Source organism: Balaenoptera physalus (genome assembly GCF_965194825.1).
Source record: "Balaenoptera physalus genome assembly, chromosome: 13".
Classification (NCBI taxonomy): Eukaryota; Metazoa; Chordata; class Mammalia; order Artiodactyla; family Balaenopteridae; genus Balaenoptera; species Balaenoptera physalus.
In genome coordinates, this window is record NC_138892.1 from 67,582,744 (window position 1) to 67,654,832 (window position 72,089).

The window sequence follows — 72,089 nt, forward strand, 5'->3', positions numbered from 1 at the left end:
ATGAATACATATGGAAGTATATGGATCCTTAAATATAAAACATGCATTTCTTCCCCAGTAAGACTGAACAGTCTAACTCAGAAACATAATCCTACGATGTTGAGTTACTCTAACCTGTGTGCTTCACCGAGGTAGGCCAATTAACCTCTCTGGCCCCTATTGTCCTTCTCATTACGAAAGGGCCAACAATTGTCACTCTCCTGCCAAAGGCAGATGTAGTGAAGAATAAGCAAGATGAAATCTGGCCAGCGCCTGGAGTTTTACAAGAGGTAGACACTCTACTTAACTGTTCAACCCACCATAAACATGACAGGCACAGGCCAAAACGACAGAATCAAAATCCCCAAAGTCACATCAAGTCACTGGACTACAAATCCCCAAATGGCCCTCAACCAATAGTCTATCAGAATTTCCACCAAGCTACAGGATCACAATTCAGTGCGGCAGTTCCTGAAATATTATGAAAAACAAGGCCACTCCCCTCATGGATTAGTGATCACAAAGCAAATGCAAAATGCCTTCTGCCACAGCAGGGTCAACACCCCAATTCCCAAGCTCCTGGCTTCCCTGTCTCCATGGACAGCACCCATCAATGCCCCTCAGGTGCCCCGGAGCCCACTGCAGGTATTCAGCCAGCACCCCCTAGGCGCTTAGTCTCAGAAAACCTTTTCGAGATCCACCCAACCAAACTGAAGGAAATAGTTTAGTCCTGAGCTTTATTTCAAGTTCAGCAAATGAAAGTTGGCTTTATAAGTCTAGGATAATGGCTCAGCTCAGGACCACTCTGACGTAAGCAACATCCCTCCGCAGTTACAAACCCACTGCTGTCTGTGAAGTCTCTGTTAGAACAAGGGAATCCAGAAAGCTCATCACACCTGGTGTTGGGATTAAGAAAATGAATTTTGTTTTTTGTTTTCCTTGGATGCTCCCAGGGTTTTCTTGATTTTGTCTTCACTTGCCAGTTGTGTAACTTCAGGCAAGTTATTCTAGATCCTCAGGGTCTTCAGTTTTCAATTTATACAATGAGGATAAGAATGCCTATCTTAGTGGGTTGTGGTAGAGGAGACGAGGGAGATAGAGTAAAATGCTAAGCATACTCTATGCATGCTAGCTATTATTGTTCATCAGTAGGTAATAATTAATTGTCAATAAAAATATCTGAATTCATGTTATTTATTTTTTATTCATCCAGCAAATATTTACTGAGCATCTACTTGATGCCCAGCATTGTGGTAAGTGCTGGCTGTGCATCAGCAAACATGGGAGACTGACCCCTGCCCTCTTGCAGGCAACGGATTTGTAAATAGACAATTACAGGGTGGTGAAATAAGTGCTACATGGGGATGGTTCAGAGTGCAGTGAGAACACCTGAAGGACATCAAACATGGGGCGGGGAGTCATGGAAGGCTTCTTGGATGAAATGTTGCTTAAGCTATATCCCGAGAATGTCATCCAAAGGTTGGAGGAGATAGAACAAAGAAAATCCTATGCAGAAGAAACACTCTTCACAGATGCTCAAAGAATAGAGAGCAAGGCATTTTCGAGTTGCTGAAAACAGGTTTGAGCAAGGCACCTTAGGCTGATAAAGGTCCTAGTAAGTCCTTGTTAAAGAGTTGCTGTCTTAATCTGAGTGCCTTGGGGAATACGGTAAGATTTTAAGCCAAAGAGTGGCATTGGTTGCATTTGTATTTTAGAATGATCACTCTGGCCGCTGTGTGAAGAATAGATTTAGGCAAAGAAACCATTATGAGTCCATGAATCAAGAAAATGTCCCACAAGGGGATGGAGAAGTGGTCATATTCCAGGGACGTTTAGAAGAACAATGACGGGACTTGACAATTGATAGAGTGAGGGGGAGGGAGGGGACGAAGATAATGCCAGGTTAAATGGTGGTACCACTCACTGAGATAGGAAACACAGAGGAGGAACAACTTTCGCATGTTCAGTACAGCATAAGCTGAGTTTGAAATGCCTGCAGGACTCTTGGGTTGGGGGGAGGGGCGTGGCTGTGGATATTCATCAGCAGCACAGCTACCTTCCTTCAGTACTTACTCACTGCCACTATGATCCAGCCTCAGAGGACTTCTCTTCCTCAAATACACCAAGCTCATTTCCACTTGTAGTCCTCTGCATCCGCTGTTCTCTGCAGCGGAGATCCTCTTCCCTCAGATGGCCAAATACCCGGCTCCTTGTAACTCAGATGTCAACTCAGACATTACCTCCATCGAGGGGTCTTCTCTGACCACCCAGCCTAAACTCTTCCCAAAGTCACTCTCAGTCACTCCATCCTAAGTAACATCACCACTGCCCCGATGATTGATAACTATCGGAAATTATCTTGTTCTTTTATTCATTTACTTTTTATGTTTGTCACCCACACTCTAGAACTGTTGTCCAATACCATAGCCACACGTGGCTTTGTACAGTTAAATAAATTAAAATTAAATAAAATTTGAAAATCCAGCCCCTCATGTGCACCAACTACATTTCAAAGGCTAAAGAGTCACACGTGGCTAGTGGCTACCATATTGGGCAAGACAGCTATGGAACATTTCCATTATTGCAGAAAATTCTAATGGATGGCTCAGCTCTGGAAAGAAAGTTCCATGTGGCCAATGCTTCCATATCCCCAGAGCCTAGAAGAATGTTTTCTAAACTCTAGGCCTTGTTTCATTTGAGGATTGGGAAATTGAGTAGATAGTAACCAGTATAAGTTTGTGAAATAGAATAGAAAATAACAAAGCATATCACATTAAACATAAGAAGAGTAAGAATCTCTGAAGGAAAATGTGTTTGTATGTACGTGTGTCCTAGTGGCATGATAAATTGTATTTCTTACTGTATGTCACAGTCCAAAAAACCTTGTACATAGTACCTGTAATATAGTATGGGCTCAAATTATTTTTTGAAATTTTTGTTGAATCAGTCAATAAAACGTTTTATAGTGTATCTGAATACATTGACTCCCAGCTCACACCCCAGTGAAGTGGGAAGTATTATGCTTATTTTAATTTTTATTTATTTATTTATTTATTATTTTTGGCTGTGTTGGGTCTTCGTTTCTGTGCGAGGGCTTTCTCGAGTTGCAGCAAGTGGGGGCCACTCTTCATCGCGGTGCGCGGGCCTCTCACTATCGCGGCCTCTCTTGTTGCGGAGCACAGGCTCCAGACGCGCAAGCTCAGTAGTTGTGGCACATGGGCTTTGTTGCTCCGCGGCATGTGGGATCTTCCCAGACCAGGGCTCGAACCCGTGTCCCCTGAATTGGCAGGCAGATTCTCATCCACTGCGCCACCAGGGAAGCCCTATGCTTATTTTAAAGTCGAGAAAACGGAGGTTATGAGAGTTAAGTGACTTGTCCAGATGACAAAACTTAAAAGGGTTGGAATTAAGTGTCATATCTGGCTGACGCTACGTACTATGGTTTTAACCATGGATGTGGCTGGCTTACATAATGGGAGAGGAGATGAGGCGCTTGGAGAGGACTGGGAGGGAACCTGGCGTTGGGAGATGAACAAAGAAGGAAGAGTAGGGAAGACAGAGAAGAGCCTCAAGTAGGAAGAGGAAGCCTGTCGGGAAGGAGGGAGTGGTGGACGCTACAGAGGGGTCCAAACTTCAAGGAAAATGGCGCCTGCAAACTTTAGTAACGTTATCATGGAAGAGGCTGTGAAAGACTTGAGCAAGAGTGATTTCAGTGAAGCGATGGGTTCAGAACCTACCACTGAAGGCTGAAGGGGAAATGAGAGGCGAACTATGCTTCTGCTGGCTGGCAGGAAACGAGGTGCAGTCGAGGCAGAGTTACTGCTGATTTATTTTCAAAATAGGACCTTGTGAGCACGATAATGTATTGATGCGAAGGGAGAGGTTGATATAAAGAGAGAGTTCCTGAGTGCACAGGAGGGGATGAAATCCAGGGAAGAGATGGAGAGATGGCTCTGGATAAAGGGAGGACTGCCCCTCTGATTTAACAAGGAGGAAAGGGAGGGTCGAGAAATGGGTCAGAGACAAACTAGAAACACGAGGTTGCCGGAGCTTCTCCCCACTGGTCTCTTTTCTCTGCGAAACAGGAGAAGTGCTATGAATGAAGAGCAGGAAAAAAAAAAGCGTGGAAAGGGTATTTTCTTAAATTTATTTTTATTGAAGTATAGTTGATTTACAATGTGTTCATTTCTGATGTACAGCAAAGTGATTCAGTTATACATATACATGTATCTGTTCTTTTGGAAAGGGTATTTTAAAAAAATAAACAACAAGATTTTATCGACATTCACATGTGCATAACCCCTCAAAAACCTGTTCCTACTTCTCCTAAATCAGAAAGCCAAAACTTTCCTCCATCACAGTGCCCTGAAGGAGAGGAACTATAAAATGTTGAGAGAAGGGTACTCTGATCAGGTGAAATGGACGACAGGGCTGACCCAGAAAGCAGGAATGGGGGGCAGCACAAAGGGGCCCCGTGGAAGCTGCAACCTGTGAACGTTCAGTGACACCAGTCAGCAGACTTCCTGGAAATGCCTGGACAGTCTCTGACTCTAACTGAGCTGTTTAACACATCAGACTTGAGCAGTAAGAACCCGACCTCATTCCTCCCGTGAAAACTAAAAGCTGAAAGAAACAAACCTCCAGCAGAGAGCAGAAGACAAATATAATCAAGGTAGCCATTGTTGTGAGATTTAGACCCTCAAGTATATAAAAATCTAAACTAAACTCCTATCCTTTTTGCACCCTCCTTTTTGCCTTATGCATTCACTGAAAGTTTCCAATCTTGCACTTGTAGGTACCTAAGATGATGTTAGTATTACAAGGTTTGTTTAAAGTTAGAGAAACATAAGCCCTCCGTATTACAAAAACTCAGTTCACTCTACCTCCTGACTCGGGAAAAAACCATTTTCTTGCCTACCGCGTGTTTCTTTCCTGTCTGCCTCCTTCTCTACTCTCACTGCACACTTCACTTCTGGTCACCAAATGTGTGGGAGGTTTTACCCACACCAAGCGCTTCTCCATGACACCAGCTGGGTATCCTACAGCTTAATTATGACTCTGTCTACCTGGAGAGGCATCTGATCCCACATGCTACTAGCTCAGTCCCAGCAGACTGTCCCCCACTTTAGAGGGCTAGAGCAAGTCCAGATTGTCACCTGTGCTTCTGACCAATGGGCTATAGACCAAATGCTCCCACGACCCCTCCTCAGGTTTGATTAATTTGCTAGAGCAGCTCACAGAACTCAGGAAAACAGTTTACTACATCTACCGGTTTATTAAAAAAGGAAATGATAAAGGATACAGAGGAACATCCAGATGGAAGAGACGCACAGGGCAAGGTATGTGGGAAGGGGTGAGGAACTTCCGTGCCCTCTCCGGGGGTACCATTCTCCCCACGCCTCCACCTTTTCACTAGCCTGGAAGCTCTCCAAATCCCCTACTATTGGGATTTTATGGAGGCTTCCTCATGTAGGCATAAGCAATTCTTAACTCCATTTCCAGCCCCTCTCCTCTCTTTGGGTGGTGGGGTTGAAAAATTCCAAGCTTCTAACCATGGCTTGGTCTTTCTGGTGACCAGCCCCCACCTTATCACTTAGGAATTTACAAGGATTTTAGGAGCCCTGTGTCAGGGATGTAGTGAAAGACCAAATATTAGAACAAGAGATGTTTCTAGTGCTCTTATCACCTAGGAAATTACAAGGGTTTTAGGAGCTCTGTGCCAGGAACTGGGACAGAGACCAATATGTACATTTCCTATTACCTCACAGCCTCAAAAACTTGTTTGGAGTTGTCCTAAATCAAATTTTAAAAACTTCCTCCATCATTGTGTAGTGAGAACAGCATTCAACAATCAGATTGGCAAAGATCAAAATATTTGAAAATACTATGTTGGCAAGTATTTATAGAAACAGACGCATTCCTGCATTGGTGGTGGGAATATAAATTAGCATAACCACTTGGAAGGCAATTTGACAATAATCACTAAAATTGAAAGCTCACATATTGCTCAAACCAGCTGTTGACTCATGGATATTTACCTCACAACTGTATTCCCACAGGTGAAAATGCACCTTTGTTTGTAATATCAAAAGATTGGAAACAACCTAAATGCCTTTCCATGGAAGACTGAGACAATTTTTTATGTATTGAGATGGATAGATCTCCAAAATATAGTTAAGGGGGAAATAGTATAGTTCAGAACAGTGTATAGAGTATGTTACCATCTGTATGAAAAGAAAAAAATGTATATATATACATATACTTATCATCTGTATGAATATATATATACACATATACATATATATGTATATGCTTGTAAATAAGTAACAGACCTCTAAAAAGATACATATATAAAGTAACAGTAACTGGGAGAGGAATTAGATGGCTAGAAGATAAAGGAAGATTTGCTATTCAACATCTCTATGTGGATGTTTTGAAATTTTTTATTGAAGTATAGTTGATGTACAATATTATATGTTACAAGTGTAAAGTATAGTGATTCATAATTTTTAAAGGTTATACTCTATTTATAGTTACTATAAAATGTTGGCTGTATTCCCTGTGTTGTACAGTACATCCTTGAGCCTACCTTACACCCAATAGTTTGTACCTCCCACTCTCCCACTCCTATATTGCCCCCGCCCACTGGTAACCACTAGCTTGTTCTCTACATCTGTGTGTCTGCTTCTTTTTTTGTTATATTCACTAGTTTGTTTTATTTTTTAGATTCCACATACAGGTGATATCATACAGTAGTCGTCTTTCTCTGTCTGAGTTATTTCACTTAGTAGAATGCCTTCCAAGTCCATCCACATTGCTGCAAATAGCAAATTTTCATTCTTTTTTATGGTTGAGTAGTATTCCATTGCGTGTGTGTATGGCACATCTTCTTTACCTCTTCATCTGTAGATAGACACCTAGGTTGCTTCCACACCTTGGCAATTATAAATAACACTGCTGTGAACATTGGGGTGCAGGTATCTTTTCGAATTAGTGTTTTGGGGGTTTTTTTCGGTTATACACTCAGGATTGGACTTACTGGGTCATATGGTAGTTCTATTTTTAGGTTTTTCAGAAATGTTCATATTGTTTTCCACCACGGCTGCACTAATTTACATTCCCACCAACAGTGTACAAGGGTCCCTTTTCTCCACATCCTCGCCAACATTTGTTATTTGTGTTCTTTTTGATGATAGCCATTCTGATAGGCATGAGGCGATATCTCATTGTTGTTTTGATTTGCATTTCCCTGATGATTAGCGATATAGAGCATCTTTTCATGTGCCTGTTGGCCATCTGCAAGTCCTCTTTGGGAAAATGTCTATTTAGGTCTTCTGCCCATTTTTAAGTCAGGTTGCTTGTTTTTCTGATGTTGAGTGGCATGAGCTGTTTATATTTTTTGGATATTAACCCCTTATTTGTCATATCATTTGCAAATATTTTCTCCCATTCAGTAGGTTATCTTTTCATTTTGTCAATGGTTTCCTTTGCTGTGCAAAAGCTTTTAAGTTTAATCTGGTCCCATTTATTTATTTTTGCTTGTATTTCCTTTGCTTTAGGAGACCTATCCAAAAAAATATTGCTAGATGTTTTGAATTTTTAACAGGTGCTAACCAATTAAAATTATCAATGTCCAGCGAACTAAACAAGAACACCACCAACTCTTATAAACACAAAGCTCACTTAACACTGTATAAAATTATAGGAAGTCTGATCAGTGATCAGTTGGAATCATCTCCAAAAGATTAGAGCCCAAAATATGGAACCCTGAAGTTCATCTCTAATTATGAATTCTGACTGAGCATTACAACTTAACATTCTTGTGAGTGCAGAAAACACACCTGTGCAGTGACCAATAACCCCACTGCTCCTGGTGAGCAGAATAGAACAATTCAAGTAGCTGATCTACAAGTCAAGGATGCTTCCTTGCCAGCCACCATTATGTGACTCTGGCTTACTTCCAATCTCAATTGAAAATTAATTTTTTAATGATTCGACTAAATATAATCACAAACAGTAAAACAATCAAAGGAAAAAAAAAAATCCCCACATTGTCCTGAGTCAAACTAGAGGAGCATTTCCTCTGGCCCACTCAAGGAGAAGCGAAAATAGCCTCTGAATTATTTTTGAGTCTGATTAAAACCTCGCTCCCAAGACTGTACTTAGGCTCCTTTGTGAACTGCTTGTCATCACAGAAATCTGGCACGTTATGTCCAAGACAAGGATTAATATGATTCCCAAGTAAACCTCACAGTGACGTTCAACCACAGTTACTCAAGTTGAATGATTTGCAACACTGGTTTCACTGTTGTAAAACACAGTTGACTGTTTATAAGACAGGGAAGTGATTTCTTTTCTTGCATTTTTTCCTCCAGCCTTTCTGAGCAGTTACATTAGGAGGTGACTGTTTCCCCCTGCTGCTGGGCTCTGTATCTCCACCCCTCGAGGAGCAATTCCCTGTGCTACAAACACCTAGAGGCTGGCTTTCTACCAAAGAGGAACTTCTGTTTGGTAAGAGAGTCGTAAGAACAGACTTTAGACCACGCACTAAACGCTAGTGTTAATCACTGCCACAAAGGCAATAGTAGAATGCAGGTAGTTTGATGAAATTAAATACAAACTTATTTTAGTAAAATTCAGTACCTTGGACTCTAAGTCATAGGTGAAGAATGAGGCTATGGGCCCAGCACCCAGCACAGATGTGGCAGGCAATTTCCCTTTCCCTTATAATTCTAATCATTTATCTTACTGAGTTGGATGTGACACCACTTCTCTATTTTCTCATCTAAAAAATTAAGCCTGGACTACCTATATTAGGGTTGTGGTGAAATTCAGTTTATTGTGCCTAACGCCATGTAAATTCTGGTAGACGTAGCTCATAAAAATAAATATCTTTTTAAAATTGTAGGCAAAAATAGAAAGTAGAAAATATGTCATTTTGTGTATCACAAAATTTTATAGCTAAAAAAACCAACTATTCAACTATACTCACAAATACATATGTAGTGATTTTTTCCCCTCACTCGCTTGCACATTTCCATTCTTTTCTACCATAAAACAAGAAAAAAAAATTATCCCTGGATACTTCCCAAAGTGGATGCATTTTTTTTCTTGCCTGGTGTACAGCCAATAAAGATTAAACTGGTGACCTTGGACAAGCACTTCAGGATGCCAGTTTCCTCTTCTGTAACATAAGAAAAATGGACAAGTAAGTCCTTCTGAAACCATAGTGTGTTCTGGAATCACCTGGGGACCAGGTATCTCGGCCATTGTAGTAGGGTCTATGCAATTACATTTTTGTTTTTTCTGACTCCCCAAGAGGTTCTGATGCACAGCAAGTTAGAGAATAGTTAAATTCAATGATCTCTGGGTCGTTTCTGGCTCTAACAATTATTAATCTTTCTTAAACATACTTGCTCTGTGTATATAGACAATTATATAAAAATGCAAAACTGCGACCATACACACGCTCTGGGGACATTTCTTTTCTCTCTTCCTTTTTCTTGAGGCTTCTGCTGCTCATCTTGTTCTACCCATAACAGTCACCCTCCTCCCACAGGACCCCATGTGAACCCTCTATCAGTGATCTTAATACATCAAGCAGAGGCCTGCCTGGTCCCTTATTCTAGATTTAGGATGCTGACTCCCAAGCCTTAAGTGTATTTTTTAAAATCTAACTGAAAACATCAATGATGTGCCAGTTCTCTGTCTCCTCTCATTCTGTCTCCCTTGCCGTCATCCAAGTAACCTCATGGAAAAGCAGTTGCTCCTTCACAATCACAGTTGTCTTTGCTTCTGCATCTCCTGAGCCCCACTCAGTGCTTAGCTGGCACATGGTATTGTTTGTTGACTGACTAACTGGTTTTGGAGAAAGAGAAATTTCAATCTTTGCGCCTGATTGTTTTGTGACTCGGTGAGTCATTGTCTTTACTGAATAGATAGGAGTAAGAATGTCAGAGATGAATGAAGGCTGCAAAGGAGATGAAGAGCCAGAACCCAGAGCCTCCCATGATTCCACCTCTCTCAATTCACAGGCAAAAGAGACTCTGAAACTGGACATTGTGTATATAAAAAGAAGCAGCAGAAATAACAACTCCCTTCAAACTAGGTAAATAGATCAGACCCAAATCGAAGTAAATACTAGGTGGCATCTCATAAAAGTTTTTTACCTTCAATTTAATTTCACTGTATTTTGTTAAATTTTTACATTTGGCAAGAAATTAGTAAATATTTTACTGATAAGTGGATTACCTTCATGAGACTGAAATCTGATTATTTCCTTTGGCGAATCTCTATGAATGGGAAGTTGAGATATGACTGTGCACCTTACGTCCCCCACAATGTATTAGGGGTCCCTCTCCACGTTTTACTCTGTGTCCACCCAAATCACCCTGCTTCATAACCAGGCATAAGAGCGGACACAACATTGCATTGCTCATCTCTGAGATGCCAGGAAGGATTCTGCCAAAGCCATCAAGAAAATGGCCCGTGCCGCCTACCTTGGCAACACAAACCCATGTATAACAGCTCTCTTAGTTAGGTCACTCTTCCGGTGCTGTTAATGTATATTACACATTTAATTAAGAATTCAGCAAAGGAGCCAAAGATCAAAAGAGCATGACTGATGACACGCCCTCAAATCCCTAAAAAATCAATACAGAGCCCACACGTTGACCTGTTCTGGAGGACATTGCCGATGCTGTCACGCATGCCGGATAGCTCTCCCCAGAAAAGACTTTGGTCTTCAGGGCCATCAGGCAAACCTCCTGACATGACTGCAGTAAACATCAATCATAGTGACACTATTAAGTCAGATTTTTGAACAGCTTGGGACATTATTCAGAGTGCCTCAGAGTCACACTTCCATCCTATGACCTTCCCACGTCTGTGAGCCATGGTGACTACGTCCAGGATTGGGGTGAAAAGAGTCAGTGGAAGCGCCACAGGAAGGGAACACATCCACAGCCCCTTCTGGGGTCCTTTGGTGGCTTCTGTCAATTCTCCTCCTGTTCTTGAGAGTCTTCATATAAAATAACAGAGTTACCTCTTTTTTTCCAGATGCACAATGAACCACACTATTCTCAGGACTTAGTGTAAAGGGGTGTGTATTCACTCCTCACTCCCTTAAGAGGACCAGAGCTTAGTGAGGGGTGCAGATCTTGGAGTGTAAATATGTCTGAAATGTTTAATATGGCTAATCCATATTGTTTTGGCAAACTTTCCATATAGTTGCTCAGTTAATGTAGAAGTGTGAACTTGATCCAAGACAAAGCAAGGGAGTCAAGCAGTTACTGCATGTGAGATCTAAACATAAACAGATAGCTAGATTCTATTGTCACTGGCCTCCACATCTGGAGAAATAAATCTAATTTAAACTAATGCCCACCAATTTTTTAAATTCCGTAAGAGACATCAATATCTGGAACTACAAAAATATATACTAATTATTATTTTTATGAAAATAAATATGAGCTATAATATACTATTAACATTCATTTACATACATGGTCACCAATCCTTCCATCAAATTACCCTTCGCCCTGTTGTTCAAACCCAAAACTATTATCAATAGTCTCTTTGGTTCCTTGCTTTCCCTCAATCCCACACCCAATCCACCATTAGCTCTAACACAAAATATATCCTATATTTTCCCACCTCTCCCCAGTTCCCTGGCCCCTGTTCTGGTCTGAGCCAAAATCATCTCTCTCCTGGACCACTACAATAGCTACCAAAATTTGTTTCTGTTTCCCTTCCTGCCCTCCTCAAAGCCATGCTCCATCAGCAACCAGAAAGATCACTGCATAACTCAAACTTCCTATGGCTTTCCTTTACACTTAGGGTAAAGCCCAGACTCAGCCTGGCCTTTCACAATCAAGCCCATGTCTACATCTTCAACTCCATCACCTGTCACCCTCCCCTCCCTCAGTATCCTCCAGCCACTTTGGCTTTCACTCTGACTTTTCTACCCACCAAACTCCCCCTACTCTCTTTTGCCAGCAATCCTGCCCGTCATTTAGTTTTCTAGGTCTCAATTCAATGTCAGCACTCCCCAAAAAAGCATTTCTGAACCACTCTTTCTGAAGTAGGCTCCCAATCCCAGACTCTTGATTACATCACCCTGATTATTTCCTCCATAGCAGTAATCATTCCTTTGACTGTCTTTAGCTAAAGAGAGCTGTCTCACCCAGGGTTATACCCCCTTCCTGTGGTCAGTCTGTATCCACTGATTGGTCTATGCAACAGTGGAAAGAAGAGCTCATTCTCCACAATGAAGGCATCTCTGAAAAGCCATCCCAGTCTCAGATCTCCCTGCAGAGTTGGTGGAGAACTTCCCTGAGTTACAGCCCAATTTCCCCCTGCCCAGTCCTACTTCCACCCTTCCCGTCCACAGATAGGTGATCCCAAGACCTCTCCCTAAGAACTTCCTACATGCTAATTGTTTCCTGAGTCAGCTTCCCAATCCCAACTTATAACAGAATTGCTCATATTCTGGATATGTCTTGGAGGTAAAACCAACAAAACTTGCTGATGGATGTGATAGAGGGTGTGTGAGAAAAAAAGGGAGGCAATAATAACACCAAGATTTTTATCTTAAGCAACTGGAAAAACCAAGTTGCCATTTACTGTCATGGGTCACTCTGCTGGAAGAACATGTTGGGGATGGGGATGGGACTCACTGTTTGGTTCTGTTCCAATCATGATGCCTACAAGGCACCTAAGAGGAGCATCAAGTAAGCACTTGAATATGTGAGACTGGAGCTCAAGGGAGAGGTCAGGGCAGAAAGAGGAATGTGGGAGTTGTTAGCATGTGGATGGTGAGTACTCGCAACTGGATGAGAACACCTTTAGATCAAAAAATATATCCATTATAATTTTGGTCAGCATTCCCAAAGTAGACTATCTGCATTATTATTACAGTATTTTAATTTTGAAATTTGTCATGAGATGTATTTTGTCACTAATTAGCTATTCTACCTTGAACAAGTCATTTACTTAACTTATTGGCCTCTTGGTTTCTTCATCTGACATGTGGAGATAAATTATAATCATAAACTCCAACTTTAGGGGTTAATCTGAGGCTCAAATTAGAAGATAGATAGGAAGACACTTAGAAGGGTTAAAACTTATCCTAATGAGACATTTTATTTCTGTTAGGTTTTTTTTAGAAATATAGTTTCTTTGTTATTAAGAATGAAAGCGAAACAAGAATTAAATTAAACATCCATTGAATTTCATGTGGGGGAAATAACAGATGAATCCAAAGGAAAATTAAGTGAAATAACATTAGCAAAATGGAAATAAACACATTGGAAAACATTAAAATTCTCGACCAGATAAAACTCAAATTTTCAATAAGCTAAAAAATACAAAAACGTTTTGCAAATTAGGAAAAACAAAAAATGAGCTTACCCATTAAATGACAATTGAATAAAACATAAAAGATTTTTGAATAAAAGTGAATATTTATCAAAAGTAAGGATGTTAATTTACATATAAGCTTCATTAAAATGATAATTTTTCTTCTTAAAAAGAAACATAGAAACAAACTTGTTTCTCCTAGAAGTTAATTGGAGTTCCTACATACCTGAACAAGATATCATTACGTGTTGTTATTCTTGATCCATACCACTACTTTTTAAACCGGGAAATGCAACTTTACTTGTCTACGGAATTATCTTTTTAAAAATATTTTTAATGGGAAAATCTGAAAAGAGTAACTTAAAATATAAGTCAGTCCTATTCTTCTGATGCCCTATTTCAATTATGCTATCTAGATGTACCTCATCCTGCTCTACTCACTGCATCCTTGCTTGGGTGGGAGGTCCACAGAAACCCTTTTTAATTGACTTACAATATTGTATTAGTTTCAGATGTACAACAAAGTGATTCAATATTTTTATAGATTACACACCATACAAAGTTATTATAAAGTAATGACTAAATTCCCTGTGCTATACATTACATTCCTGTGACTTATTAACTTTGTAACTGGTAGTTTATACCTCTTAATCCCCTTCACCTATTTCACTCCTTTCCCCACTGCTCTTCTCTCTAGTAACCATTGGTTGTTCTCTGTATCTGTGAGTCTGTTTCTGTTTTGTTATATTTGTTCATTTGTTTGGGTTTTTTTTAGATTCCAGATATAAGGGAAAACATACAGTATATGTCTTTCTCTGTCTTAATTATATTACTAAGCATTCAGGTCCATCCATGTTGTCACAAATGACAAGATTTCATTCTTTTTTATGACTGAGTAATACTCCATTGTGTTCTTTACCTATTCCTCTGTTGATGGACATTTAGGTTGCTTCCATGTCCTGGCTATTGTAAATAATGCTGCAATGAACACTGGGGCACATTTATCTTTTCAAATTAGTGTTTTTATTTTCTTTGGATAAATGCCCAGGAGTGGAATTGCTGGATGCTTTGGTAGTTCTATTTTTAATTTTTTGAGGAATCTCCATATTGTTTTTCACAGTGGCTTTACCAATTTACATTCCCACCAACAGTGTACTAAGGTTCCTTTTTCTCCATATGCTTACCAACACTTGTTATTTGTTGTCCTTTTGATGATAGCCATTCTGACAAGTGTAAGGTGATATCTCATTGTGATTTTGATTTGCATTTCTCTAATAATTAGCTATGTCGAACATCTTTTCAAGTGCCTGTTAGCCATCTATATGTCTTCTTTAGAAAAATATCTATTCAGGCTTTCCACCCATTTTTTGATTGGGTTGTTTGTTGTTTTTTTTTTTTTTTTGGATACTGAGTTATAGGAGCTATTCATATATCTTGGATATTAACCTCCTGTCAGTAACATCATTTGCAAATATTTTCTCCCATTCTGTAGGTTGTCTTCTCTATGGCCATACCTCCCTGAATGCACTGGATCTTGTCTGTATGTTGTCTTTTTGTTTTGTTGATGGTTTTCTTTGCTGTGCAAAAGCTTTTAAATTCAATTAGGTCTCATTTATTTATTTTTGCTTTTGTTTCCCTTTCTTGAGAAAATAGATCCAAAAAATATATATATTGCTAAGACAAATAGCAAAGAGAGTGTTGCCTATGTTTTCTTCTAGGAGTTTCATGGCTGCAGATCTTACATTTAAGTCTTTAATCCATTTTGAGTTTATTTTTGTATATGGTATGAGAAAATATTCTACTTTCATTTTTTTCCATGTAGCTGTCCAGTTTTCCCAGCATCACTTATTGAAAAGACTCTCTCTTCCCCATTGTATGGACTTGCCTCCTTTGTCATAGGAGACATTGACCATATAAGTGTGGGTTTATCTCTGGGCTCTCTGTTCTGTTGCATTGATCTTATGTGTCTGTTTTTGTGCCAGTACCATACTGTCTTGATTACTATAGCTTTGTAACATAGTTTGAAGTCAGGGAGCATAATAACTCCAGCTTTCTTCTTTCTCAAGACTGCTTTGGCTATTCGATATCTTTTGTGATTGCATACAAATTTGGGGGGTAATTTGTTCTAGTTCTGTGAAAAATGCCATGAGTATTTTGACAGGGATTGCATTGAATCTGTAGATTGTTTTGGAGAGTATGAACATTTTAACAATATTAATTATTCCAGTCACTGAGCACAGTATATCTTTCCATTTATTTGTATCATCTTCATTTTCTTTCATCAATATCTTTTTTTTTTTTTAATTTTTATTTATTTATTTATTTATTTTTGGCTGTGTTGGGTCTTCGTTTCTGTGCGAGGGCTTTCTCCAGTCGCGGCAAGCGGGGGCCACCCTTCATCACGGTGTGTGGGCCTCTCACCATCGCGGCCTCTCTTGTTGCGGAGCACAGGCTCCAGACTCGCAGGCTCAGCAATTGTGGCTCACGGGCCCAGTTGCTCCGCGGCATGTGGGATCTTCCCAGACCAGGGCTTGAACCCGTGTCCCCTGCATTGGCAGGCAGATTCTCAACCACTGCGCCACCAGGGAAGCCCACATCAATATCTTATAGTTTTCAAAGTACAGGTCTTTCACTTCCTGGGTTAAATTTATTCCTAGGTATTGTATTCTTCTTGATTAGATTGTAAATGAGATTGTTTTCTTGCGTTCTCTTTCCAATAGTTCATTATTAGTGTATAGAAATGCAACAGATCTCTGTATATTAATTTTGTATCCTACAACATTACTAAATTTATTTATTAGTTCTAGTAGTTTTTTTGGTGAAGTGTTTATGGTTTTCTATATATAGTATCATGTCATCTGCAAATTAGTGATAGTTTTACTTCTTCCATTTCAGTTTGTATGTCTTTTATTTCTTTTTCTTGTCTAATTGTTGTGACTTCAACTTCCAATACTATGTTATATAGAACTGGTGAGACTGGGCATCCTTGTCTTGTTCCTGATCTTAGAGGAAAAGCTTTCAGCTTTTTACCACTGAGTATGTTAGCTGAGGTTTGTCATAAAAAACCTTTTTTATAATGAGGTACGTTCCCTCTATGTCAACTTTATTGAGAGTTTTTATCATGAATGGGTGTTGAATCTTGTCAAATACTTTTTCTGCATCTACTGAGATGATCACGTGATTTTTATCCTTCATTTTGTTAATGTGTATCACTTTGATTGATTTGTGGATTCCTAAATTTTCCTACTTGTTTTCCCCTTCTATCATCTTTGTATGATTTTAAAGCTGGAAATCATTTCTTAAGAATTTTAATAAACTATTAATTATTAATAAATATCTCCTGTTTCTTTGTGTATTCTTTTTAAGAATCTAATCTAAACTTGCATCCTTTTAGAGACTTTGTAAAACACGAGAATACTGCCATTTTTTTTTAAGAATACTTATTTAAAATAACATTTTAGGTCTTGTAAATAATTTACATTATTCCAGGTCATGTAAGCATGACTTGAAAATAACTAATGAAGAGGGGGTGGTTGGTAAACAATTCATCTGGCTCATCCATGAAACTCTAGTCAAGTGACCCTCTCTGTCACCACAGGTAACTCATCTTTCCTGGCAGGGCAGCAGTCAGTTTCCATGTCTGTAATATGGAGACGGTGAAGGTTCAGAAAAATGTGTCCTCAGTAGAGTACACACCTTGAAAATCTTTGCTCAAGACAGCCCAGCACATAGTAGGCATTCAGTGAATATGCAATAAGTAAATCAAACTGGTAAGATTACTGACCAAACTCACAGACATATGACATCTCTAGGAGTTAAAGTTCTAAAAATTTTAACAGTTCAAAGATACTATTTCAGAAAGTCACACTTACTCTGAATTGTACTTTTTTCACTGGATCCAAGGAGGACTGGGAGGATGGAAACAAACTCTTAGATTATCAGAGTGGAAGAAAAAGAACCAAGAACACCTTAAGAGGCATCAAATCCAATAACCACTTTTTTAATTGAATCATAGTTTGGGGGTTGTTTAAATGACTTTATTTCTTTTAGTATTCCACAGTTAGATACTGAATGAACAGTCTGACTTCTCCTCAGAATGAAGCAGATTGCTCCCAGCCGGTGAACTCAGTCTACTTTCTCCCAGTGTATTTTTAGACTGCACAGGAAACACTCAAGACTAAGGAAGTCGGACTGTGACTGACATTTTACCTGTAATGATACCGGCAACACTGGCATTTGCCACCAGTGTCGTGGAACAGAGCTGACAGGCACTCTTTGCTCAGCAACTGAATGGCTTTCTTTCATTTGACCTGATATCTATCCCTGCAGTTTTGCCATGTCCTATAATTACCTCAGACATCATTGATTTTAAAACAGGGCATACCACACTTTATATTTATAATCTACTCCTTTTAAAAGGAATCGTTAAGAATGCTACCATAGTTTTGTTACCCTTGACTGAAGATCCAAACAGATGAATGAAACGGCAGTCCGACAAGATTATCCTCAGCACATGTAGCTGGACCATTCTCTGTACATCACTTTGAGGTCTCCCTGTGTGAGATGTCTCATTAGGAGAGCCTGAGTAAAATGTCTGAATCATTCCAATGTCTGGTCACATAACATAAAGAAATGTACCAACATTTTGGTCACTAACAGGTAACAGTGCAGCAAAATTATGCTTTAAAAGTCTTTCACACTCAGCCATTAAATAACTATTGGAGAACTTTGGATCCAATTCATAGAAAATCTTATATAATACCTGCTTCCTTCATAGTTATAAACCAACAGAAGATGACATCTTCTTTCTTTCCTCTCATTTATTTATATGAATCAGAATCAGGCTTTTAATTCACAGAAGGTAATAAGTATCCAAAAGCACCTACAGACATTTTGTATGTATTAATTGAAAACATAAATGTATTCCATTACCCTAAAATTCCCCTGACAGGGTTCTGAGGTAGCAATCTGGGAGCTTTCTGGAAGGCAAGTCTCATCATGCCTCTCCCCAACTTAAAATCCTTCAATAGATTCCCACTGCTCTAAAATACAGTGCTGACTCTTGAAGAGAATCTAAAAATGACTGGACCCTTACTGCTTTCTCCAGCCTTAATGCCTCACCCTATTGTCAAACCATGGCGTGCTCTTACTTTCTGGAGCATTTGCTAAAGAAAATTTATGTTTTCATAATTTTCAGTAGCAGCTAGCTTTTGTAGTAATAGGAGATGGATACTTTTATATTATTATACAGAAAAGTCATCTTTATCAAGCTTATTGATCCCTAACCAATGAATCATTTTGGTGAAAAGGACACGAATGTGGCAAAGAAGCACATATTTTAAGTTACTAGATGATTTTATGATATAATGCCTACAATTTTTTGAGCTTTAAATATGTGCCAGTCATATATACGTGTTTCACATATATTAAATCTCATCTAATTCTCCCATGAGCCCTTTGAGGTAGGTAACATATCATTTCCATTCTATTGAATAGAGTTGAGATAACTGGGTGCTGGGACTGAATCTGCTCACTTAATTTCCATTCATTCTCACTGAAGAGGTTGCAAAGACAAAAACTACATTTCCCATATTCCCTTGCAGCTAGGGTACTGGAAGAAAATTGTGTCCCAAAAGGTAGATACACGCAAGTGAGACATGATGATATAGAAGGCAGAAGTGCGGCAGAAACCACTTTCTTATCCTTTCTGACTGTTTCTTCTGGCAAACAAGTTAAGGCTCCTTGGCACTGTGCTCCAGCATCCATTCTATAGATACCTTGGTGTTTAGAGGCAGCAGCAAGTTCTTGATCCTGGCAGAGTTTTGTGGCTGGTCTCAGAGGTAGTAACCTCCAGTGGGTCAGTTTTGTAAAATTTTGTGTTCATTCCTGGATGACTTTGGAACAACCCAGAACCTGTTTCTTCAACCCTTCTAATGCTTTTTAAGTGCCTAATCCCCTGTATTAAAACCCTTTCAGTTTAAAATACTTAAAGTGGTTTCTCCTTTCTTGTATTGAACCTGAGAGTGTGCAAATGCCTACGTGTTCATTGGACTACAGGTTAAGCTGAAACAAAGGCACTTAAAAAATAGTGTGGCTTAAATAAAACCAAAGTCTGTTTTTCTTCCATGTAACAGTCCAGAAGCGGGTGATATCACACAAGTGGGATGGCTCTATTGTCATCAATATGCAGCTCTTCTCTTTGGCCCAGGGAAGCTCCAGTTTTTGTCTATTTCAAAGACATGGGAAAGGGGGCAGGGTGTGGAGAGAGAGTAAATAACCAATGATTTTCAAACATACAAAACTCCCTCTCACATACCATTGGCTAGAAATGAGTCACATAGTAAACTTAATCCCAAAGAAAGCTGAGGGAATATAGTGACTAGGTAGGCAACCGTGTGCCCTGCTAATACTTGCCAGGGGGAATTGGATATTTTGTTAGAAAAAGAAAGAAAGGAAAAATGGTTATTAGGGTAACATCACTCTCTTCCATGTCTACCCCTCTGCCTGATAGTCATGCCTACCCTTGTTTCTGCAAATAGATCACACAACCCAAGTGGAATTCTAATCTACTGGTTTCCATGTGAAAGTAACAGTAGCCAAAGATCTCTCTGGTCACAACTCTTGAGCCAAGCCTCCTCTTTTATTTACTGGCCTCTCTGTTCAGCCTTTCCTTCTTTGTTTCAGTTTAATGTTGGCTACATTTAGTGGCAACCATTTGAAACAGTTGGGAAGGCAATGTCTTTTATCCAGTCTTTACTTTGGCCTGCTTTCCATTTTCTGGCCAAGGAAAATACTTAACAGAAGGTCCATGAGAAAGACCTCCATCATCAAACTTATCTACTGCTGTCTGGGGACCCAGATCTTCCAACCCTGCATGGCCCAACTTTTAAGCTCTGAGCCATATTATATTGCAAACCATAAATGAGAGCTATATTCCCTTATCAGAGCTATATTCCCTTCTATCTCTGCTTACTGACTAATAATTACCTGGCTTCCCTTTCCTCTTATAATACATTATTGACAGTAGTGAGGACTAGTCAACATATACGTATATTCTGAGTTGTTCTCTTCGAGCTAAAGGTCAGTAGGCCCATAGCCTGTCTTCCTAGTTATAATAGGTAACTGTCTTAGCAAATGATATGTCACAGAATAACCAGTGTTGCCAATGTTCCTAGGTGAAATATTGTGCCCATGTCACCTCTGCTTGTTGCTATCCAATGCCACAAAACTTAGGTTTTTTATGTGGTCACATCCCACTTCTGGTACCAATTTTTGCATTAATTGGATACATGCTAAGGTCTTTTTTCAATTAAAAAAAAGAAATCCCAAAATACAATGTCTTCATAACGTAGAAGCTTGTTTCTCTTTCACCTTTCACCTGACAGTACAGAGGCAAGCAGGGAGACTCTGCTACCAATATGTGACTTTCATCTCTGGGACCCCAGAACTAGCTGTTCTAGTGTTATCGTCTCCCGGCCAGCAGGAATTGTCTTTTAAAAGTAATGGCATGGACATATATACACTACCAAATGTAAAATAGATAGCTAGTGGGAAGCAGCCGCATAACACAGGGAGATCAGCTCTGTGCTTTGTGACCACCTAGAGGGGTGGGATAGGGAGGGTGGGAGGGAGACGCAAGAGGGAGGAGATATGGAGATATATGTATACATATAGCTGATTCGCTTTGTTATACAGCAGAAACTAGCACACCATTGTAAAGCAATTATACTCCAATAAAGATGTTAAAAAAATTTTTTTTTTTAAATAAAAGTAATATCCAGAAGGTGTCACATCACTTCTGGTGACTTCCCATTGGCAAGAACTTAGTCTTGTAGCTGCAAAGGATGCTGTGAAATATTGTCTCTAGCTGAGTAGCTGTGTGCCTTGCTAATACTCAGGAATCCCATCACTAGAAGAAACAAAGGAAAAGGGACCCTAGGAGATAGTGAGCAGTCTCTGCCACACGAGGACCAGAGGATTACAGCTGCCTGACTCCAGATCCCAAAGGCTAAACTACTTCCAAAACTCTCTTCCAATATTTAGAAAGTCTCTTCTTCTTCCTCAGTACTCTGATGGTCCATATTCTCTAGAATAAGAAAGTCGTGACTCTTTGTTTGCCATCTTCTTTTAACTTATTTAATCATTCATCTATTCTAGCAGTTATTATTTATTAAATACCTACTCTATGCCAGACATTTAGTTAGACGGTAGGAATACAAAGATAACTAAGACAGAATCATCTGGGATCTTTATTCAAGAGTTTCTATTGATTTGGAATAGAATAGTTATTTAGAAAATTCACTATTCTCTTCTGAACATACCGTAAAACCAAAAATTTGTTTACAAATAATAAATTCAAGAGAAGCACACAAGAGAAAGAGTTTTTTACTTTTCACTTTCCTTCCCCAATTTTGTATTACTTACATCAACTGGCCTAACTAAAAAGTATAACTTAGTGTAAAATGAATCACTTAAGGTACAAAAATCTTGGCAATAAGGATGACTTGCAACTCAATTTCACCTACACACTCTTTCTAATCAACTGCTATATTGATACCAGCTTTCATCATGAATATGAAACGGCAATATGCAAAAGAGTTTTTTCCTTCTACTTCTGTTGGATCTAAGTCAACGTCAAAATATTCCCCAAAAGAAGCCAGACACAAATGAGTACATACTATTTTATTCCATTTACACCTAAAGCACAAAAACAGGAGAAAGCTAATTTATGCTATTCAGAAGTGAGGACAGGATGCCCCCATTGATTGGGGACATGCAGGATGCTTCTGGAATGCTGATAACGTTCTGTTTCTGGATCAGGGTGGTGATTATACCGGTGAATTCAGTTTGTAAATCCCACTCAACACTCTATACTGGAACTTCTGCTGGCAGAATTTTTTGAAGGCATCTAGGGAGACTTATGGGGGGCTAAGCATTGTACCAGCCACTGAAGGTTTCCAACAACTTATAGTACACGTATCACCTTGCCATTTCCCATCAAAATGAGGCAGCTGTGATGTGAGGGGAAAGACGGGGAATCAGGAGCTGGCCTGTGTGTCCATGTGTAAGTCCAAGCTAATATTCACCTCTCCGAGTCTGTTTTCTGAGCTATATCTGAGCACTAAGGCTCTCTGCTCTATAATTTCCTCCTGGTCAGTCATGGTTGCCATTTTCCTCTTTTCATCTAAAGCAGCTTTTTTGGAACTCAGAATATCAAATTGGGTAGACGCTGAAAAAAATTAATATAACAGGGCTTCCCTGGTGGCGCAGTGGTTGAGATTCTGCCTGCCAATGCAGGGGACACGGGTTCGAGCCCTGGTCTGGGAAGATCCCACATGCCGCGGAGCAACTGGGCCATAATAACTGAGCCTGCGCATCTGCAGCCTGTGCTCTGCAACAAGAGAGGCCGCGATAGTGAGAAGGCCCGCGCACCGCGATGAAGAGTGGCCCCCGCTTGCCACAACTAGAGAAAGCCCTCGCACAGAAACGAAGACCCAACACAACCATAAATAAGTCAATTTAAAAAAAGAAAAAAAATGCAAACCTTAAAAAAAAAAATTAATATAACAAATCTACATAGCTCTTTACCGAAGGCAGGACATATGACTGGAAAACCCTGGGACCAGGTATCCCTTGACTCCTGGTTTATGGTCAATGCCTGGTCACTAGCTTACTGCATAGCCTTAGGCAAAGCCCTTCATTTTTCTGAACTTCAGTTTTGTCATTTGTAAGACAAGGGGGCTTAGACCCCAAAGGTTCTGTTCCTGAGTTAACTTGTTCAGAGATAAGAAGCAGCAGAACCCAGATTTATGGCTCAATCCCAGTTTTCTTCCTACACATATGTATCTAAAAAAAAACAACCTAAATTCAGACTTAAAAATTCTTGTTGTCCAGTATGTGTTGGACATAGACATCAACCACGTGAGGGAGATATGTTACCCCTGCTTTTCAGATGAGGAAACTGCCCATCAGAAAGTTAAGTGACATGTCCCCCCTGGACGTGGTCAGTGCCAGAGGCAGGAGGGAAAGTCTGGTCCACAGACTCAGGACTTTCCTCGCCCCGTGGGGGATTGTAATGCGCCCTCAAATCAACAAATAAGTTGAAAATAAATCCAATCCCAAAGCAAAAATAGTCTTTCTTTTTTTAGTTTCCTCCAGTTGAGAAAGAAAAACAAGAACTGGGAGTTTCATTAGTAAGTATAAAATTTCATGTCATTTGTTAAAATGATAAAACTATTGGGTTGGCCAAAAAGTTCCTTCGGTTCTTAAAGTAAAAATAAAAGACACACTTTTTCATTTTCACCAAGAACTTTATTGAACAACCTAGTCACCATTTTGTTCCACTACCTTCTGCCATTTCTTCAGGCAACTTCATAATTCCATCTTCCCAAAACTTTTTATCTTTTTGAGCAAAGAACTGTTCCAGGTGCTTTTTACAGTCTTCCAGCGAATGGAAATTTTTTCCATTAAGAGAATTTTGTGAAGACCTAAATAAATGGAAATCCGAAGGTGCAATATCTCGTGAATACGGCAGATGAATCAGAACTTCCCAGCCAAGCTGTAACAGTTTTTGCCTGGTCATCAAAGAAACGGTCTTGCGTTATCCTGATGGAAGATTATGAGTTTTCGGTTGACTAATTCCAGACGCTTTTTGTCAAGTGCTGCTTTCAGTTGGTATAATTGGGAGCAGTACTTGTTGGAATTCGTCATTTGGTTTTCCAGAAGGACTTCATAATAGAGGACTCCTTCCAACCCACAATATACACAACATCATCTTCTCTGGACAAAGACCGGCCTTTGGTGTGGTTAGTGGTGGTTCATTTCGCTTGCCCCACGATGTCTTCTGTTCCACATTATTGTACAGTATCCACTTTTCATCGCCCATCACAATTTATTTTAAAAACGGAACATTTTCATTACATTTCAGTAGAGAATCGCATGTAGATATATGGTCAAGAAGGCTTTTATCGCTTAACTTATGTGGAACCCAAACATCAAAGTGATTAACATAAGCAAGCTGGTAAAAATGATTTTCAGCGCTTGATTTGGATATTTTGAGTATGTCAGCTATGGTATAACATTGACTGTTCTCAATTAACGTGTCAATTTGATCGCTATCAACGTCAACTGGTCTACCCGGCCGTGGAGCATCGTCCAGCGAGAAATCTCCAGCACGAAACTTCACAAACCACTTTGACACGTTTGATCAGTCACAGCGCCTTCTCCATACACTGCACAAATCTATTTTTTTGCGTTTCAGTTGCATTTTTACCTTTCTTGAAATAATAAAGCATAATATGCTGAAAATGTTGCTTTTTTCTTTCCATCTTCAATATTAAACTGGCTACACAAAAATTCATCAATTTTGATAAGTTTCTTTTTAAATGCACACTGATATGACAGCTGTAACAATGCAATCTAACAAAACTGTTTCAAATGAAGTTAAAGACAACTAAGCACTACTAGAACCATCTCTCCGGAAAAAACCAAATGAACCTTTTGGCCAGCCCAATATATACAGTTGAATAAAGCCTCACGATGGATCCAAAATCCCAGCACATTTTTATACTTGATACACATCGTTGTGTGTACTGCAATTCACATTTTTTCTGGAAGATAAGTTATTTGGGGCATAAAAGACTTTATGAGACCAGAAGCAAAGATGAACAGAGATTTTCTTTTTTTTTAATTTTTATTTTATATTGGAGTATAGTTGATTTACAGAGTTGTGTTAGTTTCAGGTGTACAGCAAAGTGATTCAGTTATACGTGTACACATATCTATTCTTTCTCAAATTCTTTTCCCGCTTAGGTTATTATAGAATATTGAGTAGGTTTCCCTGTGCTATACAGTAGGTCCTTGTTGGTTATCTATTTTAAAACTAGTCGTGTGTATATGTCAATCCCAAACTCCCAATTTATCCCTCCCCCACACCTTTCCCCTTTGGTAACCATAAGTTTGTTCTCTAAGTCTGTGAGTCTGTTGCCGTTTTGTAAATAAGTTCATTTGTATTAAGCGATATCATATGATATTTGTCTTTCTCCGTCTGACTTACTTCACTTAGTATGATAATCTCCAGGTTTCTTTTCTTTCTTTTTTTTTTTTTAAATTTTCCTGCTAAAGGAGAAAGGCTTAAAGCTGACCACTCAACCTTACACGATGCCCCTGTCAGCTGTCATGTATGACATGGGGGCGTGGCCTCCATGGAAATGACTCCAAAAAGCAGAGGATAAAAACTCTGGGGTGAGATGCTATGAACAGCGCTCTTAGCAAACCTAGAAATATTTTTAATGTTGTTTCAGCCCAGCTGATGATTGTTTTAGAACAAGTCTCCTGTCGAGGTCTGGCCCTTGATCTGCAGAATTCCTTCAGACACTGCGTCTGGCAGGCGGTAATATATCATCTGCCCGGGGAGGATACAAAACGTCCTGGACGTTGCCATGACTCTCAAGTTGTTACAGTTCACTCAAGTACTTCTAAAAATACAATGGGATAGGCTTCCCAGGCTCCTTTCCTTTAGATACCACACCATCAATTAAGAGGCAAGAAACAGCTATTATAAGATAGCTTTGAGAAAAATGTACAATATTTAATCAGTCCTTAATGTGTGGTTTTTCTGTGCTGAATCTCCATTCAGTTTTTAAGCCCTAAATTCCACCCTAAACTGAAAACTGAGGTTTGGGGTTAATACTATGTATAATAGGACTAGTTTCTAAATCAGGCGTTATGAGCCTGCCTATCTGTTTGCTCCTGTAATTGTAAACGTCCGGGGTTGTTCCCAATAAAGGCGTGTTCTCCTGTCTCTCTCCAACCCCACCTTCCCCCCTGCAGGCAGGGTGACCCCATAGAGTGTGCCGATGTCTCTTGGAAACTGCTTATGCCCTGTAGCACTTTCTAGTGTTCTATGTATCATTTGTTAAACATATTTTTAGAATCTATTCTACCAGAGGCCAGGAGTTACAGATACAGCTTAGCAAGTTGGACATAGCCCCGGCCGCGCAGAACTGACTGCCAAGATGGATATGGCCAGCAGCCCTGGGCTACCAAATGGGAGGGAATTAGAGGGGCCTGTGGAGGATCACTGGAGATCAGCGAAGGCTTTCTGGAAGAAGTTCCATCCAGGATGAGACTTGAAGGGCAGTAGGAATTCTCCAAGTGAAGGAGAAGTTCAGGGTAGGGCAGGGAAGGGTTGTGTAGGGGAGGGGGAAGAACGGGAGAAACAGAACATCTCTGGCAGAGAGCCTGAGCCTCGGGGAGCCCACACAGGCCTTCAGCATGACCCCAGTGCCCAGTCTGAGGCCAGGCAGTGACTGTCTGCAGGTGACAGCCTTGCTATGACACTAACAACGTCGATAGGAAGTGCTCTGAGGCTCACATACTGAGCCAGACTCTGCGCACGGGTTCCCGTCTGCTGTCCCACCTCCTGGGACGGCTCTCCCAGAAACAGGAACCAGAATTCTACTCAGTACTCTGTACCTCTTATCAGCCTGTGCAGTTTGCGTATGTATGTAGGGTCCCTACAGAGGGAGGGGGCAGGGTGAGGGGAGGGCTCTCCTGCCTGTTGTCTGCAAGCCTGCGTCTGGAAAGCACTCACCACGCGGTGGGCAGTCTGGTGGGTCCTGTGAACAGCCACAGCAAATCGGGAACCGGGCACTGTCCTAAGCCTTTTACATATATGCAGGAATTTTCTCTTTTAATTCTTACAGCCTCTATGAGCCTGCCTGTTTGTTTTTTTCCTGTAGTTTTTTGCACACTATGGGATACACTGTTTTCCCTATTCTACAGATGAGGAAACTGAAGCACAGAGAGGCTGAGTAATTTGTCCGAGGTGGCACAGCTAGTTCCTGAAGAGGAACACTGGAAGCCAGGCAGCCCAGCTCCAGCCTGAGCTCTTAAGTCCTGCCCTCCGTGGCTCTTACTCCAGCACAAGGACGAGCTCGGCAAGCCTCCCTTCCCCCCAGGAGCTGGGGAAGGTGGACATAAACACCTACCCAGAGCACCGGGGCTTGACCAGAAATATGAATCACATGACCGCAACTCAAAAAACAAACTTCAAGGAGGCCTCGTCCACAGCATGTAAACAAAACAGAAGCGATTCTGCCTAAGAGAAATGACTACTTCATTTAAATTATCTCATTGCCCTCTCATAAACACTATGCGAGGGAGACAGCATCTCCTCATCCGATATAAGAGGAAACTGAAGCTAAGATAAGTTGTGTAACCAGGTCCAGCTAGTGAAGCCAAGGTCCTTTCCCTATTCACTGAGGCCTCCTTAAAATACAGAGCTCTGTCTTCACTCCTCAAAGTTGGCATCCATTTCAGGTAACTTCTCTTTGACGTAGAGAGTAAGGGGAAGTGTTTTTGTTTAGGCGGTTACCAGATTCGCTTCCTAAACTCTGCAACAGGAATCTGATGCAAACACACCAAAACATCGTGTTCGTGAGAGACCTCTAGCTCCAGACTATTCCATCTGAGGCTGACAGCGACCCTGCTGAGGGTACTGTAAGGTAGAAGGGTGCCATGTTGGAGTTCTAGATCCCACTTGGCCCGAAGAAAAGGTATCTGAAGAGCACTGCAAATCAGAAGGAGATAAAGAGGAAAAAGTGTGAGGGGGCGGGAGGCGTGGGTGAAGGTTGGGTACGGATCAGACATCACAGCACAATCGAAGCTTTGATCCTTCCATCAGGATCTTCCTTTAACAGTAAAAGTTTCCTAGACTATGCTGGTCAATCCAACGTCTGCTTTGGCTGCAAAGTGTCTTCCTGGAAAAGAAAAAAGAACTATAGAGCCAGGGTTTATAGCCAAGATTTCAGAGAGGAAGGTACATTTTAGCCCTGAAGTACAAGATACATTGCTTCTAAGAACAGGGGAAAAAATGAAAAGTATGACTTTGTTTTTAAACATAGACTCCAGTTTTATAATAACAGCTTCCTTTCTCCTTCCTTCAGTCCCCCAACCCTGTGAGATAATGCCAACTGTACTAATTAAATTCGCAGACATAGAACCTGAAGATCCCTTTATATTAGGTTTTACTCTTTGTGGGGGGCGAAAAGGGGCAAGGTATTAGACTTTCCAATGAGTAGAAAAAAGAAAAGAACATAGAGGCATAAAAGTAACGCAGCATTTGGTTACCAAGAGTAGCAATGATTCAAGTAAGAGTACAGCAAAGGAAGAGATATGTGGCTGAGGCAGAACCATAGTGGCTTGTGTGAAAAACAAAGGGAAGTGAATCTCGTCCCTTCTGGCCGAGGAGTGCAGACCGTGTGTGGAGCCTGAGGGCAGCCTGCTTCCCCTTGGGGCTGCTTGGGGGATTAGATAAATATAAACTTCTTCAAATAACCCAAGATGTGAGAAATTGAAAGCATAGCAAGCTGGAGTAGTCATCAGAGGATATATTTAGGAAGAGCTTATTTTGCAAGCTAGAATTACAGAACAGCAAGATGCAGTCAATTAAAAGTATTTAAGGATGAAGTTTCTACGATTGGGAGGGAGTTGCAATCTATGTCAAAGAGCCAGAAGGGACCACCTTTCTCCAAAGATCGGGCAATAACTTTAATAAACTGGCTCATTCACCATTGCCCCAGCAGCCAGTTTCTACATCAAGACTAGTTCAAGATTTCCACAAAAGGAAGTGGTTTACAAAAGAATCAGCAGGAACCCAGAAATGTTTAATGGAAAAAAAAAAAAAAAGACTGCACAAGGAAAAACTTGCTCTGTATACCATTTAGGTTACACGTTGTTTTTTAAGTAGGGGTCCCAGCAAAGGGTAGGAACTTTAAAAACAGGCACTGCTAGAAAATTCCATTATATTCACAGAATCCTTTATGGCTCTTTAGGCACTGTCATGTCCCTTACCTCAGTGGAGCCTCATAATTACCTACTTAGGTAGAGCATGAATTATGGTCATTTTACAGATGAGGAAACTGAGGCTCAAAAAAGGTTAAATACATGGATATGGTCACACAGCTAATAGTGCAGGACTGAGATATGAACCCTGTCTGAGTCATGCTTTTTTTTCCTAGGCCATATATACCTCAAAAAATAAAATCTGAGCTCAGAGATGTTAATTGCAGAGAATTGATTTCAACTTTCTTGACCTGCTCGGTCAAATTCATCTCCTGTAGTTGCCTCAACTCTTAGTCGCAGTAGCTTTATTTGCCTCCTCTGATGCACTTCTCACTTCTTTGCAGCTAAAAGTGGTTCCATCCTCTACAGGGAGCTTTCCTGAAGACTCTGAACACAATGCCTCTCCCTTTCAGGCCAAAGCAACGATTACATCACTTTCTGCTTCCTGCCAGGTTTTGCTATTTAATCTTTTTCTATATGTGACTTGCTTTACCCATAAGACTGACACTTTTGGGTGGAAGAACCATCTCTGCGTCCCCTGTTGTGAGCCACCTGCCTTATCCCCCAAAGGGCCAGGCGCTGTGCCCCACACACAGAAGATGCTCACTAAATACAAACTGAGTTGCAAAGAATCAGTTACTTTCTAACCAGTTCTATTCTTCCTTGATAAATTTCTCCTTGGCATGATATCATCTGGGCACTGCAGTAACTTGCATGATATGTTGTGGGGACTTTATCAATTTTACAAAATATGATGTTTCAGTTGCATGAGGTTCAAGTTGCTGACTTTGCTTAAATCAAAGATTTTATCTTAATCTAATTTGCTGTTTTACCAGCTTTCCCCTCTCTCACAGGGAGGAGTAGAAATAGTGACAGTCAAATAATGATGATAACAATAGCTAATACTTATTAAGTGTTTATCACGAGCCAGATGCATGCTAAATTATTTGTATTTATTATTCCATTTAATCCTCATAATCACTCTCCTCAATTTACAGATGAGGAAATTGAGGCACAGAGATGTGAAACAACTTGCCCAAGGTCACACAGCTAGTAGGTGGCAGATTCAAATCCCCTCTGGAGGCCACATTTTAAACTGGTCATTTGGTGCGATTATTCTGTAGTCTTTTCTTCTTCATGTTGATTGAGATATTATCAATTTACATGATTTTTCTGCTTTAATTTTCACAAAAACACTTTGAGATGTGTAATGTTGTTCTTCTGGATCCAGCATTTAAAAAGCTCTGTATCTTTTACAACATTACTGAAGCTGAGGCCTTCTGCTTCAGTTTCTTCTTCTCTGAAATGAGAACATGACTGATCATCATAAAGATTAACCTAGTTTATTCATGGAAAACACTTGTAATTAGCACCAGGGGCCCGTGGCGGGGTTCTGTTGGTGTAAACTATTTTTATTACTGCCCATGGCCTGCCTTCCCCAAGATGGCCAAGAACCTGAGTTGTAGACATTCACTTATTACCATTAAGGCTGATTCATGTGTCTCGCCAGTGTTCAGAATGTGCTTTAAAACAAATTGGTTTGCCAGATGTAACAGAAATATGCTTAAACGAAAACCCACACCTTTATAAAATATAAATGTACCTAGAATGGTAACTGGCACATATTATTAGATCATTGAATATTTGATGATAAATGTATAAATTAATGAATGAGTGGCCAAATAAAGGAATAAATGATCAAAAGCTCAAACAAGAAAGTGAGTGACTAATAAACAAAATTATGAAGTTTAAAACGACCTGCAGGACCTGAAAATAAATGCCTCTAAACAGGAGTAAAATGGAAACCACATTTTTTTACTTTCCAAGAAATGCATTTCACTTAATTCGCCGTAAGCCACATCTCTATTAAAATGCAATTATTATTTTCCAAAAATAAGTTGTATGAAGTCACATAAAAAGCTAATAAAGTCCACATCCAATTACAAGAGAAACTTATTGAGATCTCACTCAAAATTGAGGAAGGAAGTCTATGGTCAGGTTTTTATTTCATCTTTAACTTCCCACGCTTTTCAAAGAGTCATATTATAACTCTCTCTCAAACATTTGCAAGAAAGTATCGTGATTGTGAAAATAGATACTTCGAATACTTAAGCTAAATATTTACATTCTGCCTTTTTAGTTAAACAATGGACTTTGTTCTTTAGCATTTAGGTCAAAATACTTAAACGTTTTAAAACATCAATAACAAGAGGGTATGGTTTTTCAACAGATAACCTAAATTTACTGTTTTAGCAAAAGTTTCACAAGAAGGAATTGGACAATTAAAAAATATTAATGCACACACACCTGGAAATAAGAAAAACAGGTGGGGGAGGTGTTGGTCATTTATTTTTGGAGGCACAAAAAACACATCTCTCCTACTTCCCTATGTTTATGTAGTTAAGACTTGCTGAGCATTTACATCTACTTCCATCGTTGCAACAATAGCCTCAATTTTCTGACTTTACATAGGATTTACTTCAAAGTAGTTCTTGGATTGGCATGCCTTGGTTTATTCATTTTCAGAGCATCCCTGCCCGTAGACGTGGGACTAGCATCTTATCTTTATCCTACAAAATTAAAACTGGAGGTACTAGGGGATGAAGGGACTTGCCCAAAAAAGACAAAGTCACCTAACTATGACTATGAAACCTGGCCTAGAACTCTCATCTTCCTTAATATAGTAGAGTGTTTTCCCACTAGATTATTCTTCCTTTACATAAGGAAGCAGTCCTTTAAGTAGTCAGGTTGACAGCTGGGCAGGACAGGCTGACTTCCTGGGCAAATTCCAAGAATATTTTTGGAGGTTTGGGTTAACGTGACCCACCAGTGACTCTAAGGCTGGAAAGAAAGAGAAGCGAGGCTGAGAGAACAGTGTATGTTTTGTGATATTCAGTGAGAAACATGTAGCTACTATTAACAGAGCAGCCAAATCAAGCTGTGTCAGAAATGATGCGAAACAGGAGTGTTTTCTAACAAATCTCTTTCCTTGTTAGTTTCACTTGAAACTTCCGCTCAGGCCCTGAATTTTGTGTCTGCACCTCATGCCAGCCCTCCCGTGTGTTTTTGGAGGAGCCGGAAGACCAGCTTCTCCAGCAGCCAAATCGGGGCAGGTGGCTATGTCCGAGGAGGCTACAGAGGGGAACGTCCAGTTGCACCGAACTGGTCACATTTATCACGTTGGAATGCCACCTTCTTCAAGAAGGAAGCCATTCAGAGACCCTTTGCTGCAAAAGTCACAAGGAAGCATCTGGATTCCCATCGTCACCTCTCTCAAACCTGACTTGAGCTGCCAGGACTGAGTCACTTTCTTTCCATGTGGCTCACATTACGGGTGGCAGGTTCCACCTGTTTCAATATTTGTTTGATGACAAAAGTGACCCTTGAGAGCTGAGAGACGTGGGCAGCTGAGCAGGCTTCCAAACCAATTGTGGGAGAAACCAAGATAACCTGTGCCCTATAAAAGGGATTACGAAGACAACTAAGGCCAAAAGAGGGTGTTCCAATAGGTTCTTTTGTCTAAAGCTCTTTCTGAGGGTTAACCAGTGTTGGGTGAGAGATCAGTTTAAACAGTAGCAGGAGAGGGCATAAGCTTAAGTTACAGCAGAAAGAATGAAGGTCAGATATATTAAGGACCTTCTGGACACAGGAAAGCTAACACAGGAGGAGAAAGAATAGACCACGGAGATCTCTGAAGTAGACACCTGGAAGCAAGACCCATCACAAGTCCTTCTCATACTAGAATTCTCTACAAGGAAACAGGCTTCTACCAAATGAGGCACCTTGAGAAGAGAAGACGCAAAATCCTTCTTTGCCATCTTGAAATACTCTTCCCCTAAATCCCCTCATCCTTGCCCTCCGTGCAAACCCTAAATACAGGTTTCTGAGATAAAAAGAGAGAGCAGAATTCCTGAATCCCTGGCATGGACGGATGACTCTATCTCCCCTCTTTTACTGTGACATACGTGCCCAGAGGGATATAGCAGCCATCACACTGTTTGTCCCTCAGCCTCCTTGTGATTCACAGGTAACACTCGGGCCCGCAGAGTTGAAGCCACTTGACCTTGATTACACAGCTAGTAAGAGAGGCCTCCTTCCTACTTACTCACCAGGGCCCTGTCGCTGACATTGCACTGCTCCCTTGCATGTTCCATCCCAGAGCAACTGGAACAGACCCCCTCACTCATTCAGCCAAAATGTACTGAGAACCTGCTAGCAGGCTAAGCCCCAGGTGGAAGGTCAATTCTCATCTGCTAAAAAATGTTCCTCTCTCCCCTCAATGGGGAAAAAAAAGATCAAAAGTCAAAATGCACAGGCTCCTAGGCAAGGACAAGCCTTAGACAGGCTTTAAGGTTAGACAGACCTGCATGCATAGTCTGTCTCTACACTTTGCTAACGTGTGACATTGGGCTTCTGAGTCCTCTTCCGTAAAACTGTGAAAATTCCTCAGAGGCGTGAGAATTAAATGAGATAGCACTTTTTTTTTTTTAATAACTTAGTGCCTGGACATAGCAAGGGGATGAAGAAGTGGTAGCAGTTAGCACTACTACTGACTAAATAGGGCTGGGAGCAGAAGTGCTTTTGTCCCTTTTTCTTCCTTCTCCCATCAGGTGGCCTCAGAGCACGCACCTCCTGCCTCCTGAATCACATCAGCGCAGAGAGTTACAGGTAAGTTACCAGTGGCCTTGCAAGAACTCACTTAGTGGCTTCTGTTTGCAGGGCTTCCTAATTCTCTTTCTCTCTCTCTCTCTCTCTCTGAGGCTTTCTCACTAAACCATGGCTTTTAAATTCCATAGAATCTATTAGTCATCCACCAGTCCAAACTTGCACACCTTCCTGCAAGTAAAACTTCAGAACCTTGCCTAATAGGTTTATAGTTAATAGTAAGATATCAGATTAAGACGAGAATTGCTAAACTGAAAAGCAGAAAGGAGTGTATTGAGAGTTTCCCCCATACACCCTTTATTTGTTGTCTCTGTAATTCCTTTAAGCCATAATAATGCGAGGTGCTACATGAAAAGAGACACGGGATCCCGAGCCTCTCAGCTCTCCTGCAGGAGTTAGGATAAGTGCTGGTAAACACGAAGTGATGGGCATGGACACACCAAGGCAGTTAGGGCTATATAAAGACAGGCGCGTCAATGTTCAGGAGGGGGAACATCTGTAAGGCACAGGGGTTAGCAGGATGACGGTCAAGAGTGAAGCAAGACAGCACCTGTTTGGAAAGGCTTCAAGGAAAAGAGTTCTGAAGGGCAGTGGGGTGACAGGCAGACGTCAGAGTTGACAAGAGGGAACAAAGCGGAGATGGCAGGAGATAACAGAAAAAGTGACCTCTTGGGAGCAGAGAGCAAAAATGAGGGAATTTGCAAACTTTTCCAGGACACCTTGATACCCACGTAGTCAGAGAGGACCAGAGAGTTGAATAAGTCTGATTAGAAGCAGACATAATTATGTTGCCCACTTTTCCCCCTTACGTGTTCGTCTGTATTAATCAAGTAATGAATTCGCTTTCTACTTATTTATCACAAGTGGGAATGTGAATGCCCCAAAGTCAAACAAATAACTTCAAAACCCCAGAAGTGAATTATTAGCCCCACATGGATCACTGAAAAGCAGAAACATCTAGGAAGAATGGTAGAAATTTTTTTTAACTACATAACTACCTATAATTTAAAAAAAATAAATTTCTAGAAATGATTTTGTTAACATGTCTTGCCACATATGATTGCAAGTTTTTAATGACTAGAAGGATTACAGTTTTTCTTTCTGAACACTGATGTCTAATCCAGAAGCACCGTGTTGTCAGTGGAGACTTTTATAAATACTCGTTCATTAAGCTGGTCGTGCTCCTGACTCGGGTCATAAGACTCACACGCATATCCCTTTCAGGAAACCTTGATTTGATCCTCCACGAAGGTCCCGTGGGCCACGTGGGTGACAATTTACATAGTCAAATAATATCTCCTTTAATGCGCACATTCGAGGTGACAAGCACTATTCTAGTGCCTTCCTCATCATCTCCAATCCTTGATTAAGGAATCCCACCCTGTAATAAAGCGGATGTCCTTACAGATGAGAAAACTCATCTTCGAGGTGAGCATCTTTGGGCTTCGAGAAGACAGACAGTGTTCCCAAGTTACATAATTAATAAGCTCACTGAAAGGAGACTACAGTCCAGCTCTCCCTAATTCCACACGGAGGTGCTGGGGGCATCCTACCCAAGAATCAGACAGATTACACGAAGAAATCTCTTAAACCTCTACCTTAAATTAAAAAACAAAAGCAAAACAAAACCAAACAAACCCCAAAATGAAAACAACTATCTTTGTAGACCTGTAAATAGTTTTTCAAATAGCAAATTAAATGCCCAGTAAATAAGCTCCAACAGTCGTCACCACACAAGATTGGAACCAGACTCTGAAGGCAACTAAGAGCCCTTCCCCCACCCCACCCCCTGAGTAAAGGAGGTCAGATTTCTCCAGGCGCCCCAACGCCTCCATCCCATCCGCGTGCCAGGAGCTCTGCTGTCCAGGTCTGACACCAGAGGTTGAAAATAATTGCAGTCTGAGCTCTCGCTTCATTGCCACCGGCAGCCAGAATCAATGTTACGAGTCAAGACAATCTCATAGGAAAGAATCCGTAATGTCCTGCAGACACCTGCCACTCAGAAAGCTGGCTCTCGTACACCCACCTCCCCCGCCAGTCCCCGCCACCTTGCCCCTCCCCACCACCGTTCGGCTGGCAGCGGGGAGGCGCCTGTGGGCGGAGAGGAGCCGCCAACCTCAACACCCGCCTGGGCTCCCAGGACCCCGCTGGCCCCGCTGGCTCCTCACCCTTGGGCCCCGGGAGAGAGCCTGGCCCGCGCGCAGGAATAACATCAGCCCCCACGGAGGCAGCAGCGGGGAAAGGCCAGTGTGTTCGAGTTGTTGTTTCTGGAACGGTGAGCAAGTCTGGACCTCAGGAACCAGGAGGCCACCTGGGGACTGGCAGAGTGCCCTTGCTGAAACGGAGCTGCCTCTCCTGGGCCCTGCGTGACTTCCAGGGTGACGCCCGCTGCGCCTGCACCCCTCATTTTCTTCCCTGAACCTCCGAAAAAGCACAACCACGACCTTGGGAATTCACTGTGACCACAACGCCCTGAAAATGACATTTCTAGCTCAGCTGGACAATCCCAGCAATGCCACAGTCGTTAGGAAGGTGTAGGTGAAGGGGCTGGGTGGGGCGTGAAGCAGTGAAAATGTGCCTGTATCATGTGAGACAGGAGATGCAGCACAGCCTAGACGACACCGAAGTAATGCTGATCACAGCAGAAAGAAATTAAAAATCTAGAAGAAAGCGGGGGCGGGACTTAAAAACACGGCGCCCGTCTTAAAGAAGGCACAGCTGCCGAATTCACATCAATTATATTTTCCAATACAGAAAATGTTTATCCGGCTGCAAATTTATTTGGAACTCCAATATCATTCTACCCTTCTTCTATTACTTTATTTACTAGATGTTTAAAAAATATTGATAAATCATCTTTCTGAATCTCTCCCTCTGTCCCAGCTTGAATCTCTAGGAAAAATAATAATAGTAATAATAAAGTCAAATATAAAGGAGAGGACCAAAAAAAAAAAAAAAAGGTCTTTAGATCTGAATTCTGATTTCAGAATTCCCTTTTGAAGCATAATTTCTTTCTAACCTGCCTTTATGAACACATGCTCAATAGTGGCTTAATGACCCCTTTTGTTAGGAAACATGCAGATTTTCAGGACCCACAGGCCTCCCCTTTCTACTCCACTTGCATTGCTTTGGTTTAATCCCGCCTTACTTTTGGCCTCTCAGAGGGAGTCAGTGCTCCAGGCTCACCTTCTCCAAGCCACCCTCCACTCTGCTACCCAAGTAGCATCCTAAATTTTAAATCTCTTTGCGTCCTCCTTAAAATTTTTTCGGTGGCTACCCATGACCTAGAGCAGAGGTTCTTAATAGTTTTGGGACATTTGATTAGAGCTTTGGTCACTTTTTTTCACTCCTTGAAAGCGAATCACTCAGGGTAAATAATAAATCTTGAGTTAAGCATCCTTGGTCTAGAGCAGAGGTCCCCAAAGTGGTGTGCATGCAACCCAGGGGTACATTAGATGATCCTTGGTGGTACAGAAAAAGCAATATTAGCAATTTTGTATTTCTATATTCTTCATCTTTAACAAAACTAAAAAGAATATAATTAGGAAGTAATTTAAATGTATACTAATATCGAATGTATGAAATGACACTGGTGCCCTTGCCCTGTCTGTCTTTCACCTAACACATCTAAGATTCTCTGAAGAAGAAAGGGAATTCCACAAACAAAGGGCAACGCTGCATCCTCATTCACTTCTTCACCTTCAGTGGATGGTCATGATTTGCATTCTACAGGCTATAAGATGCCATTGATGGTTAGGTTATAAAATTGAGTCCTTCATAAAATAGATTCTTTGCAATTCTTTTCAGTAAGATGAAAAATTTTACACCCATACCAGTCTGCTAGTTATTTTGTATCCAAATACTTGAAAAGAGCTATCCAACTACAAGATGACTTGCATATTTTTCTTTTGCAAATGACAAGGCTCCCAAGTTGTCTGACCTTTCCTGTGAGGACTAGTGGCTGCCAGGATTATGCAGATATTTTCAGAAAAATAAAAATGCTTAACAGTTCTCTTTAAGGTAAAGATGACATTTTAACGGTGAATGAGAAAGTAACTGCGTTTCTAAATTAATTTGCTGTTTTGAAAATGGGTGTGGTAGGCAACCTCTGGGATTCCCCTCTCGCCCCTTCCCATCCTTTCCTCCTGGTATTCCTGTTCTTGGGTCATCCCTCTCTCCTTGAGTGTGGGCCGGACCTCGGGACTCACTTCTAACAAAGAGAATATAGCAAGGTTACCTCTGAGATTAAGTTACAAAAAGACTGTGAATTCCGTCCTATGCTCTCTTTATGGAGAAGCCCACCGGCAAGGAAGTACTGTCTCTGCAATAGCCAGTGAGGACCCGAGGCCTGCCAACAGGCATGTGAGTAAACCTGGAAGCAGATTAACCCCCATCCCAGCCTTGAGCTGACTGGAGGACTGGCCCGCATCTCAGCTGCAGCCCTGAGACAAAAGAACACAGCAAAGCCCCTCCCAGATTCCTGACCACAGAAACCATCAGATAATAGATGTCTGCTGTTTTAAGCCACTAATTTTAGGGATACTTTGTTACACAACAATAGATAACTCATGCAATTGGGGAAAGTTTCCCCATCATTAATGAACTGATGGCTAAAATCATGCGAATGTGTTTCCTTTAAAAGAAAACAAAAAACTCTCCCATCTGCACATTAAAAAAAAAAAAAAATTTAGAAACCGAATTTCCTAGCCTATTTTAAAATATCCCAGATAAAGATTATCAATGTGTCTGAACCAACTGCTAAAAATACAAAAATGCAACACCTTCCAAAGAGTTTGCAAGAATGACTGATTGACATCAGGGAAGATGAAAAGTTATTGATTAAATTTCAAGAACCTGAGCATAGTGCTTGAGATTGAAAAAAATAGCATCACGATTTGGTTAATCATGCCAAACAAACACTTCTTCAGTTGAAACTCTGCCTCTTTGTGAAGTATCTTGTTTTGATTAAAACCAGAAATTAAAATAAACTGAACTTAGAGCCAGTCCTTTAAATTACCCTAATACAAAGTATTTAACCAAAGTTTTCAAAAATATATAACATTTTCAAGCCCATTGCTCATGCTAATATTTAATAATATTTTTGTGCGAGCAGAAGTTTAAAATATGGTCTCTATAATCTTACCTCTGTGTATTTTGTAAGATACATAACAAACTAGTATGAGAGTTCATGTATATAAGTAACTAAATGTCCATATAAATTATTAAAGAACTACCTATTTGAAGAGTACATGCTCAAGTTACTTTTACTCATAAGTGTATGCAGTTGAAACAGTTTATATACTACCTGACCTCAAAGATAAGCACCTTATCTTATCTAAGTCCAAGTGCTTTCCCTTAGCTTGCACAGCTTCCACCTATCTTTCTAGTTCTGCACTTAGAGCCACTTGCAATTCTCAAGACCCTCTTGAGTGAGCTTAGACGGGATCCTCCCCCAGGAGCCTTTCTTCTAGCACCACCCCCACCGGGCTGCCATGTCCACTGAAGAACTCCTACTCATATTTCAATGCTCAGCTTACTTGTCAACTGTTCCATGCATTTCCTCGTCCCCTTCCTCTCCCTCCACCTCCCAGTGCTCTCACAGTACTTTTGTAATTCCTTTATTACAGGACTTACCACGCTGTGGTATATTTTAAGGATTTGTTTGTTTTTCATCTACCCTTCCCAAAATTTACTCAGTAGATGAACGTACAGATGAACTCATTTTTTCAGATCATTTTTCTCATGGCTCAAAGTCTGAAAAGGTGAGAAGAGACTCTTCCTTCGTCTCAGCCTGGCTAGATATCTGGAAACTTCACCACCAAAATTTAATTTAATACAATTTTTAAATAATTTGTTTCAAAAAAATTGAAAAATTGATTTAAGGACCAGATCCAGCATTTTTGAGCAGATTTCTTATAATATTGGGTAAGCCAGCGTTGTCTGCCAGACTGCCTCGGGTTAAATCCACTTCTGCCGCTTGGGCACATTAAGTATCCTCATTGCACCTCAGTTTCCTCATCTAGTAAATGGAGAAAATAATAATTTGTGCATATAGGTATGGCACAGAGTAAAAGTTCAGTAAGCGTTGCTTATTATCCTGTTGCCTTTGTGCAGAGATATTCAGCAAATGAGTAATAAGTGCTAAATAAATTCCCGGAGTGGACCTCCCCTGCACCTACCCCTGTGAATAGATGTATACACCCACAGAGAGAAGCAACTTCAGGGCAGGGCTGTGTCTACTTTTACTTTCATTGTTGTAACCCCAGTGCCTGGCATAAAGTAGGTGCTCATTTAATGTTTGTTGATTTATTTCAAAATTCCCCATACATTCCTGCCTTGTACAGATTTGAATTCACATTGTGGTTCAGACCACCCTTTGGAAAGCATTCCCAGGATAGCTATTGTCAGAAGCAGGATGTGGGGAAACAGTTAACGTGGCTAATGTTGCAGGAAAAGCTGAGAAAGAGACACAGGAGGAAATGACAGTTCAATAGGGCACAAAAGTCTATCAGTAATGTAGTGGGAAATGATTCACAAATGCAGTATTTACACACAAGTACAAAATGTTCCAGTGACTTCAGAAAGTTAAAAGGTTTATTTAAGAACAAACAAACAACAACCTTGACAAATTCTAACACAGAATAAGAACTTTTTAAAATCAAATCAATTCTATTGTCAGAATTCTTTCAGTTACAAGAGACTGACAGAAGGATAACTGGTATAAGATTTATAAAGGAATTTTGTGGGCTCACATGAATGACAAACTCATCAGGTGGGTCTATCAATCTATTTATTCCTTTATCTATACATCCACACGTCCATCCCTCTGACTCCCGATCTGTCTAGCTTTTGATCATCTCTTAACTGTGGGCAAGTGTTCTCCATTTGGCAGAGGAAAAAAAGTGCAAAACCACCAACAACTCCAGGCATACATCATCCCAGTTCATTAGCCAGAGGTGGGAATTACCTTTTCCCTCTTGGTTCCATGTAGGGTGGGAAGGGTTGCTGGGTAACACGAACAAGATCTGTCTACCACATCCACAAAGGAAAAACCACTCCAAATTCTGCTAGTTCAACACACAAACCGCTTGCCACCTTCACATTCCCTGGCAGTGCTAGTGAATAACTTTTATATGATATCCTGGCACATATTTTTTCATTTGACATTTCATCATAAGCATTTTACCCGTTGTTGCTACATAGACTTTATAATGATCAGTTTTAAGGGTCGATATAACATTTAATTAAGTCATTAGTCATTATGTATTAATTTACTTATCATTTCCTTAATGATTAATGTTTCTGGAATTTCCAACTGTTGCTGTAATTTAAAAATAGAGTAATTATTCTCATATTAGTTAAAAAAAAAGAATTTCCTTAAGTTACTTCCCAGAAATTGGATTAATGATTGAAATGGTAAGAACAGTTACATAGTTCTAGTTCTTAAGATACATAACCAAATATATGTTTAAAAAGTTGAACCAATTTTCAGTGTATTCAGTGATGTGTACATGCCCAGCATTACTATGTGATACTGATATCATGTGCAGATAAAGTTTCATGAAGTCATGGTGCCTGAACATTCTCACCAGTTCACAATGTCTTCATTAATCCTACGACATTTATAGCCTGACTTTCTCACTTGAGGAAACATACATGAGATTACCTAGCACCGTACGTAGCACATAATAGGCCCTAAAAGTTAGGTAAAGCTGCAACAGAATCTGTTATGTTCCCATTTATCTTTCTAGGGAAGACCCCCTTTTGAAATGAAGGCTTCGATCATACAAAGTACAGAACAAAGATAAGCAAAAATAAATCTGTGGGTTCATTTCTACACAAAACTATACAGAAGAAGGCGTACTTAACCTTTTTATCTGCCGACTCCCTTGAGCTTCTCTTACCGGTTTTGGCAAACAATCAAATAAATCTGAAGGTGTTATTCTCATAGAAGCACAATGCAATTAGTGTTGGTCTTTTTCTAAGAGTTTGTTTTGTTTTGTTTTGTTTTTGAGATTAAGCATGCCCACCATTGCTCAACGTTGTGTGTCAAAACCCTGGATGCGTCAGAGTGACCTATGGAAGGCCAGGTCATTTTTTTTATGCAGTTGTCTGGGCCCCATCCCCAATCCTCCCATTTAGAATCTCCACAGGTAGAGCCGGGTATTTGTAACTTTTTAAATCTCTGTACGTGATTCTGACACAGAGCCAGGATTGGGGAAGCAAATAAATCAGCCAGTAATGAGGTATTAGTATTAATGTCAGTTCTTCAATTTAAATTGAGAATACACTTGATTGGGGGTTTTTCCTGATACCTTTCCCTTGTCTCATGGTTCCATGGGGTGGGAATACCACCCCCCTCTCTGAGCCCACCTCCCACAGACCCTCTGCCCACCCTGTGGACCAGCCTCCTGCACAGCCTGCTTCCCACAGGAAGCTGTGGTTCTTTAGGCTGCCAGTGCCTGCACCTGGGGACGTCCGCCCAGAGCCCGACTGAAGGGCCAGTGGGTGCCCTGCGCTCACAGATCCAGGCCACATTCTCCAGAACCCACCTGGGTCGTTCTCCCAATCTCCCAGTTCCCAACTCAGCCAGGAAAAGGGGTGCTGTCTCTTGGGCTCCCTCAAACCCCGCGAGGAGTTGTCTATTTATGCCTTTCATCTTCCTTCCTAGACCACATGCTTGTTGAGGACAAGCTGACACATCTCCCGTATGGTTCGTAAGGCACAGAGCCTGGCACCTAGCAGACGTCAGATAAATGCGCGGTGAACAGGGCGTGAGGGGAGGTGTGGCATCCACTCCACACCCGCTGTGTGCCAAACAGCATGTGAGGTCTGTACCTGATCTCATGCTACCTGCATCACAGCCCTGGGAGGTAGGATTTAATATTCCCAATTTGCAGGCAAGAATAGAAATTGTCATCAAATGGAGTCCATTTTGTCTGAGAGTATTTATAGGCAAGAACATTACGAAGTGAGAATTTATTCCCCTTTTTCTACGTGCTGCCTAGTTTTCTTGAGATGATTTGCTCTCAGCACACAATTAAAAGTCCGCAGATTCCTGATATAACAGACATATAGTTATCTAGAGATGTGTACTGTTGGTTAGAAATTATCAAATTGATGAGCTTTAACCCAGACAAGTGCCCTTTCTCTTTCTACATTGTTCATTATCATGAGATCTTGGTATTTCAAATAGGATTATGCCATTTGGGCTGGGCACTTAAGATTTCCCTAAGGGCCAAGGCTGAGTAATTTTCAGGTAATGAGCTTTAATGTCCAAGGAAAGAGACATCCTGAATCACCTTCTGAACCTCTGCCACGGATCTGCTGTAATACTCAGTATCCATGGTTCTAGAACCTTACATAATTGATCTTGTGACTTGAAACTGAATCACTTTCCAGGCTTCTTCCAAAGTAGTTGCCCCCCTGAACTGTAATCTATTACAGCTACACTTAGCCAGGCAGATGAAGAAAAAGAAAATGATCATCCCTGGTGCTTCCACCTTCACTGAGGAACCTTTGAAGTCACTCTGAGCCCCCTTTACCCTCAAGGGCAGAGTGAACCACAAGCAAACTTTTCCCCAGCATGAAAAATTACTGAGAGTGAGAATCAGAGGAAAGGGAGATCCTTCCACAGACCCAGCGATTCAGGTCTTTAGTTCTCCAGGGGCTCTGAGCCACCACCCTGAGTAGTGACCTGAGTTATACAAACCCTTGTGCACATCACCAGGGAGAGAACCCATATCAGCGTGCAATATCAGTGTGCAAAGTGTAGTAATATTCATTAAGCCATACCCCACTCATTCGAAATTTGAGATCGTCAAACCTGAAAACAGAGGTTCAGTGAGGTTAAGTGACTTGCCAGAAATCACACAGCTCTCAAGTAGCAGAACTGTGGTTTGAAGGTAATTCTCCAGAACTTAAGTTCAGTGTTTTGCTTACTAAAGAATACTGCCCTTAAGGGGAAGGGAAAGCTGAAATGTAATTTTATTCTAAAATAATTTATCACCTAAAAAATAGCATAACAGAGGATGTGTAGAGATGAGGGTAGACAGAAAGATACGTGGTTTTCCTACTTAAAAAGAGATTGTTAGGGGCTTCCCTGGTGGTGCAGTGGTTAAGAATCCACCTGCCAATGCAGGGGACCCAGGTTGGGGCCCTGGTCCGGGAAGATCCCACATGCCGCGGAGCAACTAAGCCCGTGCGCCACAACTACTGAGCCTGCGCTCTTGAACCCACGAGCCACAACTACTGAAGCCCGTGCGCCTAGACCCTGTGCTCTGCAACAAGAGAAGCCACCGCAATGAGAAGCCCGCGCACCACAACGAAGAGTAGCCCCCGCTCGCCGCAACTAGAGAAAGCCCGCGCGCAGCAACTAAGACCCAATGCAGCCAAAAATAAATAAATAAAATAAATAAATTTTTTTAAAAAGAGAGAGAGAGATTGTTAGGAATGAGGGAGAAATAGGAGGTTAGAATTAAAAGTCCACTCTTCAATATGCCAGCTGGATAATGGGAGTTAGTTGATTGCTGTGACCTTCAAATTTTCTCATCTATGGACCTACTCACAAGGTTATTGTAAGATTTAAATGAAATAATACAGATAAACTAACTGAAACTGAGGTACTCAATAAACATTACTTCTCCTCCTTGAAACAGATGTAAGTTAACCATCATTCTTATCCATTCATTAGAGAGTCCTCCCAAGGACTCTTACATAATGGTTTTTTTGGCCTGTTATTGTGTTTATTTATTTGCTTAACTATTTATTTTGTGCCTCTTCCCACTAGGAGGTAAGTTCAGAGAGGACAAGTCCATTTCTGTCCTGTTCCCCTCATCTGTCCCCCAGACCCCTTTTTTTCTCCCATACAATACAGAAAATCATATGCAGTAACTCTCCGATGTCTAATACTTGAAGTCTTTGGTTACTGCCAAAAGCATACGAATAGAGATAAATGCAAATTACCCCACTCCAAGAAAAAGAGAAATCAGAAATGTACAGAGTACATTTTCCCAACCCTACGCAGGAATTAAGGAGTCTATTTTCAACTCATAAGGTCGTTCTGATGCACACAAGGACTAAATACAGAATAAACTTCAACAAGCCACAAAAGCACCTACATCTCTCTACAGACTCTTATCTTTGAATAAAAATAAACTGAAGCATGTGCCACTTGTGTTAAAAAAAATTCTGGGCAGTTCACCAAAGCCAAATTGGGGGAAATTACTGTAATGTCAGGTTGCTTGATGGGCATATGCCTCATGGTACCACACATAGGTTTGGAGTCCAAACATCCCTGTGTTGGAATCCTGACTCTCCTGTTTACCAGCTGCGACAGCTTGGGTTATTTACTTAAATCTCTCTGAGCCAGTTTCCTCATTTTTAAATGCAGATAATAATATCTGCCCCCTCACAGTCTTGTTAAGGAGAATAATGAGAAGATGTAGGCAGAGCACTTAGCGCAGAGCAGGAAAAGCACAGGAAACCTCAGGAGCAGCGTTCATACCCTTCGAGCTGCTCTCTTGCCCCAATTTCCAAACAGCCCACATGCCCTCCTCCACCTCTACCCCATTCACATTATATTCCATCCCCTTCGTCCCCAACTCCAAATTGGTCTTTAGGCACAGACTCAGTTAATCCCCCAATCCACAATGGTCAATAAAATTATCTTTAAAGGGAATACCCTCAAGCCATAGGTTTCTGTAGACAATTCCTTCAGTACCAAAAGAAGTCTGTACTTTGTACTTTGAAATTTGCACCGTGTACTCTGAAAAGATATGAATAAACATACAACAGGGACCTCTCTGATACCAATAAATAGCTCAAATAGGTCAAATGTATAAAAAGAAATCCTGCTTTGTTTTACTAAAAGAAGAAATGGTGTCACTGATAAGAGGGAGCTAATATGCAACATGAACTTCCTAGACTCAACCCAAGGGAATTGTTCTCTGTGGCATTTTTCCTCTCTGGTTGCCCTTAACATTCTTCGTAATTAATATTTGACAAGAAAAAAACCTCAGTAGTAAAACTATTTAAAAATCTAACTATCTCCAAAAATGTACGTCTTATGTTTGCTACTGTTTAATTTTCCATGATTTCACTGTCCAGTAATTCAGGGAGAAAAATTGATGCTTTAAAACATCAATTGCCAGGTACCTGCCTCGATCAAAACAACCAGATAATTACCAAAATCTTGACTCTGCGTAGAGTTGGGTAGGTAAGTATGACAGTATGTAACAACACCAGAATTTGCTGCTAAATGAGATTTAAATATTACCAACAAACCATGATTGAGTACCTATTCCGTTTAGATAAAAATATTGTGCTACAGTGACACCAGATCAGAGACTACAAAGGCCCTGTTAAATACTATTCTATTAAACTCTAGAGAGCCCCAAACCTGTAGAGTAGAGCGGCCCATCAGAACAGAGGAAAAACAGAATCAAAGTCAAAAGAACAGACTTGAGCCCTGGAGCAAACCCTCTGTGACAGGGAGGCCTTGAGCAAATCACTTAACCTCGAGTTGAGCCCTTAATCTTCTCAGCTATTAAAATTAGAATAAACATTATGTCCCTTATTTATTTCAGAAGGTTGGGGTGCTTGAATGAAACTTCAAATAGGAAAGAATTTTGTAAAATATTCTCTAAAACACAAGTAATTTTGTTTGAAATGCTTGAGTGAACCACGGTCCTGAGTCATGTTCAAATGCTACAGTATAGGGTCTTAACCTGAGAAACACTGATGGACCATCGTCACTGCCAACAGGGTATGCAAAACTATGAGTATATCTGCACATGGACTATTTTTTGGGTGGAGGGGCCATACTTTTCATGAGTTTCTCCAAAGGATCTTTTGTTCCTCTCTTCTTTCACGCCCCACCCCCCAAATTAAATACCATCATTCTAAAATAATTTGGTATCTTGACTGAACTGTGATCGCATATTTTTGTAAATCAAATATCCACTTCTAATGTATATAAGTTCAGATTTCCATTTTTGGATTCTTTTCATAAAGGCATCATGTACATTTGGAAAAATTTAAGGTTAGAAGGAAAACGTGGTCCTAAACCGGTTGGTTGAAATGCTTCCATGCAAACAGGGATGGGATGAAGTGGTTTCTTCATATCCCTTCCCATCTTAAAGACTTAATAGTTACCTTGTTTGCCATTTATTTGAACTGATCCCTACAAATCACCTTAGAAATACTCTTGGTCCTGAAATAATAAGGACAGAATACAAACTCTTTATATAATGATGTTCATCCACAATGTTATTTATAACATCAAAATATTGGGGGAAAAAAACTCTAAGTATTCAGTAAGTGATAGTATATCCTAGGATGGTATACTATGCAACATGTTCTAAAGTGATGCTTTCAAAAGATTTTTAAGAACGTGGTAAATGTTAACACTAATAAAGTAAGCTTAATACAAAAGGAACAAAATTATATGAAAAGTATAATTGTGTTGTAAAATTACATGTAATATGTATATATTCACATAGTACATATTTTATTATAGCTAGCCTGAAAGGATATATACCAAACACTAATAGTGGTTATCTCTAGGTGGTGGGATTATGCATTATTTTTTATCTTACTTTTATTTAATTTTCCTTTCTTTTTGTTGTCAGTTTTCCTTTTCTAGTTTGTTGCTGTTATCTTATTTTTCTTCAAAACAAAAATACTTTTTTATTCCTGATTATAAAAACAACTGTAAAATATTTAGGTAGTACAGAAAGACACCAATTAAAAAGCAAAAATCACTGGAAAACCTCCCAATGGCAGACACCACTGTTAACATTTTGATGCAGTCCTTCTGAGTTTATTTCAACATATGTTCCCCTACACACACACACACACACACACACACACACACACTACAAAAAGAGAATCAAACATACGTGTTCTTCATAGTCTGTTTTCTTTTAAACTAACAGACTTTATTAGAGCAATTTTAGGTTTACAGAAACAATGCAGGGAAAGTACAGAGAGTTCATATACACTCATTCCTCCCCACACACAGCCATTCCCCCTGCAATTAACATCTTGCATTGGTGTGGTATATTTGTTACAAATGATGAAACAATATTGAGATATATATATATATATATATATTTTTTTTTTTTTATGGCTGTGTTGGGTCTTCGTTTCTGTGCGAGGGCTTTCTGCAGTTGCGGCGAGCGGGGGGCCACTCTTCATCGCGGTGCGCGGGCCTCCCACCATCGCGGCCTCTCTTGTTGCGGAGCACAGGCTCCAGACGCGCAGGCTCAGTAATTGTGGCTCACGGGCCTAGTTGCTCCGCGGCATGTGGGATCTTCCCAGACCAGGGCTCGAACCCGTGTCCCCTGCATTGGCAGGCAGATTCTTAACCACTGCGCCACCAGGGAAGCCCGATGTATTATTATTAACTAAAGTTTACATTAGGATTCACTCTTTTATGGTTTTACCAAATGCATAGTGTCATGAATCCACCATTAGATTATCATACAGAATAGTTTCACTGTCCTGAGTCTCCTGTACTCCACCAATCCATCTGTCCTTCACTTTTCCCACAACCCCCAGCAACCACTGATCTTCTCTGTCTCCACGGTTTTGCCTTTTTAGGAATGTCGTATAGATGAAATCATACAGCATGTAGCTTTTCAGATTAGTTTCTTTCATTTAGCAACATGCATTAAAGTTTCCTCCGTGTCTTTTCTGCCTTTTTAAAGATGTGATAGCTCTTTTTATTTAAATTGCTGAATAATATTCCATTGGCTGGATATACTACAGTTAACGTATCTATTCATCTACTGAAAGACATCTTGGCTGCTTCCATTTTTTTGGCAACTATGAATAATACTGCTATAGATAGGCAGGTGTAGGTTTTTGTGCAGACGTAAGTTTTCAACTCCTTTGGATAGATACCTAGATGTGTGATTGCCGGGTCATATGATAAGCCCATGTTTAGCTTTGTAAGAAAATGCCAAACTGTCTTCTAAAATGACCGTTGTAGTCTGCTTTTTAATCAAAAATTTATTATAGACGTCTTTCCATATAAATAAATAATAATTGCATAGTATTCCGTACTCTGTATATACTGTAGCTTATTTAACCATTCATCTATTAATAGGCATCAAGGGCATTTCCAGTTTTTTACTATTGCAAATGATGCTGAGATAAACATTGTCATACATATGTCTTTGATCACGTGTTTAATTATATCTGGGCAAAAAAATCTAAGAAACTTTATAAGGCATGAACATATTTAGTTCTGAAGGAAGACTATACAAATTTACTCTCTCATTAGGAGTACATGAGAATGCTGTTTCCCCTTTTTCTCTCATAATTAATCCTCCTCAACCTTTCCAACCCAACAGCTTATAAATTGCATCTCAATGTGTTTCAGCTTACCTTTCTTTGATTCTTTGATTACTCAAGAAGTTAAACACCTTTTCACTTTTATTGGATATTTCTAACTCTTTCTTTGTGAATTGTGTTCATTTTCTTTTTACTTTTCCTGTTGGAGTATGCGAAAATAAATTTTTGCTTTCTAAAACTCTTTATATACCTCATTTCTGCTTTCTAATAGGCAGTTTATTAGAATATGTACTATCAATTTAAGCGCTCTTAAGAGCAAGGGGAAAGAAACATTATCACATTAAATGTATATACTAATTTCAGGAAGGGTGAACAAAACAAAATAAGGAAATTCAGTGTTTCTGTGATGTGTGCTCTTTTTTCAAAAAAAAATGTAACTTTTGTGGGTGGGGATTTTGAATTTTTTGGTTTATTCTGTTTTGTTTTTGCCACACTCAACTTTCATATGGTGAACTCTGTGGACCTTCTATTTTGTTTTCTGACCTTGTGATCATGTTTTAGCAGGCTTTCTCTAGTCAAAGAGCATTAAAAAAAAATTTACTTAAATATTCATCTAGCAGTTTAATGTATGTTTTCAACACTGAAGTCTTTTATTCATTTGTAATTTTTGTCTGTATAAGGTAGAATGTCAACTTATTTTTTTCCAAATGGCTTGCAAGTTATTCTAGCACCGTTTATAAATAGTTGATCCTTTTTGGCCACTTTATCACACTCTAAATCTTCATACATATTTGGGCCAATTCCTAAACTCAGTACTTTGTTCCATTTTTTTTCCGTGGCTCTTTGAAGTTAAGACCACACTGTTTTAATTACTGTAGCTTTTAATATCTCAGATAACCTCATGACTCACCTCCTGCAGGTCTTTACTCAAATACCACCTTTTCTGTGAGATCCTTCCCAAGCACCCTATTTACAACTGCAGCTACCCTCTACCCTCACCCCTGCCCTGCACCCCACCACTATGGAGTCTCTGCTTTATTCTTCTCCCTAGCACACGTCACCATCTGACATCCTATGTATTTTACTTAGTCATTTGCTTATTTTCTGTATCTCTAAACCAAGTTCCATGCAACGATGTTTCACGAGAACAAGGATTTTATTCTCTTGTATTCACTTTTGTATCCCCAGTGCCTGGAACACTGCCAAGCACAGAATTGATTCTCAAAAAATCTGTTGAATGAAAGACTATCCGGTTGAGAGAAACATACTACATACAACCATTGTCCCTTTTTTGAGAATTCACTAGTTCTTTTTATACAACCATTCTTCCATGAAATATAGTATTAAGTTGACCAGGTTGATTGGCCTAATGTTGAATAAATAGATTATTTTAGGAAGAATTGACAACTGTACAGCCTTGAATACTTCCAAGTAAGATCCAGTTATTTCTTTATTTTTTCAAGTCTTCTTTTATGTCCCTCCGTGTATTTTAGTGATTTTCTTTGTAAAGGCCTTACGAATTTCATATTAATGTTGTTCCTAGTCATTCTGTGATGTTTTTGTTATTATTAATTCACTTAATAAATGTTTCTTGTTGTCTCCCATGTGCCAGGCAGTGTTCTAGGAGCTGGGAATGCAGCAATGAACAAAAATTGTTCTCTGCCCTCATGGACTTTATGTTCTAGTGAGAATGGAATTCTTTTTTCCCTTATATTTTTAAACTGGTAATGTTTGGTATACAAAAAAGCTATTCAGTTTTGTGTACTTAATTTTAACCTGTCTTCTTACTAAATTCTCTTACTGTTTCTGAGAGTATTGCAACTGATTTTCTAGTTTTACCAAGTAGACAATCATATCACCCGCAGATAGTGAAAATTTTGCCATCTGTTTTCCAAACATATATGTCTCTAGTTCATTTTCTCCTTTTATCTATTAGCACAGTGAAGTTTTCCAATACAGTCCCTGTATTTACCAATGTTTTAACTGCTGAAATTAATCCCATTTTTATAGTCAAGAAGAAAAGTCATTAAAAATTTTTTTAATATTTATGCCTGTATAATATACCTGAAATTTTAACTTAGGTATCAATTTATCTGATATGATCCAAATATCTGATTTTATACAATTGACATCAGTTGGATACCACTGATGTAAAAGTCATATTGAGAAAATATTAATTTTTTTCTCTTTGCTGGCAGATTGTTGATGCAGAATTGATAAAAAGAAAAGAAGATTGAAGTTGGTTGAGGTTTAGGGGCCTAAGTAATTCATTGAGTCAGCTACTGGTGAATCTATTTTTTTAAGAAAAAACATAAAACCATGTTTCTCCATTGAAAGTTAGAAAACATTACATTTACTTATTTCTCTTATGTTACTTTCTAGTTGCCAATTACTTGTACAAACATTGAAATAGCTACAGATTTAATTTGTATATCCAACCATATTGAAATAAGGCTGCCTGAGTAGTTTTACACCACATTTGTAAACTAAGATTTTCTGAGGAGTTTCATTTGTCCTAATAAAATAAATCAGGGATTAAGAGCAATGATACGGCACACATTTCTTTTCTTTTTTTTTTTTTTAACATCTTTATTGGAGTATAATTGCTTTACAGTTGTGTGTTAGTTTCTGCTTTATAACAAAGTGCATCAGTTATACATATACATATATCCCCATATCTCCTCCCTCTTGCGTCTCCCTCCCACCCTCCCTATCCCAGCCCTCTAGGTGGTCACAAAGCACCGAGCTGATCTCCCTGTGCTATGCGGCTGCTTCCCACTAGCTATCTATTTTACGTTTGGTAGTGTATTGGGCAGCCCTAAGTGTCTTGCACATGCTCATATCCTAGGTGGCAGAGCCCAGTCTCAAGCTCTGGTTTTCTGCTTCACATCAAATATTCTCTCCACAGTGCTGTCCCTTTTACTTGGTCTTTTCTACATAATTAGAAACACTCCAATGTGTTTCCTCACTTGCCCAGAAAATTTTCTTAATTGCTACCTTTGCCTAGTATTTTAGTAGGAAATTATTTCTTATAAAATTCACATGTGGCTTTTGACTTTATGGCATCCTTTTCCTGGAGGTTCAAATAATAAATGTATGCTTGAAGAGTAAATTCTTACCACAGCCCTGTGTGTGGGGAAGCAGAAATGATGAGTCTCCTGTGATATAAATCAACATTCTAATCATTAAAAAATAGATGCACTCACTCATAAGTGTCACAAAACATTCCAAACTGAGTAGGAAGGAATATCTGAGTGGAAGTGATAAGAGCCAAGCCTGGAGAGGAAGCACGACAGCCCATTACAAGCTATTGAAAAGTTCCATGAAAAAAAATGACATACAGCAGGAAATTCCTGACCAGTAGTGTAATCTCTTACATAAATGTGTTGGCAGATAAATGGATTTTTATGATTTTGCTTACGCCCACTTTTTTTTAGATGTGTCACTTTAGATGTGACACTTTTTTAGACACTATTTTAGATGTGTCACTTTGTATTGTAACTTCACTCTAACTCTTGTTTAATGGCCCGATTCAATAAATTGTAAGTTCATCTTAATCCCCTCAAAATACTCTTGGCCCTTTGCCTCAAAGTGGGGGAAGATGTTAGTAACTAAAATACCAAAAGAATCTTGCTGTAAGTTAATTCCTGGAAAAGTATTATATGGAGGATTCAATATAGTAATACCCTAATTTATTATTATCGTATATGGGAATTAGGCAGTGGAAATTTTAATATGCTGATTAAGGCCATAGCTATAGAACTATAAACATGGCACTAAGAGTAAAGAGCTAAAAAGTAAATGAAATAAATATGTACCGAAACCAGGCATATGTTAAATACTGAACTAGATGTTTTACTTACATTTTCTCATTCCATTTTTATAGCAACACTGCAAAATGACTGTTATGCTCATTCCATCGAAGCATAATAGAAGTTTCTAGAAGATGAAGTTATATAATCCATGCCCTCCCACCTCCGAGGCAGACCTAGATTTAGTAATTCCTGTCTCTGCCACTTTCTGCCTACGCAACCCTGGGCCAAGTGTGAGCTTTACTTTCCTCACTTGTAAAATGAGAGTGATGATACCTACCTCACCACCTCACAAGTTTACTGCGAATACACTTAATAAACTGCAAAACAAAACACACTGGCGTTTTCAACTATTAATGCAAACAAATAGTTAAACTAATAAGAGAAAGGGATGGGAATTGATTTCCAAATTATTTTCTCGTACACTTTGTTTTCAAATGCTTGATTACACAATACTGAGCTGTGTTTTCCAGGCAAGGTCTTTCTGGTTGAGCGTTAATGAATCATTTCCTTCATATTCAAATGAAAGATATGCCTGGGTAGGTCAAGTTCCACCCTGCTTTATCTTAACAATTCCTACATTGCAGGTAAGCAAACAATTAGGATTGTTAAGAATTTCACTCCTAGGAGTCTAAGATTCCCTCTCTGCAGTTATTTCCAGCACAAAAGACGGAGACTGTAGGGTCATTGACCTACTGACACTGGGTCTACCATGACAAGCTCTATGCCAGTAAAGTGAGAGGCAAGAGAAGTAATTCCAGTATTTTCCATTTTTCTTGTCAACTAAACTCAGTTTGCAAATGAAATCTCATGTGGCTCTACAACATAAACAACAGATAATAAAAGCAATATTTTATTAGAATATTTCATTGGTTCAAATTTGTTACGTTTTTATTATAAGATTAATAAATGAAAATGGTTAATTTTAAGGAACACAAAAAAATTGAAATTGGAGGTTATTCATGATAGTGATACAAATCTTAACCTCAGTATCTCAAAATTTCATTTTGTTGTTTTGTTTTCACTAAATTGAGATAAGTCTGATTCACAGGCAATTGCAAATGAGAACAGTTTTTGTTGGTTCATTGTTGGTTTTGTTTTTGTGGTGACTGTAAGTTTGGATGTTTTGTTTTGTCTTCATATTTAACAGTTTATATTGCCTTTCAATTAAGCAGTTAGCCAGAGAGACTTTATTTGAAAATGTGCACAGAAATAAGTTAAGTTACTAGCCATACAACTTAACATCACCATAATTTAATATTGTTCTGAAAGTATGTGTAGATAAAATATTTGTTTAGCAGGAGAACTCAAGAGAATCAGCTGAAAAACTATTACAAACAATGAAGACTCCAGTATGGTGAAAAACATAATATGGAAAAATCAATAGTCTTCCTACATACAAACAACATCCAGAAGATATTGTAGAAGAAATCACTCTATTTACCAAAAAAAACAAAAAGGTTAAAATTCCTCAAGATAAACTCGATAGTTATTTTTTAAAAGACTCAAACAAATGGAGAGACATATCATGTTTTTGGTTTAAAAGACTCAGCATCTTAAGATGTCAATTCTTTCAGAAGTTAATTTATGAATATTGGGCCTCCCACTCCCAAAATTGTTAGTAGGATTTTTTTCAAACTAGGTAAATTGATTTTTAAGTTCCTATATAAAACTAAATAAGCAATAAGAGCCAGGAAAAAGCATCTAGGGAAAAATAAAAAGAAGAATGAGGAAGGATTGATTATACCAATTATTAAAACTGATGGGAGAGAAGGAAGGAAGGGATGGAGGGAGGGAGAAAGGCAAACATATAATTGTCAGGGTCTGCACTGAACATCTCGGAAGAAACTGGCTATATTGTTTGGCTCTGTGGAACAGAATGAGATGCCTTTTGTACCAGTTTTAAATTTTATATCAGATGCATGTATAACCCATTCAAAAACTTTAAAATAAAATAATTTTAATACAGAGACATTATTTGAGTAAATGAAGACTGTAATAATCTGCTCTATAAAGTTAAGGGAAGCATATATCAATTGCATTTAAATATCTGGTATCCATTTATGTGTATTAGATTTACAGCCTTAATCTGTGATTAGCTATACCTCTGAATAGAAGATAGTTTATAATGTGGTATATTTTGAAAACTTCATCCTAGAATCTGGGACACTCAAATCTTCCAAAACCATTTGACATTAAGCCATAATATTCAGTATAGTCATTTTTTTTAAAAGGAAAGAAAGAAACCAGTTTCTACAGCTGCTACCTTGGAAATAGGTTAAAATACAATTTTTAATACAAATATCAATATGTTACTTTTCCCCTCCTTTCTTCTTCACCGGTATAGAAATGTCTTGTTATAAACTTAATGGAATAAATGAGCAATTATCAAATAAATACTTCTTAGTCTTAAATTTCAGCAGAATTCCAATGATACTAGCAGGCATAAAATCTCAAACCCTTAACATTATCCCTGGTACCTAGAAGCACTCAAGAAATATTTGTTGAATAAACACTAACTACTAGAAATACAAGCTATCTTTTGAAATCCTAATGCCATTAAGTGGATTTTTAAATAATGCTAACTGGGATTTTTTAAAAGGTAATTGATATCTTTTAAACTCAATTTTGAAAAGTCAAAATCATAGGAATTAGGGTCAAAACGGTTTCAATACAAAAGTAACCAGAAAAGAAAACAATGTCCTTATTTTCAATAAATATAGCAAAAGTATTCTAATTGTACTCCTATGGTCACTTGGTCATGCAAGCTCCCCAAAATGTATTATTATAAAAAGACACATTATTCCTTGCAGCATTATCATAGTAATAGCAAAAGTCTGAAAACAATCTAAGTATTCATCAGTAGAGGACTGGTTTTGAACAAACTCTGATACATTTATGTAATGGAATTACTATGTAGCTATTCAAAAGAAGAAAGTAGGTCTCTATATGCTGGCGTGGAACAACCAAGATATCCTGTTAACTTTTTAAAAAGCACAGAGCTGAAGGAGGAGCAGGGGAGCCCACCTTACACGGGCTCTCAAGTCAGTGAGTAAGGCTGTAATTGCACAGTCCAAAGGTCCCTCGAAGACCCCTTGGAGCAGTGTCAGTTTGGAGATTCACAAAGCTTCTCTTGGTAAATCCTGCACAGAGCAAGTGTTTCCTATGGCATTGAAAGGCATTTTTAGTTCTTCAGTTGCACATCAGATGAAGCTGGCTATCATTTAGGGGCCATGTTGTGTGACAGATACAGTCTTAAAAGCCAACCCCTCTAGGATATTACAGCAAAAGTGCAAGCAACAGAAGCAAAAATAAACAAGTGGGACTACATCAAACTAAAAAGTTCCTGCACAGCAAAAGAGGCAGCCAGCAAAATGAAAAGGCAACTTATGGAATGGGAGAAAATATTTGCAAACCATCTATTTGATAAGGGTTAATACCCAAAACATGTAAGGAGCTCATACAACTCAATAGCAAAAAAAAATCAAACAATCCAATTAAAAGATAGGCAGAGGACTTGAATAGACATTTTCCCAAAGAAGACATACAAATGGCTAACAGGTACATGAAAAGATGCTGATTGCTTTTTTTGTAGCTATTTACTTGTAACTCTCCCTTTGTCTCTATATTTTTAATTCCTAAGATAGTAATTTGCAATCGGTGTTTGTGTTTGACAGTGCTTTTGAATAACTTACACAAACTTCCTGATTGCATTAGATTTGGAGCGTTAGATCTATCAAAATAAAAATAATAAACTAGATTTGGGAAATATTTGAAAAAAAAAAAAAAAAAAACCAACCTCTCTCCAGCCATAAAAGAGAAGGAAATTTTGCAACACGCGACAATATGGATGAAACTTGAGGGCATTGCGCTAAGTGAAATGAGCCAATCACAGAAGGACAAATACGTCATGATTCCATTTCTATGAGGTATCTAAAATAGTCAAACTCATAGTATAGAATGGAAGTTCCAGGGGATGGGGGAAGGGGAAAGGAGGAGTTGCTTATCACCAGGTATAAATTTTCAGTAATGCACGGTGACTAAGTTCTGCACTGTGCCTATAGTTAACAATACTCTATTGCCCACTTTCAAATCTGTTAAGAGGGTAAATCTCATGCTAAGTGCTCTTGCCATAGTAAAATAAAAATAAAAGGCAGCCTGACCCTGGGTTCAGGCTGTGCACGTGTTGAGAGTGAGTCCAGCTGAAGGAACAGGGGTTGATGTGTCCATCTCCTGCTCAGTCATTGAGTGGCAGGTGAGATCACCAGCACTGATTCCTCCTGCTTTAGTTTCTTTTGTTTGGGTATTATTATTGTTGTTGTTGTTGTTTTTCCAAGTATATGCAGTGGACTTTTTTTTTTCACTTCAGATATATACAGTTGATTTAAGTCACATTCACTTATGGCATACCTCCTCTGCAAAATTCTCCCACTTGTGTAAAATAATTAAATAAAAGTACACATATCCACATATATACTTACCTGTGCATAGACTTATCTGGAGGGACACTCAAGAAACTAGGAATACAGGTTACCTTTGCCAAGAAGGACAGGGGACTTGGAGAACTGAAGTCAGGAGGACACTTTTCACTCTGAAATATGTTTGTATTATTCGAATGTTTTACCATGTATCGCATTACTTTAAAAAAAAATACAAGTGAAAATCCTGTTTAAAAATGCACAAAATATCTAATGGTTTAAGAAGATTTAACTGTAAACTGAAGACCTATTAACTCCTGCTCGTAATGACTTACTCCTTCTCTACCCCAATTCTTAACTTTTGGGGATTCATAGGATCTTTAAAAGTTTGATAAAACTAAAACCCTCCCCCCAGTGGAATACCGATAGACACATACACATACACCCATGAAGTCCCTGAACCCTCTGTTTAAAGTTGTTACACTACATCAACACCTATCTGTGAGATTCTTGCCAAAAAATGTTTAACCTGAATCTATTCATGAAGATATAATCAGATAAATCCAACATAAGGAATATTCTCCAGTATAACCCCCTTAAATTCTTCAAAAATCCAATGTCATGGAACAGAGCAAAACAAAAATAGAAATCCCAAGAGACCAAGAGACACAACAACTAAACGCAATGTGTGAACCTTGATCGAATCATGAACTGGGGAGGAAAAGAAATCTACAAAAGGCATATTTGGGACAACTAGGGAAATGTGAATATGGATTCTATATTAGATGACCTTATGGGATTATTGTTTATTTTAAGGGTGTGATCATGCCCATAAACAACTGAGGGGTGAAATGTCCTGTCTGCAACTCACTTTATAGTTCAAAACTACTGCACGCAGTCCAAATGAATGTGACCAAATGTTAACCATTGTTAAATCTATGTAAAGGGTATATGGGAACTCGTACTATTTTTCTAACTTTTCTACAAGTACGAGAGTTTTCAATATAAAAAGTTTCCTTCACTCTCCTATAATTATAACACAGCGCCACAACCAAATTTCCCCCTTCTTCCTATTTAACCATTTGGCTTTCCATCTCCACCCGTCTTGCCAAAATGGATTGTTGGTAGAGTTCAAAAAATCTAGCACTTGGTTCATTTCTTCCAAAAATATTATGAAGCACAGGCAGTGTCTCAACCTCAGCCCAGGCTGCCTTTGTCTTTGTCTCTCTTGGCTAAGCTATGAGGAACTGTGCTGTTATCATCTTTATAACCCCAGTGTTATATACACAGTAAGGGGAAGCAATAAACATTTATTGAACAGAGCCTTTGGACTAGTTCACTGATCTTTAGTACCTATTGTGTTACTCCTTGGCAAAGCGGATAACAGATTTCACGGGAGGATGAAACAGATGCTGAAACGAAATCGCTAAGATGAAATTCTAGGGTTGCCTCTCCCACGAGTGTGGATCAAAAGAGCCTAGCGTATAGTAGCTCTGCGCCACATTAGCAAGAGTATAGAAATACAAAGCACGCCCCAAGAAGAAGAAAGTTAAGGTTTTTGCACTGCCATCTGTCCATGCTGCTGGCTTTACCCGACTTCCACCTGTTAGCTTTTGATTCTCTAATACTGTGCTGACAGCATTTTTTGTGATGACGGAGCTGCAGAGCCCGTCACTGGCAACATAAGCACCGTCTTACTTTAGAGTAAATAAAACCATTTCAAGCAAATTGGAAACTAAGTGACAGGAAGTGCCACAGATGGAAGACACTAGGAACAGGAGGGGAAGGCTGCATTGCTCTTCGTCCCTGCGGTCCAGGATGGAGTCGACTCTGAAATGCTGGCAGTGGACCCCAGCTGCCTATCGCCAGGTGTACGCAGAACAAGCCAACTAAATCGCATTCATCTTTGGGAATAAGAAGAAGCTCCTGTACTCTCCGTTACATCCAGAATCAAATCTATCCATTGCAATTGGTGTTTCACTTTTTAAAAAATGTTTCTTCTTAACTTTACTCATCGCCCATTATTTTTCCTTCTCTCTTTTCCTGTACCTTCCTTTCTCTTCAGAGAAGTCTCTAGAAAGAAAACACATGGCCCTCAACCATGGACCTGGGAGATCAGAGAGTCAGATTTACCATCTCCAGCTTGCTGCTAATGCCAGAAACCTTGATCTGGCTAAAGGAAGAAAAATAGTGACACACGTGTCACCAGCTAAGTCATTTCAGCCCCCACCTCTTTCTGATTTGAAATACATTCTCTTGATTAAGCTTTAAAAATAAACAAATAAATGAAGACGTTGGTAGTTGGAGTAATGGCAGAGCACATTGGCCCAGGATAGGCATTGGGAACTGGGAGAAATAATTGGTGATGTAAAATATGTTCCATATCCTAGCCTCTTTTTCATCTTCAGGTCTTTTCTGCATCTTTCTGCCCTCTCCCTTCTTTTCCCTCTGCCTTTGACCCCCTCCACATCCTGTACCAGTGTCAATTAAAGACTGCCAAAGGCACCCGATTTGCTAAAATTATTTCTGTCTTGTGGAACCAAGACTATGAGCTCCCTTCTCCTTTTCACTCATTTGTCAGCAAGAAGGTTAAGCCCCAATTAGTCCACAGCAATCCACTATCTATGTGCTCTGATGTTTACCGAGCAGTGCTCTGTCCCAGGTACAAACAAAGAGCAAGAAGCCTCGTCCTTGCCTGCAAGAAGCCTCTGCTCCAACAGAAGAAAGCAAACATGCCAACAACTAAATCTAATGCAAGGGAGAATCACAGAGGGAAAAGCAATTAAATACCAATGAATGGCGAGTTCGCCAATCCCTACCAGGAGATTATACTACAAAAAATTTTTTTTCTAAGAACACTTAAATAGACAAGAGTGCAAAATGAAGATTTATTGGATGCCACACAAAGAAATCTTCAACCTTAAAAAGCATCTCTCCTCCCAAATTTTTGCTAGGGGTGGGGTGTTACACACTACGAATGCTTATTCTTTAGAAGAAAAGGAACTACATAGATAGAAGACCGGAGTAACTGCTTATAATGTTATGTTTCTACCTGTGGTGGTGACTCTTAGTCAAGAAAAGCACTTATTGTGCCTTACCCACAAGATGGTACAAATAAAGCTGAGTAAATTGTCTAGAGTTGCACAGACCATCGAAGCACCCAGGTCACTTAGGGGAGAAATATCTGACTGGTAGGTTATCTCCTTTCCCTTCTTTTAGTTATCCAGGGAATTAAGCGAGTTCAGAGAAAGTGGACCTCGTGAATGAGCTAACAAAACATTTTTCTAGAGTCGGGCAGCCATGACACATGGAAAGGACAATACCGTTGGGAGAAGGCAGGAACACAGCAGAGAAAAGAATGCCAGTTAGGGGCAGCAATCTGATATCCCTGAGGCCCGACTATAAATAACTGCTTTTCCCCAGCTCCCTGCCACCGCTTCCCAAAGTGAGAACTAGATTCCTGGCCAAAGGCTAAACATCAGTCCCACGCACTCCTTTCCCACAAAGCAACATTTCCTAATGCAACATGGTGGTGGGCCATCGACCAGCAGAGGGTCGGAAGTCAGGCCCCTCTTTGTTGGATTCCTGCCTTCCATTTCCCAGCTTTTTGAATCTCTGAGCCACGCTTCTTCATCTGAAAAATGGTACAATGGTGATGATGATTATAGATAGCAACCATAAAATAGGCACTGTGCTAAGTGCTTTACATGCGTTATTCATTTAATCTTCAGAAAAAAATCAGGGCAGTATTAATTATTATTAGAAGTAATAATAATACTTCCTCCTTTACAGATGAAGAATTGCAATTCTGAGAGCAGTTAGTTAACTTACCCAAGGTCTAACCGCCCTGCCTGTGGTTATAAGACCTGTCTAAACAGGGTATTGGGAACTTCCCTGGTGGCGCAGTGGTTAAGAATCTGCCCGCCAATGCAGGGAACATGGGTTCGAGCCCTGGTCTGGGAAGATCCCACATGCCGCAGAGCAGCTGAGCCCGCGAGCCACAACTACTGAGCCTGCGTGCCACAGCTACTGAAGCCCATGCGCCTAGAGCCCATGCTCCGCAACAAGAGAAGCCGCTGCAATGAAGAGTAGCCCCCGCTCACCGCAACTAGAGAAAGCCCGCGCGCAGCAACGAAGACCCAACGCAGCCAAAAATTAATTAATTAATTAATAAACAGGGTATTGATTTGTATGCCCACCAGTGAACACTACTGTCATTCTTTCTGATGTTGTTGCTTTTGATGGTGATACTGTTTTTGTTGCTTTTCTCTCTCCCCAGATGCTGGGAGTTCTGAGGTCTATCAAGCACAGATCATTAGCACAAATCACTGGCAAGTCTAAACCAAGGCCTTGGGGACATTTTTTGAGCACCAGATAACAAAACTAATATACCTTTTAGATGTTTCATTGTTAAAATATACCTGTTGAGTATGAATGAGAGATCAAGAGGCAAGGAATGGGATTCAGTACTAGTATTTCGACTTCTCACCAAAAAGGGTCCCTCAACGCCTCTGCTTTTTAAGAGTTCAGAATGACAAAACGTAAGGTACATTGCCCTTACGTGTTTCACTTAGATTTCCCAAGTTAAAATTATGTATCCTATGCCAACTTTCGACTATCCAAACTGTACTTTTGCTCCATTCTTACCTTTTAATTCACCATGTATTGTCATGAAATAACTATGATAAATGTTTAAACCTCTGTCACGCCAAGATGCCCATCAGATAAAATACAGCAAGCATTTAGCACACACCTGGAGAATTCCCTAAGTAAAATAGAATTATTACTGCATGTCATCACTTCCTTCCTAGAGCCAACAAATATCCCCACATCTGAAAGGGTCATCTTCAAGCTACACATGTATTTATAATAGTGTGTTCACTCTCTTCCTTCCTCTGGTGCATTGTCTGTGACCTTGACCATTTCAAGACTGATAAAATAGGGCCATCAACATATGTTTATGGAGCTCTAGACATCTTGTGAGAGATTTCGTAGTTATTGAAAGCAATAAAGAGTGATAAGGACAGTTCTATACTATAATACTGCCTGTCAAGAGAAAAATGTCACCCTTCCCGTAAAGGACCCAGAGGCATAATTAGGAGGCAGAAAAGGGAATGATTTTGTAGGCACAGTAATGAGAAGCAGGGGTAAAACACAGCAGCAATGGAAAGTGCCTTCTCTCCAACATGCCAGACTGGCATCCATCAGTCCACATCCAAAGGGTCCAGGTAACAGTAATGATTCCATGTCCAAAATGTGGAGCACCAAAGAATGCCCAGGTTAGTAGCCCTCCTGAAGAGGGGTCAGCAGGACTTCCTGCGAGGAAATCTGACTTTTCCTAATAGCATCAATATGAAAACTAAAATAATGAATCCTCCAGTGCACCTACTAAGAACATTAAAAGAATTTAAGCTTCATAGTTCCTGAATACTCATACCCATAAACAAAAATCCATATACTCCACAGAGCTATAAATAAGTCTCGCCTGAAGGTCTCCTTCCCATTCACATGTTTCTTCATAAAATCTGGTAAAATCTCCTCCCCTTTATCCTAAACTTTACCCTTGTCATTCCTGTCTGTCAGGAACAGGAGATAAAGAAAGACACAAAAAACTGGGCTCCAGATGCCTGCTCAGTTAACTGGCCCCTGAAAGTTGGCTTTCCTAGGACCAAAGAAAAGGTGTGCCTGTAACTCAACATTAAGTCAGCTTGGCAACTCAGGGCCCTGTCTGTAAAATGAGGGAGTTTAGTGCAACCCCAGCCATCCTTCCAGCTTAAACATTTTATGATTCTGGGATGCATGGTGGTGCATGAGAAGAAGGGTCCCAGCAGCAGCCTCCCATGGCCTCTATCCTGGTCCTTCTCAGGGTAGTGTGGAGCCTGGCCCACAAAGGCGGGGGGGCAGGGAGCTGGACACCACTCCCTCCTCTCAGGGTTAGCGATGGCTCCAAAGATGGAGCAGCTTTTTCCAAAGTGACTTTCTTCACCTCACAGAAAGATTATATCTTCTTCACTTTTATTATCAGTATCACTCACCTGCCAGTACCAACACCCGTCCCCACTCCCCCACTTCTCAGATTCGTGACCTCTCCGGGCCTCAGTTTCCTCATCTATAAAAGGAGGGTAGTAATGGTATCTATCGCTATTGTAAGGATTAAATTGGTTAACGTAGGGATGCACTTAGAACAGTCCCTAGAATGTAGTAAGTACCAGGTAATTGCTATCGTTTGTACTGTTATTACTGGTGGTGGTGGCGGTAGTAGTAGTAGTTTTCTCTGTCACCAACCCAAAGGATTCCAACACTGCTATCTTTCCCTCACTTATATTGAGTTTAGGGTGAATAGTTCAGGCCCCCACTTTAAGAGTGTGTAGACTTAGGACAAAGCCAGTGCCCTGGGGACTTTACCGGAAGGTTTCCATTTTCTGTTGACAGGAGGCACTGTGTATTGAAAGTGTCCTTGCCACCTCTACAGTATGAATAACTACCAAATGGGACTAGGGAATCATAAGCATGTCAGTGATTTGATTCCATGGGTTTACATCATGATTCAAAGAGTCAAGGTCACAAACAAATGAGATAAAGGAAGACGGTAGCTCCAGAATACCAAGCCCACATTTTTCTTCAACTTTTCTGTAATGTGTTAAAGCTTTTTAGCATTTTAGAGTCCTATATAGTGCCTGTTTTTGATGGAGTAATTCTTCCCTAAGAATATTTTGTATTTTGAGTAACATCCTGGTTTATGGGTTGAATCAGGGCAATAACAGCGAATGGCAGAAAAATAATGGGCTAAAATTATTCCCAAACCCAAACCTCTTCTCTCAGAATGAGGTCTAGAGGTATGGCAAGTAGGAACTGGACCACTGCTGCCTCTTCTACCCCCAGTAGCTAGTAACACTCAAAGGCTGTGGTTTTTAAATTATATTTTAACTAAGGTTTGAAAAAAAAAAGATAATAGATCCAATCATTTAAATTCTTTTTTGCCAATCCAATATTTGAAATCTTTATAAGCTCTAAAATAATATGTTCCCATCATATGTTGAACATATGAATATGTTCCCGTAGGTTTTATTCTACGGGATCCTATAATTTCAACACATATCATGAACTAATTTATCCTTGTTCGTCTTAAATCTAGAGGGACATCCTGGCACCAGCCAAAGTAGATGTGGTCAGAATCACTGACATAGACTGATTTACTTTACTTAATTGTACACATTCTTCATGGGGTGGGGGAAGATGTGTTCAGAAATGAGTGACTAAAAAATATAATTTTCTCAAAAAGTGAATATAATTTGGTGTGGATGGTGTAGAGTGATCAGAAGACAAAGTCTTTCTGGTAGAATTGCCTCTGGAGATCCAGAGGCAATTCTCTTCTCAACCCGTCATCCCCATTGGAAGGGTCCAGACAACTGCCTGTGGGTGGTGAGGGAGGATCGGGTCCTACCACTGCCTCAAATCGGCACCCACAAAACCCAAAAGACTGTACAATCGGGTCTTCACTCGAGTCCAGGTGATGTAATGCATCTCATACGGTGATGTTATCCACGCTGTACAACATTCAAAGTGTGGTGAGGAGTTGAGGTTGGCATCCCTAGACTAGGTAACTCCTTCCTGGGTACTGACTACGGGAGCAGGTCTCAGTCCCTTTTTTGGGAGCCCCAGATGGCCACCCCATCAGTGGTTGATGAGTAACTCCCTCTTGCCAATCTTCCATACATCCTCTCCCTCTCTCCTGTAGTTCTCCTCTCTCTGGAGGTTCCAATCCTCTGGTCTCCTGGCATCTGAGTGGGTTTTCAGTTACTCTCATTATCTACTCCACATGGTTCTACCGTGAGATGGGGAAGATTCAGATGTCTATGGGTGGAGGCAGTCCCTGACTTCCCCTCTTGCAGTCCCTTCTTCCCCTCTTGGGGGAAGAGTCCCTGACAATGATCTGGTCTCTGGGTGAGACCACATTACATTGCAAAGGTTAATCTCCTGCTAGTATAATTTTCCTACCTTATTCAGCTAAAAAAGCATAGCCCTCCTTCCTAGATTTCAGTTGTATTTCCTAAAGCTGCCTTCCACTACCATACTACCCTAGATAAAGCAGGTGCCCCAACCATTTCTATCACATTAAGTCAATTTATTTTATTCTTGGCACTCAATATTAGGTAAAAACTTATTTGAACTCTCTTACATACGAATTGCCCCTCTCCCCATCTTCCCCCTGCCCCCAACCCCACTAGAATGTAAGCTCCATGGGAACAAGGGCATCGCCTCTCTCAGGATATTTACTACTTTATACTCAATTCCTATCAAGGTGCGTGGCACAAGGTAGTAAATTTAGGGTCTGCATTTCCAGTTGTTGATTAGTTTGATCACATGGGCACTTCAATTACAACTTGGAAAAAACTGAATTCAGGAAAGATGTTCCCAGAAAACCTCCTCTTCCTCCTTTCTACCATTTGCCCCAGCTGGAGAATTCAGTCATCCTGAAATTAACCTTCTTCTCCTTTCTCCAACACCCACATTCCTTTCTTCTTGCACCATTTTCCTCCTTCTTACCCTCCACCCATCTCACCCGCTCCACTCCCTTGCCACATCTACTTGGCTCCCAACTTGGGCCAATTCTTCAGCCTCAATCATCCCTCCTTCCCATGTGTAAGTGTTACCACTGCTGTGAAGCTCTTTCCTTCCCACCACAGTTATTGGCTGCCATCTCTGAGCATCACACCACTGTGTCCCTTGATTCACTCAGTGCTTTTTAGGTCCTTTCAGGGTCTCACACTTTCTCAAGAATCTGATCAAAGTCATGGGTCCAAGAAAATCCATATACACTCAAAACTTGACATAAAATGTCAGGACCCTGTATTTTCAACGTTTTACTTCAATATACGTCGTGATTATTTTGTTATAAGTATTTATTTACAGGGGACACACCTGTCTCCCTCACCAGAATGTAAGCAGTTCTAGGGCAAGTTTGTATGTTTTATCTTTGTCCTTTAATCTCTTTGTGTGTAGCACTGTGCTTCGTATGTACTAGATACTGAAAAATGTTAATGAGCAGACTATCTAGGGTGATATTTAGGTTATTTTATTTAGATATTTAGATATTTAGGTTAATACAATGTCTTCTAAATATCAGTCACATGAGTAGCACCTTCACAGTGCTTGCCATATCAGCTACAACTTGTCCTATTGTTTACTTACTTACCATTTAGGGTAGATTGTTTGCAAAATTATTGCCAAAGAGCCCTTCCACCTCTGAACACAAGTGCCACTAACCTCCCCCAAAAGATGCAAAGTCTATTTCTCTTCCCTTGAATCTAGACTTGTCCTTGCTTTGACCAATAAAATGGGGCAGGAGGGATGCTTTGTGACTTCCAGATCTAGGCCTTAAAAGACTCTTCAGCTTTTTTTTTTTTTTTTCACTGTCCTGGGATCCATGCACAATATAAAAAAGCCCAGGGCAGACTACAGAATGATGAGAGACCACACAGAAAGAGAGGGGCTCAGCCAGCTGCAGCCATTCTGGTCATTCCAGCTGGGCTGCCAGAAACATGAGTGGAGCCATCTTGGACCTTCCAGTCCCAGCCGAGCTCTCAAGCCACAAGAAAGATCCCAGCAGACATCATGTGGAAAAGAATTGCACAGCTGAGCCCAGCCAATCTATAGAATCCTAATAAGTCATTGTTTCTTTAAGCCACTATGTTTTGGGATAGTTTGTTAACACAGCAATAGATAACCGATATCTGCTTTTCTTTAAATCATCTCTTTTTGTTTTACCTCTTTTGTTAAAATAAAATTTTTGTTACTTCTATAAATAGAAAATTAGTGTCACTTTTCATAAGACTAAACATGATGAAAGAAAATCAAAGCAATATTATTCACTTCTATCCAGATACTGCTGCCTACAGAAGCCTCTATATTAGTACCAAAATAAGACCTCCAAATGTCAGAGAGGTATTAAAGATACACCAGAAGTAAACTGGAACTCTCTCCTTGGTGTAAGCTAGACTGAGAGAAGATATAGTGAAAGTAACACGGTCATTCAGAAATGTGATATTATGTAGTGCTCTATCACCAAAACTCATTGTCATGCTGCTATAGATAATAAGTAATAATGCAGGGAGTAAACGTCTACAGCAAACATTGTGAGGAAGTTACTCGAATGGCTGACATTTGGAAGATGCTGTATTAACCTAACACCTAAACATTGAGATAAGCCACAGACAGTCCACATTTTTAGAGCCTTCTATACAACAGTACAATGCTAAACAGAGAGGGATTTGAATAAAAGATAAAACTTAAAGCAATCATGTCCTAGAAATGCTTATATTCTACTAGAGAAGACAGGTATGTAAATAAATAGTTATAACACACTAACCATGGTAAACGTAACTGGATTCAATTTAAAATCGAAAGCCCAAGGACTCAAACTCCAAATCCCTGACATTTTGTGTAAGAGCTTGAGGGTAGATGGCTATTTCCGGGCCCATAACTTTCATCAGCTTCTCAAAGGAGTCCAGTGGGACACATTCCATAATTTAGGACACACTGGATTAGATAGTGGTTTGATTGTTGCTACCTCAAGACTTTTCCAGATTGCCTGGACACTTATTTTTAGTCGGTAATTCTAAAATCCAAACTCTTACCTTCTCTTTCCTCCTCGTGGTTTTATACCTTTCTCACATAGATGTACAAAAGCTCTCTAAAATTCTCTGATCACCAGACTTCCCTCAAGATCTCTACTACAATGTAAGCTCTTTGAAGCTAGAGACATGTCATATAACTTCCTGCCTTCCATTATCAATAAACGTCTGTTAAATGAAGAACGCACCTCCTAGAACTCCTGCAGGGAGTTTCTCCTGCTGTCTAGGACTGATTTTGAAACGTGTTTTCTATTGCTCAGACGCTGAATACTGAATGGGTATTTAATCTGAAATGTGTGCCAAATAAAATATTGGGGTGGAAAAAAAGCACCAAGTTCTTCCTGCAATGTGTTCTATGTGTGTATTCATCAGTGTCTGCTGGGACGGGCATTTTCTGTCTGTGCCTGCTTAGGTCAATGTTGAATATTTTAAATGGTTTGGGGACCGAGTTTATTGACATACTGCATAAAACAGCATTGCGATGTCCTTCACACACGGGGCCTCGGGGCCTCTCCCAGGCATGAAAGTGCTGCTGTTAATATTTATGCTTTCCTCACTGTTTCTTCTTTTATCCTATTCCTCCGACATAGCGATTTTGTTTCTCTCTGGAACTTAAATTCAGTGAAAAATAGAGACCTCTAAAATATTAGTACTTTCATCAGAATTTTAAGAAAAATTTTCTTTAGCCGTGTTGTGAAGCGAGGGAGTTGAAGTCTTCTCTGTTCAAAGTTCTTAAAGGTTTGACCTTTAAATTTCTTCTAAAATAGTTTTTGCATGAAAACCCAAGAAAGGGAGGATTGTGGTTTGTACCTTGGCATGGAATTTTATACGAGCGGGACGGAAACACAGAGGTGGTGTTGAAGCCGTCTGCAGGATTTGCTGGCACTGATTGGGGCAGGAGTGGCCCAGTGTCCAAACAAGCACATAATTCATATGACTAATTCTAGCTTTTGCCTAATCCTCCCCCCCCCACCCCCATAAAACGACCAACATATATGGAAATCTTAGCAAAGCCATCATTTCATTCCCTTGAAACGATCGATTCTCCTCATACCCGCGCCTGAGCTTTTCCACAAAAGAAGGGGACCTTCGGGGCAAGAGGTTGCAAAGGGCAACAAATCAAAGTGAGCATCCCTGCAAAACCTTCTGTGAGGGGAGAGAACTAAACATCTTTCATTCCAAGACATTTTCTGCGGGTGTGCTTCTGAGCCATAGGAGCGTTGCTGTATGGCTCTGAAAATATTCTATTTATGTATATAATTATATAGGCATATGCATATATACACATATACACAAAACCTTTACACTTTACCATTTTTTCTAAATACTTTTTAACCTAAACTTTAATTTTTAAGGACTAAGTATTGTCTAAATACACTCCTTAGTTACATGTGTCTTATTCCAGTACCTGAAACTCCCTTTTCATTCCTCTATAGCTCTGAACCTTTTTAATTACACCTCGTTATAATTAGGAGTTTGAACAGACTAGCCATGACATGACACAATCACTTACAGAGATTAACACATGTGTGTATTAACATGTGTACTAGAAAACACCTGCCGCTTGTAATGTACAGTTCACCTGATAGAAAATAGCAGAGTTTGAGGAGAATGCATCATAAATAGAGTTAAGTGCCAGAGGCAAGCTGAAGCCCTACCTCCAGGGACCCGCAAAAGGATTGCAACGACAGCCCTTGGAAGAGCAGAAGAGTTGTTTTCAAGCTCAACCCTCACACCTTTTCTCTTAGAGCTTCTTCCAGAAGGGAACAAAACAGACGTGTGTGCGTGTGTGTATTTTCCTGAGTTGAGGTAGAAAGTTCTAGAAGTAGACGTTAGGTGCCTGAGATGCCAGCAAAGCAGCTGAATAAAGCAGGGTCCATAAGGAGAGGGTTAAACCAGAGGTCCTGGAATGTTTCCCTCCAAGTTCAAAAGTCTACTCTTCTCTGATTAGGGGCAATTGAATGAGCATAAAAACCTGCTTCTCCCCAGATCTAAAGAGCAAAAGGAAAAAGTGGAGTGTTTACTGAAAGGTGGCGGGAGAATGAACAGGCAGGGAGGTGCCGTCCAAGCCCAGTCCCTCAGAAGCTGTGGACAGAGGGGGAGGCTCCGGGGTGCTTTGAGCCTGCACTCAGTGGATGGGACAGCGAGGCCATCCATCCCCTGAGCACACCTGGAGCCCCCCTCCACCTGGTGAAGACACCCCGTGCGCCTGGATGGATTGTGTGAACTCACACAATCACCCCTGGTGGGGGGGGGGGGGTCCAGTGCAGACAAGTGCAGGAGAAAGACATGGAATCTGAGTCTTTGGGAGTAAAACCTCCATTTCCTGTCTCCTCCATCCACGCTGATAATGGTGTGGAAGAACCCAGAAACAGTCAAAAAGTCTGGGTCGGTTCTCTGCTCTACCGTTTACTTGCATATGACCTTATGTCGGTGACTAAACTGGTCCCAGCCCAAGTCTTTTTTTTTTTATTCTTTTCCATTATGGTTTATTACAGGATATTGAATATAGTTTCCTGTGCTATACAGTAGGACCTTGTTGTGTATGCATTCTATATATAATAGTTTGCATCTGCTAACCACAAACTCCCAATTCAACCCTCCCCCAGCCTCACTTCCCCTTGGCAACCACGTCTGCTCTCTATGTCTGTAAGTCTGTTTCTGTTTCATAGATACGTTCATTTGTGTCATATTTTAGATTCCACATATAAGTGATATCATATGGTATTTGTCTTTTCTCTTTCCCCAGAAAGAAGATGCGGTACATATATACAATGGAATATGTCAACACTTCGTTTAGTATATAATCTCTAGGTCCATCCATGTTGCTGCAAGTGCCATTATTTCATTCTTTTTTACGGCCGAGTAAAATTCCATTGTATATATATGTACCACATATTCTCTATCCATTCATTTGTTGATGGGCACTTGGGTTGCTTCCATGTCTTGGCTATTGTAAGTAGTGCTGCTACGAACATAGGGGTGCATGTATCTTTTCAAATTATAGTTTTGTCCGGATATATGCCCAGGAGTGGGATTGCTGGATCCTATGTGAGCCCACGTCTTTTTAAACTGCAAAATGGACGTAAGTGTAGTGTTTACCAAAACAAAGTGGTGAGGATGAGCCCAGGCCAGGGAACAGCTCCTGTACTTGTGTGCCTGTGAGGGAGGGGCAAAGGGGTGGCCTTTCATGGATCGCACTAGTGCACAGGGGACAGAGAACAGCCAATGGCACCTCCGTCTGTCAAATACCTCATCTGCCAGCCAGAGTCCAGCTGAGCCACACCGAGTGGACATCTGGGCCTCCAGCCGCCCAGGGCCCTCTGCCCCACAGCCCTGCCTCCCTTCTGCAGCTATGACTGACTGCTCCCTGTCTCCGCCGCTTGTGCACCAGAGCCCAGCCCCTCTCACCTCCTCCAAGATAGTGCTCCCAACTGCCCGCTGGCTCTTGCATCACTGAGCCGCTATTCTCTACTGGATCATTCCCAGCACACAAACGTGCTGCCATAATTTCTCCCACTTAAAAAACTTTAAAAACTTTCCTGGTCCGACATCCTCCTCCAGCTACCACCCTCTTTCTCTTCCTTTTAAGAGTAAAACTCCTCCAAAGAGGAGCCTAGAGCCTGCCTCCTGTCCAGCTCCTCCCATGCCTTCTGGAATCCATTCCAAACAGCTCTGAGCCTCATTACTTCATCAAAATAGTTGCTGTCGAAGTCACCAATGACTTCCAAGTTGCTATCCCCAAGGTCAGCTCCCAGCCCTCCTCTCACCCACTCTGTCAGCCATACCTGACACACTGGATCCCTCCCTCTTTCTGAACACTCTTGATTCACTCAGTTTCTGGGACTTCATTCTGCTCAGAATGCTAGCATGGTATTCCAACCCACTTGGAATAAAAGCCAGAAGCCTTTGAATGGCTTTAAAGGCTGTTTTTGAGTCCTGGGAATGCTCCTCTTCTAGATAACCACAGAACTTCTTCCCTCAATTCCGTCAGTTCAAACGTTAGCTTATCAGCCTGGGGGTCTCTCCCTGGCACCCTAGGTAAAATAACTGCCTCCCTAACCCCCTCATTCCCT

At 40.2% G+C, this 72,089-nt stretch overlaps 1 long non-coding RNA gene across 1 annotated transcript; it reads right to left on the reverse strand.

Moving 5' to 3' along the window:
* Nucleotides 1–15,627: 15,627 nt before the first annotated feature.
* Nucleotides 15,628–36,650, reverse strand: LOC309641254. The gene is made up of 2 exons (XR_014252584.1): nt 33,814–36,650; nt 15,628–30,484 (listed from the first exon to the last, which is right to left on the reverse strand). It is a non-coding gene; the product is annotated as an uncharacterized lncRNA (long non-coding RNA).
* Nucleotides 36,651–72,089: the final 35,439 nt, after the last annotated feature.